General features: G+C 43.7%; 2 protein-coding genes across 3 annotated transcripts; one reads left to right on the top strand and one right to left on the bottom strand.

Moving 5' to 3' along the window:
- The first annotated feature begins 12742 nt into the window (after positions 1 to 12742).
- PRSS54 (serine protease 54) lies at positions 12743 to 27360 on the top strand. The gene is given in 6 exon segments (XM_014827373.3): positions 12743 to 12781; positions 12783 to 12831; positions 16684 to 16855; positions 22209 to 22467; positions 23060 to 23191; positions 26530 to 27360. Coding segments are annotated over 6 exon segments (1188 nt in total). The 5' UTR covers positions 12743 to 12745; the 3' UTR covers positions 27070 to 27360.
- An 80-nt stretch (positions 27361 to 27440) lies between these two features.
- CFAP263 (cilia and flagella associated protein 263) lies at positions 27441 to 60970 on the bottom strand. Of its 2 annotated transcripts, none has more exons than XM_014827374.3 (9): positions 60749 to 60970; positions 59006 to 59132; positions 57858 to 58019; positions 49148 to 49303; positions 48297 to 48377; positions 45783 to 45938; positions 40816 to 40923; positions 28600 to 28755; positions 27441 to 27589 (listed from the first exon to the last, which is right to left on the bottom strand). In XM_014827374.3, the coding sequence occupies exons 1-9, from the start codon at positions 60847 to 60849 to the stop codon at positions 27503 to 27505; spliced, it is 1134 nt and encodes a 377-aa protein (XP_014682860.1). In that variant the 5' UTR covers positions 60850 to 60970; the 3' UTR covers positions 27441 to 27502. The 2 variants fall into 2 exon arrangements, with proteins under 2 accessions (XP_014682860.1, XP_014682861.1); XM_014827375.3 differs by lacking the exon at positions 27441 to 27589 and adding an exon at positions 28013 to 28147 and having other exon boundaries at positions 60749 to 60954.
- Between the last annotated feature and the right edge of the window lie 11119 nt (positions 60971 to 72089).

Below are 72089 nucleotides of genomic sequence, written 5' to 3'. Positions count from 1 at the left end.
ACAACAATAGTACCTAATGCTTAGGTTTGTTGTGAGAATTAAATGAGCTAATAATATAACAATGTCTCACATATTATTAATAGTAGATGTTTTAAGTGGTGAAGGTGGAATTTGAGTCTTAAGGCCTATGTATTAAAAAAATACAGAATTCACCAGAATCGGGGACAGGGGTCGGAGTGTGTGGGGGGAACTTCCAGGAGGAGGGCAAGTGGGACAGTGCCTGGGGCAGAGCTGACGTGGTGAGAGGTGGTGAGGTGGGTGTCCCAGGTGGGGGGTCATGGGATGATGCTGGAGGGGCATGCAGGAGCCTGAGGGCAGAGGAGTTTGCGACCCCTGCTGCAGCGCTGGGCTCCTTGCCTTGGGCGGGGAGGGGAGGCCTCGACAAAGCTGCCTGATGCAGGACGGCTGGCGCCCGAGGAGGGGGGATTGGAGGAGGCAGGGAGCCCAGTGAGGGGGCAGGACCCACAGGATGCGGTGGCAGGGGTGGGGGCAGAGGTGAGAGGGGCAGAGAGGAGGCTGCAAGGAGGAAAGCCTGCACTGGGGAGGACCTCAAGTGCTGGGCTGAGGGCTCGGGCCACAATTACCACACACTGCTTACTTCTTCCCCATCCGCCAACTGCCAGTTGGGTTTTCTGAGTTGACAATTTCCTGTCCTTCTGTCCGTCTCAGTGAGGTGACAGGGATGAATCCACGGTGTCTGTTTCTGCAGTGAGGAGAATATCTTAACAGCCAGTCTCACAGATGGGTCGCCTGAGTCTTAAATTGTTTTATTTTATACTGAGGGACACTTGGGGTCCTTCCTTAGTTAGTTAGCTGGTGGTTTAGACACATCACATGTTGTTCCCAAAAAGAGCTTCTCATTCTAACTCTTATTCAGTAAGTGCTTGCTGGCCAATGTTAAAGATATGATGAATTTTTTGAAGTACAATAATTTTTGTTGATAACTACTTATAAGAGAATTTTTTAAAAATCACTTCTGCTCCTTTGAGCTCCACAGTTGGGCCGGAAGGACTGGCGCCTGCATTCGGTAAACGTTCCTTACTGCATAAGAGTAACGCGCTTATTCAAGAGAAAGTACACAATTAAATGAAGCCCAGAGCCACCGATTCCCACCTCCTCACCACCCTTACGTTCGTAATCTACTCCTCAGGGGTGTGGACGTGGTCCGCCAGGCATTTCCCGCACCTCTCTTTTTATAACAGACTTAAAAAACCCAAAACAAGAAGTGAGCTGGCAGTCTACAGCGTGTTTCGTAGCTTGCTTTTCTCCCTCGACAACAGACAGTCAAGGCCTTTTGGAGGCCCAGGCGCTGAGCTGCCTCCTTCTGTGCACTGGCTGGAGAGTCCTGTCCATCAGCATTTGTTCTTAAAGGCATCGGCAGCCTTGAGCACGGCCATCCTTAACAGGAAAAGCAGATCTTGAAGCAGATCTCAATGCAATGTGCAAGGACTCTTTGGGAAAAAAAGGCAGTTTTGTCCTTTGGAAATTGCCAGCCTGTGGTTGGACGCCATGTGCCTCGCACTCATGCAAACTCCAAACCTCCCGGGCAGGAGAGGGTCTGGGGTGGAGCTGGGCAATGGCTGGCCCCAGAGAGCAGGGGAAGGCGGAGGCGAGATGCGCGGGTTTGCTGCTAGATCAGATTCTTGCTGTCAGGCATCCCAGTGCCCCAACACGGTGTGTGTAGGTCTCATTTTCCGTTTCCTTCAGGGCTTTGGTTATTGACATTGAGAACTATCATGACAAGTTGATTTATTTTATGTCCAGGAAAACTAATTGTAAAGTTCACTGAGCAAGTCAAGCAATGAGGTTTCTTTACTGTGGTGCATTAATTCTACGGAACACACAGAAAATCCTTTATGTTTGCACATGGAGACCTGTACAAAAACATTTTCAGCGGGGTTATTTGTTAATATTTACAAAATTGGAAACAATTCAGATGTCCATGAGCAGAGGAAAGAATAAAGAAATTGAGGCATATTTATAGGATAGAATACTTGACGGCAATTAATACGAATGGACTAAACCTTAAAACAATGGCGGTGAAAGAGCAAGCAGCAGAATGCCAGATAAGGAGTGAGACTGTTTAAAAACACACAAGATGCTGCGTGTTGTTTATGGACGTTTGTAATCTGTACTCCAAGTGGAAAGAACGCCAGAGGTCCTGGTAGCGAAGACCTGGGTGGAGGGGGAGAGACTGCCTGGCTGGGCCACATAGGGACTTCACGTGCACCGGTGAGGTTAATTTCTTTTTTTTTTTTTTGCCTATTGTGGTAAAAAATGTCTAACAAAATACACCATCTGAACCATTTCTAAGTGGACAGTTCAGGTGTATTGAGTGTATTCACACTGGTGTGCAACAGATCTCCAGAACTTTTTCACCTTACAAATCTGAAACTCTGTCCCCATTAAACAGTAACTCTCCGTACCCCCACCCGCCCAGCTCCTGGCAACCCGTAGGCTTTCTGCCTCTATGATTGTGATTACTCAAGCTACTTCTGGTGGAATCACACAGGAATTATCTTTTTGTGACTGGCTTATTTCACGTAACACAATGTATGCAAGGTTTATCCATGTTGTAATGTGTGACACGATTTCCTCCCCTTTGAAGGCTGAAAAATTTTCCATTGTATGTATATATACCACATTTTCTTTATCCATTAATCCGTCGATGGACATTTGGGTTGCTTCTACCTCTTGGCTATTGTAAATAGTGCTATGAATATGGATGTGCATGGCTCTCTTCAAGACCTTGCTTTCAGATCTTTCGGATATATACCCAGAAATAGGATTGCTGGGTCACATGGTGGTTCTATTTTTAATTTTTTGAGGCACATCCATACTGTTATCTATAGCAGCTGCATCGTTTTACATTCCCACCAATAGTGCACAAAGGTTCCAATTTTTCCATATCCTTGCCAACACTTGTTATTTTCTGGGGTTTTTTGATAGTGGCCAACCTAATGGTGCAAGGTAGTATCTCCTTGTGGTTTTGATTTGCATTTCCCTAATGATTAGTGATGTTGAACATCTTTTAATATGCTTTTTGGCCATTTGTATATCACCTTTGGAGAAATGTCTGTGCAGTTCTTTGCCCATTTTTTAATTGGGTTACTTGATTCTTTATTGTTGAGTTGTAGGAGTTCTTCATATATTCTGGATATTAATCCCTTATCAGATATATGATTTGCTAACATTTCTCCCAATTCTGTAGGTTGCCTTTTCACTCTGTGTGTTCATTTCTAAAAAGAAACAAATATGAAAAAAAAAGAAATACGAAAAAGATGAACTTTTGCTCATGAGTGCTTGTTATATTATCCTTTGTGTTTTCATTTTATTATTTATTTACTTATTGAGGAAGATTAGCCCTGAGCTAACATCCGCCACCAATCCTCCTTTTTTCTCTTTCTTTTCTTTCTTTCTTTTTTTTTTTTGCTGAGGAAGATTGGCCCTGAGCTAACATCTGTGCCCATCTTTCTCTACTTTATATGTGGGATGCCTGCCACAGCATGGCTTGATAAGTGGTGCATAGGGTTGCACCTGGGATCCGAACCGGCAAACCCCGGGCCACAGAAGTGGAGCATGCGAACTTAACTGCTGTGCCACCAGGCCAGTCCTGTGTTTCCATTTTAAATATTTTTTACATTTAAAAAAGGTGTTGAGAAGCCTTGAGGGTCAGACAGGTTTGGATTAAAGTCTTGGCTCAAGTTACTTATCTCCTGAGTCTGTTTCCTCATTTATAAAATGGATAATAGAATCCATTCAGCAGGGACATTGTAAGAAAATAATATATGTAAACCCCAGCAGACTGCTCTGCTGTCCAATAAATGGTGATTATGATTTCACTGATGCTTGAGGCAGATGAAGGAAGTCTTCTCAAGCCACTTCCTACCCTCCTGTAAGATTGAGGCATCCATTCCACCTTACCCTTCTTTTCCTCTCTCCTCCTATTCCTGTTTCTGACCTCTGCCCCTATCTTCTTCTCTTCCTGTTCCCCTTTACCTCAAAGCTCTGCACACAGGCCCACCATAATGAGGCAAGCTGGTGTAAGATAATAGGGAGTGGTGGGGCCTGTGGCAGTCTGAGAACTCAGCTGGTATGGAAGGGGCAGCCACCCCTGAGCCAAACAGCTGTGCTGGAATGTGGGCCTAATATTGCCAGATCTTCTGGGTTGTATTTTGTGGAGTTTTTTTGAGAGGGAAGTCAGAAATCCATATTTTCATGGGAAATCTTTGGATTTTTTTTTTATCATTGGAAATGACTCCAATTTTACCTATCACTATGGGATCCAAACTGAATTCTCAAATGGGCCAAATCAGCAGAGTGCCAGGTGGTCACCTCTGAGTGTGAAGGGGGCATGTACATAGTGGTGGTGGAGGGGAGAGGATTAGGAACGGGAGCTCTGCTGGGTCTGTGTATATGTGTAACGTGTGTCTGTATCTGTGCACCTGCAAGTGTATGCAGGTGTGTATGCCTGCATGTGCATGTGCACACGTGTATGTGTGTGTATGTGTATTTCACTGCCACCTCCAGTCCTAAGCAATGAGAGAAGAGTTGGTCATCCTGGAACATTTGGTTTTCATCCTCCTGATTCTCAGTGGCTGATGAAGCATTGGTTGTATGGGACCTGGGCCACTAAACATTTGCCATATGGGGTCACTGCTCTGCTCTTGGAGACCCAAAGCTGCATCAGAGACCCTAACCTGGTCGGGGAGGTCTCCAGGTCCAACACTCAAAGAGTAAGTCCGTCTGCCCTACAAATCTTTAAAGCCTGTGTGCACACAAACTCATGTCTGCCTTGGACTTTTCTGTCCTTCTGGGTAGTAGGCAAGATTTTCTTTCCCACACACACTGCAAGCTGGGGGTCACTGATGGAATCTGGCCATGATTGCCCCATTTAAATAGGGTCCCTGCTCTCCAGTCCCTCCAGATCCCATTGGTCCTAATTTATCTCCTCTACAAAGCTGACCAGCACCAGTGGTGTTTTATCATCACACCTGTTTTGTTGTTTTCTCATAGCAGTATTAAGAGGAACATGAAATAGTTTTTGTACACAAGTCTCTCTTAAAAATTAGGAAATGGAAGATCAATGGACAAATTTGCATATTTCATGAAAAATGTGAGGGCATATTTCTTCGTGGAAGTGAAGAAGATTCCTTTCTGTTTAACATGCAGAGCGTATCTGCATCAGAAGAATGCGATTTAAGATTTCACTACAAAATAAACCATAGTAAGAACTATGACCACCATCTATAGAAGATGAGTGATGAAGAATTAATGAAAATAAATAAATACTGTAATTCAGAAAAAGAGTGGCTAGGACTCAAGCATGATTTACTTACTGGGATAAGTGAATATGAGAGTATGATGAGTTTGAATAAGCAGCCAAAAATCTAAGTGAATAAAACAAAACAACAGAAACAATAAAAAGAAAGCCAAAAGTGAAATACGAAGTACAACAATGACTACCTGGAAATTACATTTTTCTCTACTGGGAATCCATGGGTCCAGTTTCTAATGTGTGGTCTGTTGTAAAGCTCGGTCCCTTTCAGCTCTTTGAGCATCACCGCAGACTAGGTGGTCTGAAAGCCTTCTCAATGCAAAACAGTGCAGAGGACACACCCTTTGAGTTATCTTTGCTCTCAGTAACTTTAGGAGGAGATTCCAGGAAAAGTGAGCTGAGGCCAGAGCGGCCAACAGCTGGGAGAGGAAGGGCTGCCTCAGGGCAGGTGCTCTCAGCAGCACAGCTGTTAAAATACTTAACTAGTGGAGAGGGAGGGAACCAAGCCACAGTCCCGGGTAGTGGTGCCCTCTGGTGACCAAAGGCAGAAGGAAACTCTCAGGAAGAAATGTATCCAATTTAGACCCAAAGGATACCCATAGATTAAGAACAAGATACTAACTCACAACCATTAGAAAGGCACATGGGAAGGCAAGCCGCTGTGTGTAAGAGTTAGTGGATAAAACAAAAAACATATTTAGAGTTCCTCTACCCTTCAAATAGCAGATCTTGGAACTGTCAGGTACCAAATATAGAACAGATATATATGAAATGGTTGAAGAAATAAAGGATGAAATGACAAAGATGAGGACCAATAAAATACAATCAGAAGCAAACAGGGAGACTTTAAAAAATGGATCTTCTAGAAATAAAAATATTTCTTTGTTGAATTTAAAAAACCAAACAAACCTCTAGAGGATGGTTGAACAGCAAATTAGAGAAAGATGAAGAGAGAATTAGTAAACTGAAAGTTATATACACAGTAATCACCCAGAATGCAGCACAGAGTGACAAAAAGATAAAAATATGAAAGTGATAAGAAGAAATATAAAGGCTAGAATGAGGAAGTCTATTATATGTCTATTTGAAGTCCCAAAGCAAAGAATAGAGAGACTGAAGAAGAGGCAATATTTGAAAAGATAATGGCTGAGATAGTTCCAGAATCTATAAAAAAATATATAAATATACAAAGCCAGAAAGCACATCCTAAACAGAATAAATAAAAAGTACACCAAAAACAAAAAGGCCTTAAAAAGGGCAGAGAAGAGTAAACTAGAAAACAAGATACAAAGTAATAAACTATTACTAGTAATTAAAAAACTAGATACAAAAAAGCAAACAAACAAAGATCAACAAAGATTATCCTGAAAACACAGATAAAATGGAACTCTGGAGAAGCTGATAAAGAATAGACGGAGGGATGAATAAACAATATTAGGAATGAAATAAGTAACTTTTTCAATGCAGATTTTAAAAGATAGTGAGTACTACAGTTCTTATGCTAACACATTTGAAAACAAACTGAATGGAAAAGTTCCTAGAAAACGTAATTTACCAAAGCTGCCTCAAGCTGAATAGTCTGTATAGTCCTAGAAGCACTAAAAAAAATTACGCAGCAGTCAGAAATCTCCCCACGAAGTAAATCCCAGGCCCGGACAGTTTTCAAACGAGTTCTGCAAACTTTCAGAGAACAGACCATTTCCATCTCCCCAACTAGGTCCAGGAGGGCAGTAAAACTAAGGATAGTACAAGAAAGGAAAAAACAGAGATGCCAAATATCCTACATAAAACATCGGTGAATAGCAGTGTACAAAAAGACAAAACATTAATCCTGGAAATTCAAAGTGGCTTACTTGGAGAAAGTCTGTAAGTTTCCTTAATCACATAAACAAATTAAAGAAGAAAAACCATAAGATTATCTTATTTGATGCCAAAAAATTATTTGACAAAATTCAATCCAAGATTTTGATTAAACAAAACAAAATCTAGAAATGAAAGGGGAGTTCCTTAACCTAATTAAGTAAATCTAATTAGCATCTGTGTCATGCATTATTCCAAATGGGGAAGTGTAAGAAGCCTTCCCTCTGACCAAGACAAGGATGCCCACTATTTCTGATTCTGTTCTTTGTACTGGAGGGCCTAGGCCTCAAGACAAGAAAAGGACATGAAAAGGCCTAACAACTGCAAAGGAAGAAACAAAACTGTCATTATTTGCAGGTAAATATGATTCTTTACACGGAAAACCCCAAAGAACCTAAAGATAAATTATTAGAAATAACAAGTGGTTTTGTAAGAAATGACTTAAAAGCATAATAGAAGACATCATTTAATTGCAACCAAAAAGTATAAGATACTTAGAAACAAATTATATCAAAAGATGTACAAGACCTTTATGCAGAAAATCATAAAATTTCATTGAAAAGTCTTAAAGGAGACCTAATTAAATTGAGAGATACGTTGTACTCATGAATAAGGAAACTCAATATTGTAAAAATGTTAATTTAGCCACAATTGACCTAGTGATGCAATGCAGTTCTAATCCAAATCTTAGGAAATTGTTTTATCATGTGTGTGTAAGTTGCCAAGTTGATTCTAAAATATATGAAAGTACAATGAGCCAAGAATAGTCAAGACGTTCCTAAAGAAAAAGAATTAGGTGGGAGCATGTGACTTACTAGTTACTAAGACTTGTACAAAGCTATAATACTTAAGATTATCTCGAATTGGCACAGACAGACAAAAAGACCAGGGTAACAGAAGAGAGATCTCAGAAACAGTCCCAGACACTTACAGAACTTTGATATATGTCTGAGGTCACACTGGAGACCTGTGAAGAAATGATGCTGGCACAACTGGGTATTCACGGGGGAAAAAGTAGATCCATGCACAAAAAAATTCCAGACAGATTCACAACTTACGTGTGAAGAACACTTTAAAGATTCGAGAAGATAATACAGTGGAATAGATTTCTGATGTTGAGCTAGGGAAAGCGTTCTTGAACAAGACACAAAGAGCCTTAACTGTATAATATTAATATATTTGACTTCATTAAAACTAAAATTAAGACCTCTGTTTATTCAAAAACACCATAAAGAAATCAAAATTGAAAACATAAGCCATAAACTGGTAGAAGATATTCACCACACATATAGTGAACAATATTCAGAATATATTAAGAATTCCTACATATCAATAAGAAAAAGGCAAGCAACCCTACAGGAAAAAAAAAAAAAACAAACGGCAAAAGACACAAGCATTAACACGTACAGTCAACAAACGTGGGAAAATATCCTCCACCTTATTGGTAATTAGGGAAATGCAAATTAGCAATGAAATAGCATTTTATACCCATTGGATTGGCCAAAAATTAAGGCTGACAGTAGCAAGTGCTGGAGAGGACAAGGATCAGCAGAGACAAATGTAGGTCGCTGGCACAAGGGCAAATTGATACAACCACCCTAGAAACAATTTAGCATTATCTTGCAGAGTTAGGCATATCCTAATATATCCTCTGACCTAGAGATCCTACTCCCAGGTACACACGCCCGAGAGAAACTCTTGCCCATGTACTCAATACATAGTTTAGGCATACACCCCTATGGGTAAACTTATCAAAGAGCAAGAGAATGACAGAGAGGGTGGAACACGTAGGTAGGTGTGGGATAATGGTAATGTTTTAGCTCTTGTGTTGTGCGATAAGCTTGATATGAAGAAATAATTTTGGGGGGCTGGCCTGGTGGCGTAGTGGTTAAGCTCACACGTCCTACTTCGGTAGCCCAGGGTTCGCAGGTTCGGATCCTGGGTATGGACCTAGCACCGCTCGTCAAGTCGCATGAAAGAGAGGAAGATTGGCACAGATGTTAGCTCTATGACAATCGTCCTCAAGCAAAAAGAGGAAGATTGGCAACAGATGTTGGCTCAGAGCCAATCTTCCTCACACACTAAAAAAAATAATTTTTTAAATGTTCCTTTTAAAGTAAGTAACTTAAAATAGAAAGTTTTCATTAGGGAACTTTATCTTGATAGACACGGCTACACGTGGTACAAATGTTCTAAAAGATTGCTGATAGGGTAATTTGACCTTCAGGGGGCAGTGGCCAACACAATGCATTTCATTTTGATAAAAATGGTAAAGCTCTTGCACACAAGTTCTTTCTTTAGGGATTAAGAATACGGTAAACATGGTATTCTGTTTTAAACACCTTTAGAAAAATTAAAACATTTTATGGATGATCTACTTCCTGAAAAACTTGCAAATCCAACACAGATATATGAAAATAAATTTCCAAATAATGGCATGAAACAAAGCATTTGGGTCATTTTCAAACAAGTACAACGACCTCTTTGGTAAATAAATTACCGATTTTTCTTTCTAAAATGAGTGCATTTTAATGCTTTCCAAGAAATTATTGAATTTTTTTGCTAAGTGAAGAAAATATCTAAATGGAAAAGAGGAGGCAGCATGAGCTATTGAGAAATTTCTTGTTCAAAAGACTCTATAGGACGTTGCATCAATATCAAAGTCGTACCACGCAGAGGAGCGATAACTACGCCATATTTGAGCCAGCAGATATTTTGCCTAACAATTCAACAAACCAGTGATGAATTGGAAGCAAGGCTTGGAAATGCGTGGTACACAAACGGAGAAGTACTTGATGATTTTTTGTTCCGTTAATTTTGCAAGAGAAGAGATTTTGAAATGTAGTAAAGCTCTTATTGGCATGTTTAAAAACCATCTTCCAAAACGGAACACGAAGAAATATTTCCAGAGGGAAAAGCAATCAAGTGGACGAGAAATCCAACCGTCACTTCTCCCAGGATGAAACTCTCAACTTCCTGGGTTTGGGGACGGTGGGCAGGCCCACGAGCACCTGAGCGCAGCCATCAGTGAAGAAAATCTCTCCGTGATTTTGGAGACCACGTTCAATTTGAATATCCAGAACTCTCTGACAGGGCCTCCAGAACTTGCTGTGATTTCAAACGTCCTTTAATTGAGAGTTAGGATTTTCTAACTTAATGAAAATAAAGAGTGAAAATTGAAAGTGACAGGTCGAGAAACATACGTTTCATGCTGTCACAATCCTAGATATGGAGCCCTTGGTGAAAGACGGTAAATAAATTTCCACTCAAAGTATAAAACTATTATTTACTGTTATTATTAACCTGAAAGAATTAAATGATTATTTACAAAATTGTGATGAATCTTTAAAAAATTTACCTAAAGTTGATGGTCTGAGTTAAGTAGCCCAGAGAGGCTGAAAATTTGAGGCCCACCGTTCATGAGGTCTGCTGGGCCCCTGCAGGATTCTGAGCTTTTCTTATTGTGGGTTATGCTAGATCGTTCCTGTGAGGAGACAGTGTTTCTGGTGGCCTGCATGTAGGTTCTTTTCATGCAGGACTATAAGGAGGAATCTGGAGAGAGCTGGGGTCTTGTGCACTAACCTCAGCATCCCCACTCTTAACGAGCAGCCCCGTGGCCTTGCCCCAGTCATCATTTCTGCTTCCACCCCCTATAAAGGCAGCATGAGGTCCAGGCTGAGAAACGCACACTTGGAGATGGTTCACCACCCTGGAGTTGGAAGGATCTGTGTTGGAGTCCTGCCCCTGCCGCTTTCGAGGTGTGTGGCTTTAGGGAAGTGACTTTCCCACTCTGAGCCACCACATTTCCATCTGGATCTCTCAGGTAGTTCCTTCATCCTGGCAGTGTGATTGCAAATCGTGAATGAGAACAGGTATGTGAAAGCTCTTTGAGGCCTGTGACGTGGAACAAATTGAAGCATCAACTCCCATTTCTCCCACTGCCAAAAATCTTTCCCATTCCGTTCTCCCAGCAGAAGCCAAGCCCTGCTCAGTGTTGGAGGTGATGGAGGATGTGAGGCACGCAGGACGTCAGGGGAACTGAGAACAGAAGGAGATAGCAGCTCCCTCCTGAGTCAGGTCTCACTTTCCATCCAGCTGTCCTGCCCTCCATCAGCCATTCTCCTGTCCAATAAATATTTTTTATGCGCCTGAGCCCGCAGACTGCGAGCCCTCTGGTTCCATGGAGATACGTCTTACCATGACGTTGTGAACACTTTTCTCAAGTCCTGGCATTTGTGCTGAAAACAAAGCTGCTTGCAGTGGCTGGAGTGCAGGTCCCATCTGGCGTACGGTTTGGAAGAGCTGGTCTGGTAGCTTCGCTTGGACCTGCAAGTCGAGGGGCTAAAGAAAACTGGGCTTAGCCTCCAAGAAACCACACTGGGAGTATAAGAATGCTGACAGGGATTGGAAAAACCCAGCCCACCCTGGCTGTGGGCTTCTTCTGTCCAGTCTGACAAATTCGTGTAGACACAGGGCAGGTGCTGAGGGGTAGACGGACCACGGCCACAACGGGACAGGACTTTATGATCTAGTGAGAGGAATGTCTTCTCAGCCAGACAGGGGGAGAGCCAGGCTTCCAGAATAGCCCTGCCAAGTTTAGGGAACAGGCAAGCTTTTCATCCTGGCTCCTCCTAAGTCCCCATGTCCAGACGTTTGCTTGGCAACACCATGGTAACCATGATGCCACAATGGAATATTCTTCCCAAGGTGATAGAAGGAATCCCTCTGTTGAGCTCTGCTGTGTAAGGCCAGAGTGAGCTCATTTCTCCTTTGGCAGGAGCAGTTCACAGAAGAATTACGAGAACCGTCCTGACGACAAGAAACATCTGGTGTCATGAACAGAACGTGATGACTGAGAATGGCATGCATGGCTTCCTTAGGCTATTGTGCATTGTTTGAGGCAAGGGTGGGCCTGGTGGAATGGCGGATGGTGAAACACACATGGGCTTTGGATTCAGACACACCTGAGCTCGAATTCCAGCTCCGCAACTTGGCAGCTGTATGACCTTGGGCAGGCTTCTCAATGTCTGAGTGTCAGTCTCTGAATCTGTAAAATGGTCATAACGATAGTGTCTATCCCATAGGGTTACTGTGTGAATTATTGCTGAGGCTGTCACTATGTAAAAGTACAAGCTGTCATCACTTAAAAGAAATCCCAGCATTCGAGCCAGCAGAGTTTGGCAGGAGGGGCAAAACCAGGGTGGGCTTGCACTAAACCCCTGCTTTTTCTTTCAGCAGCATTTTATGGCTACAGAGTTAAGGCAAGGGTTGAATTCCACAAGTCAAAAAACAACCCTTTTCTGAGCCCCAACTCTCTGAGAAGTCCGGGGACCCTGGCTGGATTGAGGAGAAAACCGACCAGTGTGGGCTGCCTCCTCTCCTTGGGCCACATTACGAATCCTAACTGAATACCTGTGTCAGGCAGCTGGTCCATCTCTTTACTGCACAGAACCAAGCACTAGGGACGTGACAGGTCTGTTCCCATGTCTTGGAAACTTTGTCAGTCGAAAGGAAAGAGGCAGGGCCTCTGACACTGGGGGAAATGACCACTTTGGGGAGGAGAGGAAAAAGCCTGTGCGTCTGGCTGTTCTGTTTCCACAGCTGCCCATGGTGTCTGCGGCGGCTCTCTCTGGGGATGGCCGAGATGAGAGGGATGCTCTTATTACTGCTCTGCGTCTCCCACTCTTCTGCCAGTGAGTGCCCTTCTTTCCTGTGTAATGACTTTAGCTGGTCACGTAACACGGCAGGGGGAAGCGTCCTGGAAACGTAAATGGTCGGGAGAGGGACCCAGGGGAAGATGACCCAGCGCTTTGCCTGGGCAGCATGTGTTTGTGGTGGGAACCAGGCAAAGGAGTGGAAAGTGGGGCAGGCATGGATGCAGGGAACTGTGGCTTCCGCAGCCTGATGTCAGGGTGAATTCTTAGGTGAGAGTGCCATTAGGAAAATAAGCCTTAGGCTAGGGAGAGGCCCACTGGACAGAGGGGTCGGAGTGAGGCCTGGCTCCCCACTCACAGCCCCTGCCCTGCTCTTCCTGGGGCACATCCCTCCCCCAGGCACTGTCAGGTGGGGGATGTCCTCCCGGCGCCTGGGTGGGGGCCTGTGACGCGTCTGCTCCACCTGGGAACCAGGCCCTGCCTGAGTTTCAGCATTGTGGTTCCAATGATGCCTTATCATTAGACCAAAAGAGTATATGGCTAAACTGCCCCCCAGTTGCAGGGATGGTCCTGGGAGCAGGGAGGTGCCTTGGAGGCTGTCAGGGCCTCAGTCAGCAGAAGCAGCAGCTGCAACCCCCTCCCTCCCTGACATCCAGGTTGTCCAGGACTAAAAGTACAGCCCAGAAAGGGGCAGATGGAGAGGGAGCATCTGAATGAAGCAGACTCTGCCCCCACCTTGCTGCCACCCCAGCTAGCTCTGTCCTGTCTTCCTGGAGTTAGATGGGAGGTATGAGAGCTCCCCCCAGTACACACACACATATACTTACCACACACACACACATCAAGCAGAGAACCCCCTACCTTCCTAGCCTATTCTCCTCCTCACAGCCCCAAGGAGACCCAGGGATGCCCAAAAAACACAGAAAGGGCTTCTCCCCTCTTAAAAGGCCTTGGGCAAGTGACCCAGGGCCAACATATCATCTCGGGGGCAGAATTCCTCATTACACGCTGCCCTTCCAAGGGTTTATAGGGTCCAATGATCCAGCCATCTAGAGCTTTGAAAAAGCAAAAGTCATCACACACCTCTAAGCTCTTGTTGGGTGAGGAAGGATTGGTTAATGCCTTGTTCACCATAGACTGCTGATGTCCCATGAGAAAACCAATATTCCTGTCTTTGGTGATTCAGAAGCACCTGGAGGCCTTATAGACATCATCTTTCTAACAACCAGCTTTGTCACTGTCCCAGCAAAGTCTCTAACTGTCGATTCATAGAGATGTTTGGTCACACGATGCCCTATCATGGAGAGGTCTGCTGTGGTCCTTTAATGATGATACTGAACGTTACAATCAACTCTAGCCTCATGGTTTGGAAACTGTATTTGGTGCTTGCTCACCTCAAAGGTCACCCCCTGGGAGAAGCCGTCCTAGACTTCAGGCTCTGGGCAGAACCCATGCCCCCTCCTCCGTATCCTCTAGGCACATTCCTGGTGTCACGAGTCTCTCTGTATGGCTATCACTCTTCAGCGTGTCTGCCTCCTCTGTGCACTGTGACCTCCCCCAGGGCGGGGACAGCCTCCTGAAATCCTTCCTTGGAAGCCCAGCCCCTAGCTCAGCGCCTGGCAGGGCTGTGTGTACAGCTGGATGAAGGGTGAAAAAGTAGCCACCGGGGGCCGGCCCCGTGGCTAAGTGGTTACCTTCATGCCTTCCGTTTTGGCGCCCCAGGGTTTTGCCGGTTCAGATCCTTGGCACGGACATGGCACCGCTCATCCAGCCATGCTGAGGCGGTGTCCCACATGCCACAACTAGAAGGACCCACAATTAAAATATACAACTGTGTGCCGGGGGGATTTGGGGAGACAAGGCAAAAAAAATCCCACAAAAAACAGCCACCAATGATCTGACCTAGTCGGCTGTTGGCACCCATCACATGACACCCAGGACTCAGGGCCACCAATTTAGAAACAAGCACTGGGGACTCGTGGTTTGGGATTTACAAACAGCAACCAGAGCAGTGGTTTACACTCCAAAAAAAAAAGGAATCATCCATTCTGCCTTGGCTTTAGCATTATCAGTCATGGGGAAACAGCTTGCAAAGCACCGGCCCGTAACCTCACCTCACATGATCTTTACAACTCCAAGGGGTGCGTTACCCCACATTTCAAAAGAGGAAATTGAGGCCCAGAGAAGTGAAGTAGCTCACCCCAAGTCTCACAGCTCAGGGGCCAACTGGACTTGGGACACTGCATCCAGTGCCTTCCTGAAACACTAGTGGTTCTGAACCCTGAATACACATTAGAATCTACCCAGGGAGCTTTTGAAAAATGCCAGTGCCCAGGCGCCATTGCAGGGGCTGGGCGGCAGCTGGAGGCAGGTTGAGAATCCTTGCACTCCACTCTGTGTAGATGAGTGGACTCATCAGGACAGGGCATACCTGCGGGCGAGAGCAACATGGGGCGGCGCGGGGTGTCAGCAGCCAGGGAGAGCAGAACACCCCATGTGGACGCCATCCTATAAGGGTGCCTGGGAAGTAGGAGGCTCAGCTCCCCCACACCGGGGTCTTGACTTTGAAGGGTCTTTCCCATCCTATCATTCTAAGATTCTCCATGATTCTGTGAATATGGAACTTTGAAAAAAATATGGGGCAATACAGCCATCTTTGGCCAACCCAGGATTGGCAAAGGGAGAGTATTATTTAAAACTTTAGTCAACATTTAACTGTCATTTGAAACAAAGTCCTTACTGCCCAAGAGACTGTCCAGTTGGAGGTGACCCACTCAAGGGCTTGGGAAGGCAAAGGCCAAGCAGGCCTGGTGGGGGCCAGAGGCAGCCTCCACCTGGCAGGACCTCTGAGCCCCTTGACAAGATGTCAGGGAGTGCTGGCGGGCAGAAGGCTGCTGTTCATTTACCAGGGAGCGTACGGGTACCTACTGCGTGCCAGGCCCCAGGCTAACCCCTGGGGATACATCGGCAGGCAAACAGACACAGCGGGGGAGCTGCGCACACCAACAGTCTGAGCCAGGAGGAGCAAGGGCAAATCTGAGCATGTGAAATGCGGCTGGAACACGGACCGTGAGGGGTTCAGAGTGTACGGAGTTTGGATTCATCTGGACGGGCCCCAAATCCTACCAGCTGTGTGACTTGGACAAGCGCTTACCCACTCTCCAATTCAACTTTCTCATCTGGAAACTGAGAACGACAATGCCCACCTCTCATTCTGCTGGACGAATTGCACGAAGTAGTGTTTATCAGCAGTTCTCAAATTTTTTGATCTTCGAACCCCTTTATACTCTTAAAAACTAGTGAGCACCCCAAAAGAGTTTTCGCATATGGAGCTATATCTTTCCATATTTACCATATTAGAAAGTAAAACTGGGAAAAATTTAAAACACAAGAATACACAGGTTCACACACTCTATTAGCCATGAAAGTGACGACATCATGCGGCATCTGGAAAATTCCACTCTTCACTAGTGAGAGAATGAGAGTGAAAAAAACAAATTCTGTCTTAGTATTCTTATGACAAGAGCTTTAACCTTGCAGACCTTGGGAAGGGTCTTGAGGACTCCCAGAGTCCCAGACTGCACTTGGACCACTGACGTATGTGAAAGGTTTCAGATACCGCCTAGTGTGCACTGCTGAGTGCTAATGGATGTGAGTGATTATTGGTAGCCTGATGTTATTTTGAGATTCAAAATGCCACCTGGAGTCTCTTATGGGGAAGACGACCCACTAGGAAAAGAAATGGGGGTGGTAGAGTTAGTGGTGACCAAGATGGGGAGCCAAGAGGAGGGGGCAGCCAGCAGGAGAGGGGGTCCTGAGGTCTGGTGCTGTGGCAGCCACAGGCCACCAACTCCTTGCCCCAACAGTGAGGCCTCCACACCCCACCTGCAGGTTGTGGCATCCAGGATATCAACGTTATGGAAACTTCCGAGGAGGGTTTGGTCAACAACAACGAGTTCCCGTGGGTGGTGTCACTGCAGGATTCCCTGTATACCCACCTGGCTTTCGGCAGCATCCTCAGTGAGTTCTGGATCCTCAGCATCGCATCCGTCTTTCAGAACAGGCCAGTACTCCTGTCTTTGGGGCCCCAACAGCCCCCCTGGGTGGGGGTCTCTGCTTCCTGCTTAACTTGTGAAGGCTGGGAAGGTGGATTCCTGGTGACAGGGCAAGAGGGCTTTTTACCAGATCAGCCCTTGCTCTGCCATGTCTAAGGGTCCTAAAAGCACCAACTGCCAAGGTTGGCGCAGCCTGGTGTCTTTGCTGTGAGGACTGCCAGCTGCGCAACTGCAAAGTGAAACAATTGTTCCTCCATCCTCTACAGGAAAGATATTCGTTCTCATTTTACTGCAATCACAAAGGCACCGACTCCTGATACTAGAGGTCTCTACTGTTTATCTTAAGTGAATCAATAGGAGCCCTTATCTTAAAACACTCACCTGGGGCCTTAAGAATGTGACTGCACAAATATATGTACATAGAGAAAAGACTTGAAGGAAATACACACATTTTAAGAGCAGTTGTCTCTGGATGCTCAGAACGCACAGGATTTCTGTTTTCTTCTTTGAATCTCTCTATATTCTCCAAACTCTTTATAATAAATGTGCATCTGGGGCCATCCCTGTGGCCGAGTAGTTAAGTTTGGGCGCTTTGCTTCGTCAGCCCAGGGTTTCGCCAGTTTGGATCCTGGGTGCGAACCTAGCACCTCTCATCAAGCCATGCTGAGGCAGTGTCCCACATAGCAGAGCCAAAAGGACCTCAACTAGAATAAACAACTATGTACTGGGGGGCTTTGGGGAGAAGAAGAAAACAAAAAAGATTGGCAAAGATTGGCAACAGGTGTTCACTTGGGGTCAATCTTTAAAAAAAAATAAATAGAAGAAACACTAACTTAAAAAAAAAAAGAAAAAAGTGCATTCTTTCAAACCAGAAAAAAAGAAACAATAAATGTTATTAAAGGAACAACGTTTTTTGTAAAACATCTCATTTTTTGACCCAATGATTTCACTTTTGGGAATCAACATTCAGGAAACAATTTCAACCACTGGAAAAGTTTTATGCACAAAGTTGTTCATAGGATAGTTAATAATACACAAAACACTGGAAACATAATGCCCAATTATCATGGATAAATATAGTATATTACTCTTTTATATATATAACATATAATATATACCACACATAATACATATTATATACAATATGTAGTCTATAAATAGTATACATAATAGTATTTATATTGTATATTATATATTAACTATTACATATAGTATATTATATATTATTTATACAGTATATATTATATTTATATACACACAGAGTATGGGGAGAGAGTATAATTACTACAATTGGATAAACAAATTATAGGATAAATTCTATATAATATTTGGCAGCTGCTGAATTTTTTAACATATGATTTGTATTTTTAAATTGAAAACACATGAATTTAAATGAAAATGCATGTACATAGTATAATGTTCGTGAGAAACCAAAGAGTATACGATGAAAAGCAGCTCCTTCCTTCCCCCGCCCTTCAGTCACCAGTCTCCCTCCCTCGAGCCATATTCTGCACCAGTTTCTTGAGTAGTCTTCCTTAAATATTCAACACGTTTATGGATATCTATGTACCTGTAGATCATCTATATTGATTCTTCTATCTATTGACAGAATTTTCTTTCCCCCTGCATTGATCTGCTAGGGCTGCCCTAACAAAATGCAGACAGGGTGGCTTAGACAACAGAAATTTATTTCTCACCAACTGGGAGGCTAGAAGTCCAAGATCAAGGTGTCTGCAGGGCTGGTTTCTCTTGAGGCTCTCTCCTTGGCCTGCAGACCACCACCTGCTTGCTGTGTCCTCACATGGCCTTTCCTCTGTGTGCATACACTCCTGGTGTCTCTTCCTCCTCTTATAAGGACACTAGTCCTATCGTATTAGGGCTCACCCTTGTGACCTCATTGAATCTTAATTACCTCCTTAAGGGCGATATCTACAAACAGTCACATTGGGGTTTTGGGCTTCTCCTATGAATTTTGGGGGGCACAATTCAGTCTATAACTCCCCCATTACAACTGGTAGCACACCATAGACAGCATTCCACTCTTAGCTTTTTTCACTCTGTCATGAATGTTGGGAGATCTTTTCTTATCAATACATAGAGAGCTACGACATTCTTCTCATCAGCTGCACAGTATCCCATGATAGATGTACCATAATTACACAGTCTTCTAACAACGGAAATTTGGGTCACTTCCAACCTTTTACTAGAACCAAAAAACACTTCAGCAGATATCCTTTTACATATGTTATTTCGCACACATGCAAGTAAACTGTACCATGCATAATCAAGGAGTGGAAAGACTGGGCAGAATCTTGGGAGCTATTGCCAACTAGCCCTCCAGAGAAGTTCTGCTTTTGGGGTGGCGTTTTCATGACGGCTGTTTTCTATTTGGTCTGCTGTCTTGGTTTTGATTTCCTCTTTGACTCTGGGTTTTATTAAAGACAGAGTTTTCAAATATCCAGGTGGTAGGGTGTTTCGTTTGTTTTGTTTTCTGGCATGATTTAACTTTCAGTTATATGACGTGGTAATCTATTAGGAATGTGTTGAGGCTGTCCTTGTGGTCTACCATGTGTGGTCCATGTGAATATTTTCCACAGGTAAATTTAAAAGTTCATTCTCTGTCCTTGGTGTACAATTTAACATATAAAATTGGGGGAGGGAGTCTACTTGATCTGTCCTAGGCTGACCGGGGAGAATTAAAATCTCCTATCATGAACAGGCTTTTGGCTTTTTCTCCTTCTATTTCCTGGAGTTTTTGCTTTGGGAACATTGTGTTGCTTGCTGCAGATATTTATAACTGAGGTCTTCAGTGTAGACTGAATTCTTTCTCATCATTAAACAGCCTTTCTATGTCTTATTTCATGCTCTTTTGCTCTGAATCGATGTTCAGAATGAAACTCCTGCCTCTTGTTTTTATTTTAGGTTTTCTGTTTTTATTGCTTCTTGTTTTTCTTTTTATTATATGGCCTTTGTTTTGTTTTGTATGTCTCTTCTGACAAATTTGAAAAGTTTGAGTTTTCATTCTGGTGTTCATCTTAGAGCTATAATTTCACGGAAAACACCTAAATCTTCTGTCTCATTCTGGGCAGTCCTCTCTAGCCCCACTACTGTGCCCAATGCCAGAATTCCTGTCCAGTCACTTCTTCCCTCCTCCTCCTCCACCACCCCCAATTTTAATAGATTATGTGCTTTAATGTTTACAATTCATATACATATTTGCACACCCTATTTCTTCATATATCAGCTATGAATAAATATGTTTAGATTCCTATAAAAGATGAGAAAATTGGTGTATATACCCACCTCTGACTTTCAGCTTTAGTTACACCATTTGATTATTGCCAGGGTTTACATTATTACTCCAACCTAAACTTTAAGAATTTTTTCTTTTAATTTTAGTCCAATATTATAATGAATTCCATACTTACCAACAGTCCTTTTGCTGGATTTTCTCCATTCAGCTCTAGAATTGGCTAAAATTTGTCTTCAAGTAATTTCTTAAAGGGGTCCCAAGAACTGTGTTTCCTTACGTACAGAATTCATGGTTCACATCGTCTTTCCTTTTGAAGACTTCATAGACATTACCTCCTGGCTTCTGATATTAAATCTTGCTGTGAAGTCAGAAGCCAGTCTGGTTTTTTCCTCTATAGGTGGGTGACCCACATTCTAGTATGCCTGAGAGAGACCTGGTTCACACCTATTATCCTAGTATCCTGCTGGCAGTGTCCCCTTTCACTTTCACAAGTTCCCTGGGTTAGACATACGTTAGATGGCCAAAGTTAAGATGACAATCTGTTTTTGTCTGGATGTCCAAGGGTTCCCTCTTTGTCAATGAAGTCCAGCAACTTTACTAGCTATACTTGACCTCTCCCATTTGCCCCTCCAGATCCTCTCTCTACCCTTTTCTACCCTGCTGGCTCCCAGGAGGCTGACCTGTGTGGGTTACACCAGTGGGTGCTCTTGCCTTCTGGGTCCAGTTGGGCTTGGCCAAAGGGAGCACAGGCAAGAGATCAGAGGGAGGGAGGAGAGTGAGGTCAGGGTCCTTATTCCTCTGAGGGATACTGCAGACTGCTTGCCTCCTCCAGCCAAATGACCCACTCCCCACAGCTCTGTCTGACCACTCCCTCCCCTCACCTAGAGCCTAGAGTGGTGCCAGCACCCTGTTATTACATCAGCAGGGAGGTGCATATGTCAACCAGTACCCAGCATACTGCACTATCCCTCGTGATTTCCACACATCCGGCCGAGACCTGTGTAAAGAATGCCTTTATTAAACTTTCCTCATTCTACCTTATTTGAGTATGCCATCTGTCTCCTGCTGGGAGATGACAAGGACATGTCTCGGTGTTGATCATTCTGTATTGCTACTTCCCTAGGATGTGCAGTACCCTTCCACTGGAAATTCAAGTCTTATTTCCAGAAAACTTTCTTAAATTATATCTTGAAATATTTTTCCTGTGTTGTTATTTTGGTTACCTTCCTTGTGGTCTGCTGACTCTCCATTGACTGCCATATTTGTCATTTTCCTCTCCAACCTTTAAAAATCTTCATTAAGGTCTATTGCACTGTAGTCACTTTTCTCAGTCCTACTTTCTGTGTCCCTTAGTGTGTTTTCTGTGGTCTCTATTCTCCTTTATGCTGCTTCCATATTGGCCTTCATTTTGGTGATGGTTTTACTTCTTTTCTCTCCACTTCCTTGCTGAGCAGCATGTTGGACCAGCTTTTTCTGACTTTGTGGCACCGGTGTCATCCCAACTCCCTGCACTCCTGGTGTCCTTCACTGCTTTTGTCAGCCCTTCCTCTGGTTCTGAGGTTTGGGTTCTCCAGTTTCTCTTAGTTTTGTGGTGTTTGCATCTGTTTCTTCTTCTCATGGGTTTTTGGGTGATTCTCAAGAGGAGAAAGGGAAAACACCCAACTGAATTGCATCATTATTAAAATTAGAATTTCTCAGAAGTGTATTTACAGAGTATACAACATGGAAAGATGCTTGTATTAAATGTTAACTGCTAAAATCAAGAGTCGAGATTGCATCTTTGGTATGACTACAACTATGTAAAAAAAGAGAAAACTATGCATAGAAAAAAAGATAATCAGCCATAACATAACAAATTATCTTTGGGTGGTGGGACAAATGATGTTATACAAAAGAAACCCCTAGATTCTACGGGCTCACAAAGGAGGTCACAAGCCCAGAGGTTCAGAGATTTCCTGGGGACTGGATCCAAAGGGGTGAGTAAAAATTAGCTCAGGAAGTTGAGTTAGATGAATGTTCCAGGCCAAAAAATAGTAAATATGAAAACAGCAATGTGTGAAGCTTCCTTGGTAGCTTGGCTTCTCAAGATTCCCCTGCTCTCTTTCTAGGAAGGATGCTGTTGTTATAGTTGGAATAGCTAATATGGATTCCAAAGTGATTGCTCACCAAGAGTATCCAATCAGTACCATCATCATCCATGAGGACTTTGATAATAAAACAATGAGCAATAACATAGCCCTCCTGAAGACAGACACGGCGATGGAGTTCAACAACCTGGTCCAGTCCATCTGCTTCCTGAGCAGCGAGATGCATGAGCCACCAGCCTTGTGGAACTGCTGGGTGGCAGGATGGAATCCCACATCTGCAGTTAATGCCTTCCTCCTTCTAGTGGAGGCTGTGTGTGTGCTAGCAGTGGGGGTGACCTACATGAACCGTTTTAGGCGTTAATAATTCAGGTTGCTCGAGGTTCTAGAGTTGGGCTGGAACTCTCACCTAATTAGTCAAGATTCCCAGTGCTTGCCCTTTCTTTGGCCATTCTTATATTTGGTCCTTTTTCTTCTAGTCCTACATCAAAATTGGAAGTACACAGGCAGCAGACAGCCTGAAATGAGTGCAAGGTTATGGAGGGGCCAGGGGACATTATTCCCTGAACTAGAGCTGACTATCCTGTTGTCCAAGCCTTCCTTGTGTTCTTTTATGCCTGGGTAATTAACAAGGAAATGTATTCTCTATAGATGTGGAGGAAAGGTAAATATGTTCTCTGCCTATTTTCACATTTAAGTTCAAAGCGAAGGTAGTTTTCAGTAAGAATCAGACACAGGATCTGATTTGTATGGGGAAAAGGGGTTTATCAGAACATTTTCTACTCAATCCCATCTGTACACAGGAGTAGTCGTTGAGTTGACTCAGGGGATGTCGTCTTGTTAATAATTCTTGGGCTCTCTGTTGCATGGTCCAGACAGGAAAACACATGACGATGAGTATCCTGAGGAAAATCTCTGTGAAAGACACCTACCCATGTCCCTTACAGAAACTCCAGAAAACAGGATGTGGCAATCACATGGAACAGGAAACAGACGACGTCTGCTTGGTAAGAACATGATGGAGTAGAAGCTAAATGCTGGGAGTAAGCAAGCAGTGGTCACTTCAAGGGGATCATGAACTCCATGAGGGCAAGGACTGTCACTTGGGATTCATGGCAGTCTCCAGGGTGAGTAGCACTTGGCAGATAGCAAGTGCTCAATAAAATGGGACTAACCAGCCCCATTTTCAGTGTAACATGATTAAGCATGGCTAAGTCACAGATGTTTTTTCACTAGCTGACAGTTTGAAAGTGTGAGTCCAAACCAGGCATGCAGATACACTTTGAGCATGTCTACAGTGTGGGATCACTGTTTTCAGCTTCTATGGAACCTGGACTCTGATGCTATCGCTCATCAGTTACTGAGGGTTTTTTTTTTCCCCCCTGTAAGAAGCCCTGCCCTCCACCTGGATGAGGACTGTGCAGATGTGGTTATCCTACCGCCTCAGGAAAATGTGTAGAACTCACAAACACCTGTCCAGGCCCCCTCATATCCACACCTGGAGAGAGTGTGGCTTACCAGGGTCACACAGTTATTTAAAGTTAACAAAGACGAGAGAACCCAGGTCTATAGATTTCCAGGCAGAGTTTCTCTCCTCTGCTCTAAAATTGTCTTTCCAAGATGCTGATCACCCACTCTCTTCTGAGTAACCCTGAGGATTCTCTGACGGGGAAATATTTTTTCCAGAGGATCTAGGGAAAGTGTTTCCAGAGAAAAAGAAAAGGAATACATATAGGCAGACAATTCTTTCTAAAAGTCATTTTATTCTGAAAGCATGAAGGACTGCCTTTCATTAAGCAATAAGCCTGCCCTTCCAAAGCTGGTTCAAATTTACGGAGCACCTACTGTGTCCCGGGCTCTCTGCCAGGTGGAGGACTGTACAACTTCTTAAATTAGACAGTGTGTTAAAACACAGAAGATGTCGCTATTTAACAAAATCCTGCCATCAGCCATTCCAACCATCTATTATCATACTATACCAAATCTAAAATGCTGTCAGTTGTAGAAGCCACCATATTTTATGTAATACCAAGAAAGAAAAAAAACTCTGCTAGTTAAACTCTGATATCAACCAATTAAAAGACACATCACATCTCAAAGATGTTAATTTTTTAAGAGCGTCTTAGATTCAGTGGAATATGGTGAGCTGCTTATACTTAAAATGATCACCTCTTTAAATCCACCTGCAAAGTTCAGATTGGTTTTTAACTTTTTAGCACACATGTAGACAGTCCTTTCTTTTGAAATGTGCTTGCAAACTGTCTCAGACAAATAAACGGAGACTAGTCTAGCTAGGATCCTTCCCTCTCCCAGTAAAGGTGTTCTCATGTCCAGAGGTCCCCAAAGCCACACGCCTAACACATGGAATAAACCTCCCAGGTTCAGTATCTGCCTAAAGGGTCCCCAGAAACCCAAGAGCAGAATCGCTCTGGACTCACCCCTTTTTTCCCCCGACAACTGTTAGGGCTTCTGCTGAATGAAAGGTTGAGGATCACACAACAAAAGAGCCCCTCTCTGCTGAGGCTGCTCCCCTGGGAGACAAGACAGGGCTGCTCCAGAGGAGCATCTGGGACTTTTTGTCTCAGCTGCTTGTGCTTCAGAAGTTGTAGCCCCACAGGTTATGGGGAAGAGGAAAAGCAACATATTCTGCACGGCATGGAATGGCAACTTGCAAAACCATGCAACAGCCGGAGACATCTACCACACAATCATTCATCAAAATATTTGTCCTGAATTGCATTCTTTTTCTTCCTCAAGCTTATAAAACCACAGTTAAACTGGGAATGGGACTGGTGAAAGGAAGGGAGATCATGCCATTCTTGGCCAAGGAGCCTCTCTGCCCCAGGCAGACATAGTGGGGTGCAGACAAGAGCCTGTTCATCAGGCCTAGGATAACCAGCCAGAACTCTGGGGTGAAATCTACCCTCTGCCATGTGGGAGCACTGGGGTGAAAACAGTAGATTGTGAAAAACTGAAAAATCAAGAGTTCTACACTAAAACATTCCTTTCCATCTAATGAGAAGCACAGAGCAAAGTCCAGAATGTCATCCTCCTGGGTCTGGCCACGGGACTACCAGGGAATTATGGCAGCCTTGCAGAGCAGGCTTTCCTGCTGCCCTGCTCGCAGAGTCGCTCCTTTCCTCTCTCATTCACCTGCATTTCTGTTCTTGTGTGGCTCCTTCTGAAAAAGGCAGGCTTAGAGAAAGAGGATGGGAATGGGCAGGGGCCGAGGCGGCCACTCCTTCGCCTCTCTGCTTCTCATTGTGGAGTCTGTTCAGATTCTTTCCCATTGTCAGGTGCAACCCCCACACACACACCCCCCCCCATACCCCAGTCCAAACAGCGAGAGAAACTAGGTCTTCTAGCCAGGCAGCCACACAGGTCAAAGGCGGCTGGCCAGCATTTGAATGACAACCCCCCTCTTGGACCAAGATGGACCATGGGATGGGGGTATTCCTTTAAGAAAAGACCTGAGGGACGAGGAAGGTAAGGTAAAATTATACCTAGTAGTTGTCTTGTTGCTTTTCCCATATTTCTCAACTTTTCATATAAAAATGATGGCCTGTTCTAGAAACCAAGATAATAATAGCTAAATCTTTATTGCGTGCATACAGTGTGCCAGGCACTGTGCTGGCAGCTCTGCCTGTGTTACAGGAACTAACTGTATCCCCACTTTAGCTCAGAGAGAATTAGGTAAATTGCTAGGGTCACAAATCTAGCTTAGTGTGCCAAGCTTCTATGCACTCACTGGAAGGGAGAGAAGGTCTGTGTGGCAGAGGTCCCGAGTCCCAGAGGACCACTCCTATGGACGCAGGGAAGGCCGAGAGCCTGGGCAGGGGCTGGCGAGCAGGCACACTCACAGGCAGCTGCTGGGGTGGAAAAGCTGTGAAGCGCCCGTGTGCCCCCAGGGAAGTGTGACTCTGACTCTAGCAGGACTGTGAGTGGGAAGGAGCAGCTTAAAGAAAGGATGGAAGCAAAATAGAGAAGAGAATGAAAAATGTGAGCATTCCAGGCCAGAAAGGAAAGACATATCAACATTTGAGGAGTGACAAACCAAAAGAGAGGGAGGATTTAGTCAAAGTACTGGGAAGAAAATGAAAGGTGAACCAGGAAGCTACAGGCAAACTCCAGAAGCCTACAAATGATCTGTATAATAAAAGGAAAAGTCATCTCCTTGGAATTTGTGGTGGTGGCTGCCTAGATTGGAAAACAGTATCCTATAATTTACCCTATTTTCTGTGAGAACCAGTGTAAAACATTTCTAGAACAAACAGTAAATTGCACAAGGATATATTAAAAAAGAAAAGTTTTTCTGAGACCTCAAGCCTTCTGTCCTCTGTCACAGGGAGACCCAGGAAACCCAATGATGTGCCAGCTCCAGCATTTGAATCTGTGGGTGCTGACAGGAATCCTGACCCAAGGTGGGGAGCAATGCCCTGGCCTCTTTCTGTACATCAGAGTGGAAGACTACAGCGACTGGATCACGACCAAGACTTGGGGGACCAGCCTTCCCCTGTCTTCCCTCAACCCCCGGGAGAATTTGATTCCTTTTTCCAGCCACTCCTCACGTGCCGCTGTGACACAGGAAAAACATTCTGGGCAGGAGCAGGTTGGATGGTCCCAGGCAAACTCCCTAGGACAAGAAAGTACCACCATATATTCATGGCCAGCAAACAGCTCTGGAGAGAGTCTAGACTTTAGGGAAAAGGGCCTAAGGGAATCAGTTGGCTCTCCTGACACGGCCGGACAATCCATGTACTATGACTATTACGGTGGGGAGATTGGGTCTATTTCAGGTCAGAATAGGTTATATCAGCCCCAAGAAATTATCTTGTTTTTCTTTGTGCTTGTTTTCTTTTGCAATGCTATCTACCCTAGGAGCTAACTCTCCAAACTGAGGAATAAGCTCAGAATGCTGAGTGCCAGGCATTCACCGTGCTGTTTGGTGTCTGTTTTTGACAGTTATATAACGGGGCTGCCACAGACTGGCCCAGGGCACATACTGGGCTGGCTCTCCCTCCTCTGTCCCACTCCCCCATGCAGGAAGGTCACTTTCATTTGTGCTTGTGAACTAAATGTGGGCTAACAAGTGTCAAACCATGAGAGTGCCCTGTGGTTCTTTGAGTATTACCCGTTCCAGGGGCCAGGCTGTGAAAACACTCCGCATGGGCAGACATGGCCTGGGAGGTGACTGCCTGCCTAGCTGGAGAGTTGGGGATACCAGCAAGCAAAGGAAACAGTGAGAGGACCCCTTGACTAGAGAGAGTTAATTACTTTAATGGATCATTTTTTGGTCTGCAGCTGTGGCCTCCCTCTGGCTATTTCCCAGGGAGGCAAATTGCCTGCAACTGCTCATTGGTTGTTTTCATTTTATTCCAAGCCTTGCGGTAGCCTTTTAAGGACATCTGAAAAAGGGAAAAGGGGCAGGGGGAGGGGAAGACAGTCATTTGGGAAGAACCGATAGTGACTCTTCAGAATGCAACCCACATCTAGCCCCATGATGGTAACCCTGTGTGGGGCAGTGCCCGCCATGTGTGCTACGGGGCCAGGCCACCTAGGGGCATCCAGAAGATTCTTCTGAGGAGCTTGTTTCTGTTTAATGAAGTTCAAAGGTGCAGGTTCCTGCTGTGATTTCTACTTCTCAGCTCCAGATCTGACCGGCCCAAATTTGGATCCTAATTTACTCCCTGCCATCAAGGGACCACGGGAAAGGCAGGAGGAAGTTCCGTGGGATGTGGAGCAGGGGTCTAGATGTGAAAATGCCAAGCTTCCCAGGTAACCTGACTGGGTTTTGAAGCTACTGTAGTGACGTCTTAGTGCCCTCATGATGCCACCCAGCCTGTGGCCGTCCCGGAGCTTTCTTTTCTTCTGATGCCAGTGGATCATTGGCACATTTCCCATTCCTTTTCCACAGCTCACAGCGGGCCAGGGTGCTTCTGTGCACCCTGCGTCATATGAAAAGGCTGTGGGGTTAGTCAAAAACAAAAAGGCCCATGGCAACTATGTGAACACATGGAATCGGGTTGTGAGTAATATTAAAAATCTGGGATTATCTCATTTTTTAAAAAACTGGCTTCTCCATGTATAAAGCAGCAATCACTAAATTATCAATGGTCGGGGGAGGCATTCGGGAGCTTCTAGAATTCATTAAGACAAGCAACTAAAAACACACTATTACTACAAAATCTCTTCCTGATAACCTGAAAAGAGCTTGTCCCTAACAAGGAAAAAGCAGCTTTAAAAAAAAAAAAAAGCAAGCCATCCTTCATTTTCGTATAAGAGATGAAGCAACCACTGAGATTTCTCACAGACGTTAATGTCCAAACACCTGTATTCTTAGCTCAAAGAACAAAATCCTAGACCAAGATGTGAAGGGCATAAAAGACGACCGGCCTCGGGCTTCTCGGTGGCTTACCTCTGCAATCTCCACTTTCCTTTCCCACATCTTGATGGACTTCTCCAGGTCCCCATTTAGGATCTTCTCGCGGACGTACCCCATCACCTGCGGCGCTCGGAACTCGGCCAGCTGCTTCCGCAGCTTCTTGTTCAAAGCCTCGGCTTTAGCCCGGTCCTGGGTCGGGAGGGACCGATGAAACGGGAATGCTGCAGTTCTGGCTTACCGGGACTCACTGGCCCTGGCATCGCTCCCCTGTTTCAGTGAAGTTCTAAAACTAATGTTTAAATCTTGAAAGGAGTGGAGGAATCACAAGATTCTGATTTTTACAGATTGTGATTTTTTTTAATCCAGTTCAGAAACTCTAAGTGCAGTCTAAACTAGTCTTTTCCCTTTCCTTCCAGCCTCTTTACTTCCTTCCTTTATTAAGGAATATATTTTACTTATTTTGATTTCTTAGGCTTTTTTTTTTTGTGGAAAATCTATGAATTTAAGCACACTTTGATTTAATCAGTCTCGATTCAGCTTCCGGTCTTTTTTTCCCATAAAATTTCCCGTCTTAACCATTTTTAAGTGTACAGTTCTGTGGCATTCAGTACATTTACATTGTTGTGTAACCTTCGCCACCACTCGCCTCCAGAACTTTTCCATCTTCCCCAACTTAATCTCTGTATCTGTTAAACATTAACTCCCCAGACCCCCTTCTCCACAGCCCCTGGCAATCCCTGTTCCACTTTCTGTCTCTATGGATTTGACTAGGAACCTTATATAAGTGGAAACACACAATATTTGTCCTTTTGTGACCAGCTTATTTCACTTAGCATAATGTCTTCAAGGTTCCTCCATGTGTCAAAATTTCCTTCCTTTTAGGAATGAATAATATTCCATTGTATACATATATCACACTCTGTTTATCCATCATCTGTCAATGGACACTCGGGTGGCTTCCACCTTTTGGCTGTTGTGAATAATGCTGCTATGAACATGGGTGCACAAATACCTGTTCAAGTTCATGCTTTCGATTATTCTGGGTATATATTCAGAAGTAGAATTGCTGAATCATAGTTATCCAATTTTTTGAGGACTCTCTTTTTAAATTTTATTTCTTAAATTATCATACAGTAAAATTAACTAGCCCTTTTCTTTTGAGTGGATTTCTTGAATTAGCATTGTCCTTTTTAATTTTTATTTTAACAATTGTTTTGAGTAGGCAATACATGCAACTCAAATGGTATAAAAGCACAAAGCTCCCATCCCATCTCTTCCCCCAGTCACACAGGTCCCCTTCTCAGAAGCATACACTATTTTTAGGTTTTGTGCATCCTTCTAGAAATCTATGGCCATACAAACATGTTTCTTTTTTGCCTGAAACAGTAGCAAATTCTATTACTTTTATTCATCCAGCTTTGTTTTCGCTCAACAAATCTTGAAGATCCTTCTGTATCAGCACATAAAGAATTTACTCATTCTTTCTAATGGTTGCATACTTTTTCCACTGTATGGATGTACCATAATTTGACAAGTCCCCACAAACAGTCACTTAGCTTTCCAATTTCTTGCAATTTACACCAAACAATGCTGTAATTACTTTTCTTCTGGGTATACATCCTATAGTAAATACATACGTGTATCAGTAGGATAAGCTATTGAAAGCGAAATTGCTTGTTCTAAGGCAGTGGTTCTCAAATGGAGGTTATTTTGCACCCTGGAAACATTTGGCACTGTGTGGAGACATTTTAATTTGTCACAACTAGGGTGGTGCCACCAGCATCTAGCAGGTTGAGGCCAGGGATGCTACGAAACACCCTATGATGTACAGGACAGCCCCCATGGCAAGAAGTATCTGACCCACAATGTCAGTAGTGCCTAGGTTGGGACACCCTTCCTGAAGCACGAGCATGTTTGGCGCATATGCTGACTTGCCGTCTATCGATCAAGCTGATCCCGCCAGCGCAGCAGTGCCTGAGACTGCCTGCTCTCCCATTCTCAACACAGTCTTACCGACTTACTCATCTCTGTCAATGGGAGAGAGGAAGAATGCTATTTCATTAGAGCTTTATTTTGCATTCCTTATAAGTGAGGTAGAACATTTTTCCCATGTTTGAGAATTTTCAGCTTTTCTGTAAACTGTTTAAACCTTTTGCCCATTTTGTCTATTTTCTATTAGATTTTTAAAAATTAATTTATAAAAGTCATTTATGTTTTAAGAAAATTAGCTCCTTGTGATGTTAGATACAACTTTTTTCCAGTTATTTATCATTTGGCTTTGCTTGTGATGGTTTTTGCTATGAGGAAAAATTTTCATTTTTATATAACTGACTTTATTGATTTCATGGTTTCTCAGTTTTATATTTTAAAAGTCCTTCCCATTCCAAAATTATAATAAAAATGTTCCCACTATTTTATTTTAGGACTTTAAGGGTTTTATAATTTCCATTTAAATCTCTGATACACCTAGATTAATTTCACTGTAACATTTAGTTCCAACTTAATTCTTTCCTAAATGGCTACTCAATCATCCACAATCATTTATGTAATAATCCAGTTGTCCCTCACTGCAATGCCACCTTTATCATAAACTAAAAGTATCAATATCAAAACTTTGTCAGATTCTTGATCATATGTGTATCATATACCATCTGTATTGGGGCTCATTACAGGATTTATGTGTTTTTCTTTGGTCTCCTAGTCTATTCATGAGCTTATTTTAAATACTGTAACTTCATAACATGTTTCAATATCAGGTATGTCTAGTCCCCTCATTTACTTATTAAGAATTTTGAAGATACTCTTATTTATCTTTCCAAAAGAACTTTTGAGTCAGTTTATTGAAATCCTTAAAAAAAAACCTCGTTATTTTAATTGGAATATTATTTCACAGATAAACTTAAAAAGAAAATTTTTATGATGTTGAATCTTCCTAACCTGGTATTGTCTTTTAATTCCTTGCTTCACAAAGTATCATCTCTGGCACTGGCATCACCTGGGAGCTGGGTAGAAATGCTGGGTCTCAGGCCACCCTAGACCTACCCAATCAGAATCGGCATTTTAACAAGATCCCCAGGTAACTGGTTTGCACCTTCCAGTTTGAGAAGTGCTATTTTAGTTCACTTTGAAGCAATCCAACAAAATTATTTTTTTATTAACTTGTTATCAGAATGCAATAAAAACCTGTCAAGAAGCATTCAGTGAATATCTACTATGTCTAGCATAGACATACACCTGAGGGGAGACCTAAAGATGTACCCAGAACCATCAGTGGACACTCTTGTGAGGATGACAATTAGAGAATACCTACGATAAAATAATGAGCAAGAATCGAAGCATTAAAAAATAAGTACCACGGGGCTGGCCCCATGGCCGAGTGGTTAAGTTCGCCCGCTCCGCTGCAGGCGGCCCAGTGTTTCGTTGGTTCGAATCCTGGGTGCGGACACAGCACTGCTCATCAAACCACACTCAGGCGGCGTCCCACATGCCACAACTAGAAGGACCCACAACAAAGAATATACAACTATGTACCAGGGGGCTTTGGGGAGAAAAAGGAAAAAAATAAAATCTTTAAAAAAAATAATAAGTACCACAACTATGAGGGACATGCTGAGAAGACCAGAGACTGCAATCCCTACCCAGCCCTCGACTTGGAGAGCAGGGGTAAAACTACAGGACAGGCAGGCCACAACCCACCCCAGCTCCAGTGCAGCGGTGCAGAAGAGAGGCTGTAAAAACAGAGAGCTCTGGAATGCTGCCTGAAGGGACTGACTTTATTTGTAACAAAGTGTGGGGAGTTCATGCCTCAGGAACTGTGGAAAACAATGGAGATCTTTGGGCTGAGCAATTAAGAGGAAGCTGGTAGCTCTATGCTATTAGTAGCAACAAGCAAAACAGTACACCAGCTACATGTTTAACAGAACCAGAGAAAGACCATTAAGAAGAGTGCTTTCTTAGGGTTGGAACAAGCCTCAAAGACTGGCAACACTTTGCCTATGCAAAGGGGCCTTACTTTAATTGGATCAGAAAGTGGAGCAATTAATGGCTCAGGATGTCCTTGAAAGCAAGATAGCAATCAGCTAGCAATTAATGGAGGCTAATGCCTGAATGGGATACCAATAGAGGTAGACCAGCCAGAGGCTTAGCTGGAAGATGAAACAAAGAGAACTCAGCTGAAACACTCACTAATCATCCTTGGTTGTCAGGGAGATTGCATCCATGATCAAGGCTGCACCCTCTGAGGGGCAACATCAGAGGCTACTAACAGCAGGAGAAATAGTCTGAATTATTCCAGCCAAATCACTAAACAAGCAACAAGCAAAAACAATGACAAGTCCAAGAAAGGGGCGGATGGATTAGTGTCCAGAGTTGCTACAATATATTACTCAAAATGTCCAGTTTTCAACAAATATGAGATAGGTAAAGAAACAGGAAAGTGTGTCCTGCACAGGGAAAAAAAAGGTAACATAAACTGCCTTTGAGGGAATCCAGATGGTGGACTTAGCAGACAAAATCTTCAAAGCAGCTATTATAAATATGTTCAAAGAACCAAAGGAAACCATGTTTAAAGAATTGAAGGAATATATGATGATGATGATTGTCTCCTCAAATAGAGAATATCAATAAAGAGGTAGAAATTATTTTTTTAAAAAACCGAATGGAAAATCTAGAGTCTTTTCAATACAATAACCAAAATGAAACATTCAACAGAGGGGATCAACAATATATTTAAGCCAGCAGAAGAAAGAATCAGTAAACTTGAAGGTAGATTGATAAAGATTATACAATATGAAAAAGACTGAGGAGAAAAGAACAAAGAAAAATTAAATCTCAGAGAAATGTGGAACACCACTAAATATACCAACATGCATGTAATAGAAGTGACAGAAGGAGAGGAGAAAGAGAAAGGAGCAGAGAAAATATTCAAGGAAATAATGGCTGAAAACTCCCCAAAATTGATGAAATATATTAAAGTATACATCTAAGAAGCTCAACAAACTCCAAGTAGAATAAGTGCAAAGAAATCCATAGCTAGACACATGATACTCAAAATGTTGAATGACAAGGCAAAGAGAAAATATTGAACGCAGCAAAAGAAAACAATTCATCACATACAAGGGAAGCTAAATAAGATCAACAGCTGACCTCTCATCAGAAACAATGGAAGCCAGAAGGCAGTGGGGCGACATTCTAAGTGCTGAGTGACAAAAACTGTCAACCAAGAATCTTATATCCAGCAAAACTATCTTTCAAAAATGAAAGCAAGCAATGAGCACATTCAGATCTTGGTTTCAAATGCTATTCTCAAATAAAAGGGATCAGGACTACTTGGAGAAATGGCTGATTCTGGGATTGGGGTAGGAAATAAGATGAGCCTGGAGCATCTTCTAGTGACAGAAGTGCTTAAAAAAAAAAAAAAAAGAATAGGGATATGTCCCAGGGACACGGAAGCCAACTGAAAGAGCTCCCAATGGCCAAGCTGGAACAATGTGAGCAACAAATAAATAATATTAGATTATAACCCAACATAGAAAATAAATATCCATGAGTTGATACTGCTATAAATAAGTGATTTTAAAAATAAAAAATAAGTGGAGGAGAATTGACAAATCATCATATAGAAGAATTCCAAATAATTTATAACTCCTCACTTCTTAGGTGTGGGCTGCACATAGTAACTTCCTTCCAAAGAATACAGTGTGCAAAGTGTGAGAAAGAGTAACTTTCCAATGGAGAAACCTGTAGAACACCACCTTAGCCAGGGGATCAAGGTTAATGTCAGCAGGGATAAGTCATGTTGACAGTATGCTCCCTTGATATGATGTAATGAAAATGGCACTTTACCTCTGTGGTCTTTATCCAAAAACCACATAACCCCAGTCTCATCATGAGAAAAACATCAGACAAACCCCAGTGGAGGAACATTCTACAAAACACCTGACCAGAATTCCACAAAACTGTCAAGGTCATCAACAAGTACAGTCTAAGAAACTGTCACAGCCAAGAGGAACCTAAGGAGACATGACACTGAATGTAATGTGTTATCCTGGATGGGATCCTGAAATAGAAAAAAAGGACACCAGGAAAAAACTAAGGAAATATGAGTAATATTAACTATAAATATTAATAATAATGTATCAGTATTGGTTCATTAATTTTAACAAATGTATTCCACTAATTTAAGATGTTAATAATAAGGGAAATTGGGTGTGGGGTATTTGGAAACACTCTGTACTATCTTCACGATTTTCCTTTAAGTCTAAAATAGTTCTAAACACAAAGTTAATTTTTTTAAATGAAGGAAAAATAAAGACATTCTCAGATAAACAAAAACTGAGAGAATTCATTCCTAGCAGACCTGCCTTACAAGAAATACTAAAGGAAGAGATTGCTGGGAAGATGGTGGCTTAGGCAGACTCTGAACTCACCTCTTCCCACGGACACAAAAAATTTACAACTACCCTGGGAACAATTACCCCTGAGAGAGAACCAGAAACTGGACTAAAAGAATCCCCATGACAAGGGACAGTGCTGATTGAGGTGGAAGAGGCAGAAATTCCTTTCTGGAGAGGAAAAAACCACATTCTAGCAGCGGTGCTTCATGGCCAGGAACAATCTTAAGATACAAAGCTTTTCCTGGGGAAGTGGGGATCTGAACAGGAGAGCTTTGCCACAACAAGCAGCTTTTGGACTCAGCAGAACTGAGACGAGTGTCATAATATCCGGCTTTGCTGGCTATTAACAACAGGGAATACCCCCAGAAAAGTTATCAAACATAATATAAAGAAAAGCCTGCTCTTAAATGGCCCATGCATGAATTCACCCATTTTGGAAAGCAACACATAATCACCAGAAAGAAAGGTGCACAATCCTTTGATGAAAAGAGACTCACTTGATAGGTTCTGGGCACATCTCACGGAGGCAGGAAGTGGCAGGAACCACCTCCCCAGGGACTGAGATATTGGAGGCAGCCATTATTGTGACCTAGTACAGGCATGCTGATACAGATGCTGGCAGACACCATTGGAGTTCTTCCCCTGGCCTGTTAGCACAGGGGTCTGCTCCACCCACTAGAGCACTGATTTAATCCAGCTCAGCCAGGGCAGGCAGCCTGCCACAGAGAGAGGCCCCACCCACCAGCAAGCCCTCAGGCAACTTGTGGACCGGCACAGGTGGAGTGTGTGGGACCTCTGCAGAAGGATGTAGCAAGTGGGTCCACCTTTGCAGGGCAGGACATGTGTAAGAGGTGGACGTATGGAGTGTGTGGGACCTCTTCAGCAGGGCAAGTAGGTCCACTTTAGTGGGGCAGGGCATGCGCTCAGGGCAGGACTAGTGGATGGGTGTGTGGGCCTGCAAGCAGTGTGTCTTGTCAGCTATAACAGACTAGTGCTTCTCAAATAGTCACATAGGGGATCTGCCCCACCTTCCAATGCCTGAAACAATTGTGTGCTGCACACTTGGGGCCAGCCCCACCCAGCTGCTTTATTAAGAGAGCTGACAAGAGCCTTGCAGGCTGGAGGACTAAAGCAATTGTGAGCCCTGAGCCTAGCATCCAGCCACACTGGAGGCCTACTCACTTAACAGAAAAACTGCAGCAGGAATGTACTATTACACTTTGCAGCCAACTGTGCTGGGTCTCCCCCTGCCCAATAAACTGACTGAAGGGATGACAGCAGCCACACACAGATGAGCCTCACAACCAGCTGGCCCGGGGGACAGCCTAGTCTTCCCATGCACCTGCAGTAAGAACAACCCCACCACAACAGAAGGACATGCGTAGCTCACAGAGGGACTCTCCTGGAACATTTGGAATTGGTGATGAGAAGGAAGTACATTACTGGGCCTCATAAGGCATCTCTTACATAAGGCCCCTTCTCCAAGATCAGCAGACACAGCTGATCTACCTAAAACATAGTTATAAACACAGAGAAACATGAGCAGAGAAAGGAATATGTTCCAAATAAGGGAACAGGACAAATCCTCAGAAAAAGAACTAAATGAAACAGATAATCTACCTGATAAAGAGTACAAACTAATAGTTATAAGGATGCTCACTGATCTTGGGGAAAGAATAGATGAATACAGTGAGAACTTCAACAAAGAACTGGAAAATACAAAAAAGAACCAATCAGAACTGAAGAATGTAATAATGGAAATGAAAAATTCACTAGAGGGAATCAATAACAGAGTAGATGATACAGAAGAACAGATCAGGGGTCCAGCCCCATGGCAGAGTGGTTAAGTTCACGCATTCCGCTTCAGCAGCCCAGGGTTTTGTCAGTTCGGATCCTGGGTGCGGACATGGCACTGCTCATTAGGCCACATTAAGGCGGTGTCCCACATACCACAACTACAAGGACCCACAACTAAAATATACAACTATGTACTTGGGGGATTTGGGGAGAAAAGGCAGAAAAAAAAAAGAAGAAGAACAGATCAGCGAGTTGGACGAAAGTCTAGAGGAAATGACCCAAGCTGAACAGAAAAAAGAAAAAAATTAAAAAGAATAAGGACAGTCTAAGGGAGTTCTGAGACAACATCAAGTGCACTAACATCCATATTATAGGTGTCCCAGAAGGAGAAGAGAGAGACAATGGGGCAGAGAATCTATTCAAAGAAATAATAGCTGAAAACTTTCCTAACCTAAGGAAGGAACAGACATCCAGGTACAGGAAGCACAGAGAGCACCAAACAAGATGAACCCAAAGAGGCCCACACCAAGACACATTATAATTAAAGTGTCAGCAACTAAAGACAAAGAGAGAATCCTAAAAGCTGCAAGAGAAAGGCAACAAGTTACATACATAGGCTATCAGCTGACTTCTCAGCAGAAACCTTACAGGCTAGGAGGAAGTGGCACAATCTATTTAAAGTGCTGAAAGGAAAAAACCTACAGCCAAGAATACTCTACTCAGCAAGGTTCTCATTCAGAAGGAAAGGAGAGAGAAAGAGTTTTCCAGACAAGCAAAAACTAAAGGAGTTTATCACCAAGAAACAAGCCTTACAAGAAATGTTAAAGGGACTTATTTTAGTGGAAAAGAGAAGACCAAAAATAGTAATAAGAAAATTATAAATAATAATAATAAAATCACTGGTAAAGGCAAATTATAGAAAAGGTAGGAGATCAACCACCTATGAAGCTAATACGAAGGTCAAAAGACAAAAGTACTAAAATTATCTATTTCCAAGATAAGATGTTAACAGATACACACACACAAAAGAAATACTAAAGGAAGTTCTTCAGGCTGAAAAGAAGTGACACCAGACAGTAACTTGAAGCCACATGAAGAAAATAAATAGCACAAGTAAAGGTAATTATGCAGGTAATTATAAAAGCATAACTGCATATTCTCCTTCTCTTAATTGATTTAAAAAACAATTTCAGGGGCTAGCCCGGTGGCACAGTGGTCAAGTTCGCATGCTCTGCTTCAGTGGCCCAGGGTTTGCCAGTTTGGATCCTGGGTACGTACCTAGCACCACTTATCAAGCCATGCTGAGGTGGCATCTCACATATAAAAGAGAGAAAGATGGGCACAGATGTTAGATCAGAGCCAATCTTCCTCAAAAGATAAATAAAAAAATTTTAAAAACAATTTCATAAAATGGTATGTATATAATTGTATTTTGGGCCTACAACATATAAAAATGTAATATATTTGACAATAGCAGCACAAAGGAGGCAGGCTGAAATGAAGCTGTATTTAAGCAAGGAAATAACACCAGATGGTAACTCAGATCCACAGGAAGAAATGGAGAGAACCACACAAATGGTAAATAGGAAGGTTAATATAAGAAACTCTATGAATATACTTCATCTACTTTCTTCTTTCAGTTTTTGGACCCCTTCCTCACACCATTTACAAAATTAAGTCAAAATGGGTCATAAACCTAAATGTAAGACCTATAAAGCTCTTAAAAGAAGACAGGAGTAAATCTTTATGACACTGGGTTAGGTAATGGTTTCTTAGCTACAATGCCAAAAGCACAAGCACGAAAGAAAAAATAGATAAGTTAAACTTCATCAAAATGAAAAACTTCTGTGCTGCAAAAAATACCATCAAGAAAGTGAAAAGAAAACCCACAGGATGAGAGAAAATATCTGCAAGTCATAAATCTGATAAGAGATTTGAATCCAAAATACATAAAGAATTCTTACCACTCAATGATAAAAAGATAATTCAATTAAAAACTGGCTGAAGGACGTCTATAGACATTTCTCTGAAAAAGATAGCTATGTAGCCAATAAGCACATGAAAAGATGCTCAGTGTCAGTCATCAGGGAAATTCAAATCAAAACCACAATGAATATCACTGCATGCCCATTAGGATGGCCATTAAAAAAACACACCTGAAAATAACAGGTGTTGGTGAAAACATACAGAAATTGGAACCCTCACATATACGTTGTTGGTGGAAATTTAAAATAGTGCAGCCACTCGGCAAAGAGTTTGGCAGTTTCTGTAAATGTTAAACACAGAGTTACCATATATATAGCCCACAATTCCACTTTTAGCTATATGTCCAAGAGAAAAGAAAACATACATTCACACAAAAACTTGTATATGAATGTTCATAGCAACATTATTCGTAATAGCCAAAAAGTAGAAACAACCCAAATATCCATCAACTGATGGATGGATAAATAAAATGAAGTATATCCATACAAGGAAACAGTATTCAGCTATAAAAAGAAACAAAGGACTGATACATGCTACATGAATCTTGAAAATATTAAAATTAAAGAAGCCAGTCACAAAAGACCAGATATTGTGTGATCTCTTTTGTATGAAATGTCCAGAACAGGCAAATTCACAGAAGACGGTAGAACAGTGGTTGCCGAGGGCTGGAGGGTGGGAGTGGGGTGAGGTGGGGAATGGAGAAGGATTCCTAATGGGTACAGGGTTTCCTTCTGGGTTGACGAGAATTTTCTCAAATTATTGTGCCAACGGTTACACAACTCCGTGAATATACTATAAACCATTAAAATGTACACTACAAATGGGTGAATTATATAGTGTGTGAATTATATCCCAATAGAGCTGTTAAAAAAATTAACAAGAAAACTAAAATATACTAAGTAGTGAATGCTGGACTTTTAAAAATTGATTTCATGTTTTACTTTTAATCTAATGAATATCAACACAAACAAATAAGAGCCACAGAAATTCTGCAGGGAGAGAGCACATGGACTTTTTGCTGTAACTTTCTTCCTGGCCACCCTGTACTGAGACAGGCTGTTTTGCAGAGCCCGTTGGCTCTCAATCAAGGATACGATGCAGAAGCCAGAACAAAACTGAGTTGAATGTAACAATCCTCTGGCTTTTGGGCCATTGTAGGTAGGTTTGGGGCCACACACACTGCCAGGCATATGTCAGGCCCATTCAACACAATGACACTAATAACTGTGCTAGTGGCTTTAGAGGTTGACAAAGTATTGCTCTACGCGGTCCTATCTGATCACCACAACAAGGGCTGTGACGTCTGGTTCACAGATGTAGAAACTGAGTCCTGTCTAATTAAAAGGCTTGTTCAAGGCTAGAAACTGGAAACACCAAACCTGATGCCAGGGCTTCTGACTACAAGCCCAGTGCTCTTTTTCCCCTACCTTCCAAAAAACGTTCCCTTTGAGTCACATCCTAGGTGCATTTAACTTGCGGAAATTCAACAAAATTCTCCCAAAGGACGAGAATGTTAAATCGCAACGTAGATGTAAGGAACTCAGATGACGCCATACATCTTTTCACACAGTGACCACAGGCCCTGGAGTGGGCCCAGGACAGAGGTCACAGGTCACAGGTCTGCCATGCCAGCATCAGGGTACCAAGTTAGAGTTACCCGTGTAAAGAGCTCTCTCTCCTTTACAGAGAAGATTATATTTTGGCGTGCGTACTTTTTCTCATATCAGTTAAGTTACTACATTCATTATGCATTTTTTGTGAGGTTATACAACCAACACTTTAAATATTGTACTTTATGGGTCACTTAAGGAATTACTGAGGGTGATTTGGACTCTGCATGCCTTCTCTTATGAGCTGACTCTAGAAGCTAACCCAGCAGTGAAAGGCAGCACCGCTGGATGTGAGTCTCCAGGCGCCACTTCCTCCTTTGGTGGCCCAGAGCTATTTTTGGTTTTTATGGTCTAAGCTTTTCTAGATAAAAACTAAGGTGGCTTAGATCTTGGTGAACATTCACTCAAGCCCTTGCAGACAGAAAGAGACACCAGAAACACCATGTTTTACCCTCTCCTACCTCCTCCACTTGTATGGTTTCTCTCTCAATTTTTTCAAGTAACTCATTTCTCAGCAAGATCTCTTTGTTCAGACTGCTGGACATTTCCATTGCTCGTTGTAGCTTGCTCTGAAATAGAACAACACGGCAAGTCTTAAGCAAAGATGATTGCTCAGGACTACAAGGAGGATAGATAGTTCTTTATCAAGCAGGAGAAACGTGGGACCGTCCAGGAACTTGGGCCTGCCCTTCTCACAGCTGCCCAGATTTTCAGAATTCTGGTGCCTAACTTGCCCGGGGGGAGAGGACCTCAGGAGTCTTGTCCTCACCTGCGGAGTGGCCAGACACACCAGGACCCAAATCCTGCCCCGCCACTTACTGGGAGAAACTCTGGACAAGTCCCAGGGTCACCTCAGAGGGTGGTGGAGAGGCTTAAAGGAGATAATGCTGGTAAGGTGCTGAGCACAGTGCCTGACACATGGAAAAAGTGCAAACAGCTGCCATTACTACCTCCCTCAGATGACAAGGGAGGAACAGTTCCCAGGAGGCAGGTGCTACTGCCATCCCCACTTTACAGGGAAGGGAACTGACTCTCACAGAGATGAAGCAATTTGCCCAAGGTCATAGAGACAAGGGGGAGCCAGGATTTGAATCCAGGCAGTGTGATTTCATCGCCCACAGGCTCCACCACCGTCTGCAGTGCCCATCAGGGCTGGGCCCCTTGGTGTGGGAGGGATCCTCCAGGAGGTGCCCTGCCGTTTCCTGTTGCATCATTTGCTGCTGCCCTTCACCAGCTCTCCCCGGATCCCTGCTTCTTAGACTTGCCCACTTTGGACCTCTGTCTCCCAGTGGGGAAGAGTCAGCCTAGAGGAGCTGGGATATGCTCTGCTTGGCTGAGGAGTGGGCCGAGGCACAGGAGTCTGACTTCAGGGAGCTTGTTCAACAAACCCTGACAACCCAACCACCCTAAACCAAGCACTGGTCAGTGAAACAATGCAGGTCCTGTCACCAAGAGGCTGGCTCACAGCCAGGATGGAGGTGCAAGAAGAAATGTAAAACTGCCTTTGTGCCACGCACTAAGAATGCAAGGACGTCGTCGAGAGGGTTTCCTTGGGGCAAGGGATGCAGGAAAGAGCTGAAAGGTTAAGTCAAGTATGTCTAGGTGAGAGGGAAGGGAAGAACATTCCAAGCTAACGAAAGGCCTAGGAGAGCAGGGTCCAAAAGGAGTTGGGGGAGGAGGATACTGGCAATGCCCCAGGGTATTAAATCTTAGACCAGCAGAAAAGCCTGGAGGCACCTGCCTGGGGGACCTTAGGGTACCTGGGGCCCATCCCCTCCCCAACCCCCTTCTCTCCAATCCTCCCTGTTTTAAGGCTCATGTCCTGCTCCACGTCCTGTGTGAAACTGCTCTGCTTAGGAAAGCAAAAGCAGATAAGAGACCAGACTGAGACGTTGGCTGCGGGGAAGGGAGGTGGGCAGGACTTCACTGCAAACCAGCAGCTCAGGTGGGAGCAAAGGAGGACAGAGAGAAGACATTCACCCACAACTTCAGAGAGTCGGGGCAGGAAAGACGGGAACTGCTAGGGCAACCTCGAGATGTCACTGGCTTTGCGGGGGCTGGGCCTTCGCGAAGGTGTGATGGGCACTATCTGTGATTCTGAACAGGACGTCGGTCACTTGAGGCGGCTACTTCTGAAAAGGGAAGTATTAGCTTTCTCTTGCATAATAAATTACCACAGATTTTGTAGCTTAAAGCACACACATTTATTCTCTCACAGTTTCTATAGGCCAGAAGTCCAGGCACAATGTGGCTGGATTCTCTGCCCAGGGTCCCACAGGGCTGGAATCAAGGTGTTGGCCAGGATGGTTGGTCTCATCTGGAGTCCTCTTCCAAGCTCACGAGTTGTTAGCAGAATGCGTTTCCTTGAAGCTGTAAGACTGAGGTCCCCGTTTTCTTTCTGGCTGTCAGCAGAAGTTGGCCCTCAGGTCTTCAAGGCCACCCTCACACCCCTCTCATGTGGTCCCTCTCTCTTTCTCTCTCTCAATATATACTTTTTTAGTATGCTTTTGGTGAGGAAGATTGGCCCTGAGCTAATATCTCTTGCCAATCTTCCTCTTTCTATTTTTTTCTCCTCAAAGCCCCAGTTTGTAGTTGTATATCCCAGTTGTACATCATTCTAGTTCTTCTATGTGGGATGCTGCCACAGCATGGCTTGATGAGTGGCGTGTAGGTCCACACCCAGGATCCAAACTGGCAAATGCTGGGCCACTGAAGCAGAATGCCGAACTTAACCACCTAGCCATGGAGCCAGCCCCTGGTCCCTCTATCTTAAAGCCAGCAATGGAGAACTAGCCCAGAGAATTCCAATCATGCTTCAGATCCCTGACTTCTTCCAGCGAAAACTCTCTGCTTTCAAAGGGCTCATGTGGTGTACAGCTATACCACCCTGAATGTGCCCGATCTCACTGAAGGGCTCATGTGATTAGGTCAGGCCCACCCAGATAATCTCCCTCTCTTAAGGTCAACTGTGCCATTTAATGGAACACAACCCAGTAACAGAACCTGTCCTATCCACAGTCCTGGGGATTGTACACGGTCTCACCAGGGGCAGAGAGACTTTGGGGACATCTTAGAATTCTGCCAACCACAAGGCACAAGATCACCAGTCTAAAGTCAGCTAAGAGTGACACATCACAGCTGTGGTCACATGCTTGTATTCTACCAGACTCCACCAGGCAGGGCTTGAGGGAAAAAGGTCAGAGAAAAAGGTGCCCCCTGGACTGAGGCTTACTCACAAAACTCACAGAAAAGAGGCCGGTCTGTCTCCTTCACGGCTGTACCCTCAGCACTCAGCCGTGTGCCTGGCACGCAGTAGCTACTTGGTATGTTTGCTAGTGGAGGAAGTTACACTGCATGCTTTTCACAAGGTCTCACACTTGGGTGTTTGATGGTTATATGAAAGCGGCCCCTCCTGCTGCCCTCATCCCCTAAGCACACACCTGAATCGCTAGCAGTTCAGTCAACAATAGTGGCTGAGCACCTGCTTTAGCCAGGCACCGTCCTCAGTGCTGGGGACACAGCACACACCAGCCAGATCTCCATCCTGGTGGCGAGTCACAAAAACCTCCCTCCGAGGGGTGAAGCATCATGCCCAGGGGCCCCAGTGCAGCCCCCATTCAAACCCAAGTGAGGCCTGACTCCACAGCTCACAGTTGTTCTGCCTCCGTTTCCCCCAGGAGACCCGAGAACTGAGACATGCAAGAAGCGAGTCTGCTTCTCCCTCAAGCCCTCACCGCGTCCACCCTGAAACTCTGCGGGCATCTCCTCCCCATCTGCTTACTACTATTCGAAACAGGCCTACAGGCATGAGGGCCCCCAAGACTCCGACTGGAATGGCTCCTGTTCTGCCTGCTGTGGCGTGTGTCACTGCTGCTCGGGTATCGCAAATAATCTGCACTATGCATTCAGACCTGTCCTAAGGAGCTCAAGCCGTGAACCTGGCAGTTTCATTTTATAAACCACTAGCTCCACTCCAAACCCCTGGCTTTTCCCCCAGAAGACCAGACAGGCCCCGTGCTACTTAGTTGATTCCTCAGGGTAAGATTAAGGTCCAATGTGATGTAACCGTGCGGTGCCCAGCTCTCCGGGCAGCAAGGGCCTGGGAGTCACGGGCCTTGGCTTCATCTTGAAATAACAGTGATCAGATAGGCTAACTACTGATGACATAAGATCAAAGTGGATGATCTGTTGGACGTTTACGACTCATGAATTTCAGACTGCCAACACAATATTGTCTACATGCTTCACTGTGGGGAAGGCCATTGGGTTAGGGGGACACATACTGGACTAGGAGTCCCAGCTCAGTCACAAACTTGTTGCTTTGAATCTGGCAATTACTCTGCCTCCTTGGGCCTCAGGTTTTTCATTTGTAAGAGGAAAATGTTAGACAAACATGAGCCTAGTCTAAACACATTCACATTTCTAAATGACACTGTGTGGGCCAAAAGAAGCCCACCTGTGACCTACCTCAGCCCACTGCCCCCTGGGCACTAGGCCACAGGTCAGGGACCTTGCTCTGTAAAAGGCCAGATGGCAAATATTTTAGGCTTTGCAGGCCAAGAGGCAAAATTGAGAATATTATGTAGTTACTTATATTAACAAGAAAAAAACAAATTTCTGCAAATGTTTTATTGATGAAATTCAAAATATGATAATTAAGCACAATATTTTGGAATACAGGTCTACTAATGAGAAGAATGAAATTTCTGGAGGAAAAACCAATTTTGCTTAATTTGGTTTCAAAGGTAATGTAGTCTTATCAAATTGGTTGCAAATGTTCTTCTGTAAAAGCCATTCTTAGCGCACCGGCTAGTGGGCAGCTACACTGGCCCAGTTTGCTGACTATCGCATTAGATGGTTGCTAGCAGGGGGACCGGACAGCCTGGTCTGCTGGGGACAGGTCCTGCTCATGCCTACAGTCCTGCTTAATTGCTAATAGTGTCTCTTTCTCTCCTGAAAGGGTTCTGAGTAGATGAGGCATTGGCAGTAGTTTTCTCACTTACAGCTGAGACGGTTTTCCCTTGCAGGGTTCTAAGCAGGGAAGTGCTTATTATATGCCTGAATTAAACAGGGCCCTAAGTGTCATTAGTTCTCAAGCTCATTGTGCATAAAAATCATCTGGGGAGTTAAAAAAAACCCTATGCATAACCATCACCCCCTAATTCAATTGCTCAGGATGGGACTAGGGTGTCTGTATATCTATGAAAGAACAAAAAGCTCCTGCGTGGATCTGATGCACAGCCAGGGTTGTGGGAACATTCAGGGAATTTTAGGAGACATGGCTTTGTCAAGAGAAATCGGGGGGCAGTGGAAGAGTGAAGGACAACTAAGCTCTCTGTGAAACTGCAGTGGTGCACGGGAACCTCCCTGTGGCCAGGAGGGTGGGTGCACGAAGCCTCAGGGACTTGGACATCGGGGTGGACCTTACTTTGTATGTGTTGAGGACTTGCAGGGTATTTCCAGATGCCAACTTTAGCTGGATCAGTTCTTGATTCCTTGTTTCAATCGCCTCTAAAAACTGAGCATTCTCGATCTTCAGCTGCTGAAAATCAACATCGTGTAGGGCCTCACCCACCTCTTCCTTCTACAGCTCAGAAAGAAGACAGAAAGGATGTGAGGTTGTGACTTTGGAACGTATGGCTCACACCTTGCAACTCATCATTCAGTCATTCAATGAACATGACTGGTGCCAGGCATGGTGCTAGGCACTAGGGATAGAGATTTGTATAAAAGCAATACTCCTTGGCCTCAGGGAGCACACACTCAATGAGTGTCCACAGACAGGTCACAGGTATTTACTCAACAGTGTGACGTAGCGGGACGTGCAGGGGCGGGGGGCACAAGGAAGCCCCTCAGCTAGGCCAGGGGAGAATGGAAGGTTGGGCCAAGGGAGGCTTCCCACAGGAGGGCGTGCCTGAACAAGGCTGTGAAAGAAGAGTAGGAAGAAGGCCATTTAAAAGTGGTTTTAACCTGGAAAGCCCAGGACAAGCAGCCCATAAATTCCCCTCCTTTGATCACATGCCACTTCTGCACTGCAGGTGTACGTGTTAGTATGGAAGGTGCTCTCCCTGACCCGGCCCCACGTTACCTGCCCCACCAGTTCTGTGCCAACTTACATTCGTAGTAGGCAACAGCCAAACTTGGGAACTGTTCCCCAGCCCCACTCTGCTCACGCTGTACTACCTCCTGGGAGCCATCTTCTTCCCACAATTTCCTTAAGCCCAATATGACCCATTCTCCAGCTCAAATGCTCCCAACCCGTCTCCCACTCGGGGGGGTACTCCCTCCCTCCACTGAGCCTCTGCTGGCTGTAGCTCCATGGTCCTTGTTGCTGTCACCTTTGCAGAGCAGTTACACATCCGTGCCTTTTCTCACCATCACCACTCCCCGCTAGTCTAGAGCTCGTGAGGGCGGGACCATGTCAGTGTCATCTCGATGCAGCAAGGGCTTTTAGGTTAAAAGTCATCCATCTACCCCACATCTCACGCTTAAACCTCCTCTTTGGGATGCCTCAGCTTATGTGATGCCCGGAAGACCAGGAATTCACTATCTGGAGGCAGCTCATCCCTATCTCCGGCAGCTCCACTGGGGCCATGTTCTTTCTTACACTGAACTCAAATCTCCTTCACTGACACGTCCACATTTGGCCCTAGCTCCACCCTTGGGGCTCTCTCTCAGAGACAGCAGCCATGGCCCTCCTGGGCCCATCGGTTCCAGGTCCTCTGATGTACTTTCTGCTCCCCTTGCTCTTGGCTCCCTCTCCTATCTGGCTTCTGGTTTACCAATTCTTTCAAGTGTGGAGCTCTCACTCAGACACAGTGCTCCAGGTCGACCTACTCAGAACAGAGCAGAGCAGGACTATCCCCTTCTTGGTGGTGCACTGTGGTTCTCCGAGTACAGCCTAGGCCACAGCATCACCTCCAGCTGAGCTGACTTTATCAGGTAGTCTACAGCTAAGCCATGTGGTACCTGTGCAGATATTTTGGGAGATCCAAGTGGACGATCTTACATTTGTCCTTAGTCACTTCATGTTGTTAGAGCTATCCCAGCTTGTTGAGTATTTCAGGATCCCAGGTCAATTGAGCAATAGTCGCCAGACATGTTACTGCTCCTGCCCAACTTTGTGTCATTGTCAGTGGCCACCTCTGATGCACATGGCATCATTGCGCATACTCAAGTTAATAATAAAAATATTGAGTTAGGAAAGGATGGCGCCATGTAACCAATTCTAGAGGACCTGTGCCATGTCTGCCTGACTGCCTTTAATCAAGAGACTTTAGGGTCAGCTGTTCAAAGAGTCACCAAAGCATACTATAACTGTGCCACGCAGGTCACATTCCCCAAGAGGGTCAACAAGGATGTCATGAGGGTCTTTTAAATTCAAGCCAACTCCATCTACAGATTTGCCAGCACAGTAACTATATCAGGTTCCTACTGTTGTAACAAATCACCACAAACTCAGTGGCTTAAAACACCACAAATCTATTATCTTACAGCTCATGAGATCAGAAATCTGAAATGGTTCTTTAGGCTAAAATCAAGGTGTTGGCAGGGCTGCATTCCTTCTGGAGGTGCTAGAGGAGAATCTGTTTCCTTGCCATTTCCAGCTTCTACAGGTGGCCTGCATTCCTTGGTTCATGACCTCTTCTTCTGTCTTAAAAGCACATCCATCAGATCTGATCTCTGCTTCTTTTATCACGTCTTCTCTGACTCTCACTCTCCTGCTTCCCTCTTATAAGGACCCCTGTGATTACACTGGACCTACTCAGATAATCCAAGATAATCTCCCCATCTCAAGATCCTGACTTAATCACACCTGCAAAATTCTTTTGCCATGTGAAGTAACATAGTCACAGATTCAGAAATTAGGATGAGGATGTCTCTGGGAGGACATTGTTCCACCTACCCCAGTAACCTTAAAAAAAAAAAAAAAGCCACATACCTGCCTCAATTGTGAAAGCACCTTTTTCCTCTGGACTTTGAGGGAAACGTTTTTCAAACGTAATTTATCCTTTATACTATCCTAAAAAAATAAAAGCAAATTTTAATACATTTCTCTTCATCTTGCTTGTTGGTTTGAAAACTTGGTAGATCTGGGGCTGCAAACCAAACCTTGAGCCTTAAGATTCAGTCGTTTATTTTTAGTTCATTTTACATCTAGCCAAGCTAGTATTGCTATAGCACCTCACTCATGACCAAGAAGCAGAGAAAATTGGGTCTGCTCCATGTAAATTTTCTATTGCTTTTAAGTTCAAAATAATTTCAGTAACGGGGCCTTTCCTGACAAAATGATCTTAGGATTCCTTGGTATTTTATTCTCTTGGTAGTTTACATAATTTTTATTACTTATAACACATTAGGATCAGTAACCCTACCTATCTCTAAGATCCAAAGCTTGACATGCTATAAAATCTTTAAAAGTGAAGGACCATTTTGTCTCCCTCTTATAATAATGGCACTCAAAGAGCCTGAGATTTACCTGTCCCACTCCATGAAGTCTTTGACTAGACAGACTCACATCTCTCTCAAGAAAATGCATCAGATCTTGAAACAAATAACAATAAGAAATAAGTCGATCTAAGATACTATTAATATTCACTCTGCCAATTGATTTTAGCCTTGATAAACCTGAATTTTAAGACACACATTATGGGGGGGTGCAAAAGATCTGTATATCTAGGCAACACTTATGGTGGACCAAACGGAGTTAGGCTGACTCACCTGGATCATCTTCATGTCATCATTCTATGAATCTATTCTCCCTTCCTAAGTTCTAAGCTCCTGCCAACTCACCCTCCGGCGGTTCATATCCTCAATGTACTTCATCACCTTCTGAGTGGCCAAAATACTCCCTTTCTTCTTGGATATGGTTTTTACAACATCTTTTTCAAACTCATGCACCTCTCGCTGAACTTCAGCCCATCGAATTTCTGCTTCCTCAATGATAGCCTGGGGGAGTCAGCACAAAGAGAGAACAGAGTTTCCAAAAATTCTCAAGGATATATCCCTCTAAGGAAATCTAAGTTCTCAGGCCTCTTTGTGTCCCAATGCATAATGGTTGTTCTTAGTCTTTGAAAGACATCCTTAAGATACAAACTTGACTATAAGAACGTTATTTTTAAGAAGCATGCCTCCCAGGGCCCACTGTGCCATGTGAGCCCTGTCCGTGGGAATTATCCACACTGGTGGCAGCTGAACACTCACAAAGGAGCCCCACCCACCAAGCACAGCAGCTTGGCCCATCTGCCCGTGAGCACACAGCCAGCCAGCTCATGAAAGAAAGCGGCCCTGCCATCTAGTGCAGCAGCTCAGCTGGTCCCCCACTGAGTGCAGTGGCCCCACCTGCATGAGAGCAACATGCCATCAGAGCACAGAGGCCCCACCTGAATGTGCATGTGTGACCCACCAAGCAGCTGCAGACAGCCCTCATGAACGTGGAGCAGCGCTACCCACAAAACTTCCAGCAGACAGGGTGGGATCACAAAACACAGCTCCTGCTCTCTCCCAGTGGCAGCAGGTAGAATCTGCAACCTGATACTACCACAAAGGCACCAACAAAGGATCACTCATCAGACAGCATGAAGAACTACAGTAACAGCTCAGAGCAGAAGGAAAATGAAAAGTTGCCAGAAACCAATCCTGAAGTCACAGAAATTTACAATCTATATAGTAGAGAATTTAAAACAGTTGTCATAAAGAAATTCAACAAGTTACAAGAAAATTCAGAAAGACAGTTCAGTAAGCTCAGGAATAAAATTAATGAGCAGAAGGAATACTTTGCCAAAGAGACTGAAACTCTAAAAAAAAAACCCCAAACAAACGCTGGAGATAAAGAACACAATTATTGAGATAACAAATAATCTAGAAACCATAAAAAATAGAGCTGATGTTATGGAGGACAGAATTAGTGAATCAGAGAATAAAAATATAGAAATGCTCCAGGTAGAGAAGGAAAGAGAATTAAAATTTTTTAAAAATGAAGAAATTCTTTGAGAAATATCTGGCTCAATTAGGAAAGGCAACATAAGGATTACAGGTATTCAAGAGGGAGAAAGAAGCAGAGAGCTTATCCAAAGAAATAATAGCTGAGAACTTCCCAAACCTGGGGAAAGAAGTGGACTTACAAGTACATGAAGTGAACAGAACTCCTAATTATATCAATACAGAAAGACCTTCTCCAAGGCATATAATATTAAAACTAGCAAAAGTCAATGACAAAGAAAAAATATTAACGGCAGTAAGGCAGAAGAGAATAATCTACAAAGGGACGCCTATCAGGCTTTCAGCGGATTTCACAGCAGAACTCTTACTGGCTATGAGAGTATGGAATGATATATTCAAAATACTGAAAGACAAGCACTTTCAGCCAAGAACACTCTATCCAGTGAAACTATCCGTCAGATACAATGGAAAAATAAAAGCTTTCACAGATAAACAAAAGCTGAGGGAGTTCATCACCATTAGGCCTGCCTTACAAGAAAAGTTGAAAGGAGCCCTCCCATCTGAAACTAAAAAGCAAATTTTTACAAAACTTCAAGCAAGAACATAAAGAGAATCATAAAATTGCAGCTCTATATCAGAAAAGGTTAGTAAACACTTAATTATAAAATAAAAGATAAAGGAAAGGAAAGCATCAAAAATAACTTAAAACACTTCAATTTAGTCACGAACTCACAACACAAAAAAGAATAGTTTGTGACAATAACTCAGAAGAGGAAGATGGAAGAGATGGAATCTGCTTAGGCTAACGGAGAAAAGAGGCTACCAGAAAACGGACTATCTCATCTATGAAATCTTTCATACAAACCTCATGATAACCACTAAAAAAAAATCGGAGCAGAGCCACAAATCATAAATAAGGAGACAACTAAGAAAACCATCACAGAAAACCATCAAACTGAAATGGCAGTCAGAAATACAAGGAAAAAAACTGTGGAAATAGAGAATAACTGGAAAACAAGTGATAAAATGGCAGTATTAAGCCCTCATATATCAATAATCACTCTAAATATAAATAGATTGAATTCTCCAATCAAAAGACACAGAGTGGCTGGATGGATTAAAAAACATGACCCAACAATACGCTGCCTCCAGGAAATACATCTCAGCTGTAAAGACAAATACAGGCTCAGAGTGAAGGGATAGAAGACAATACTCCAAGCAAATGGCAAACAGAAGAAATCAGGTGTTGCCATAGACAAAGCAGACTTCAAGATAAAAAGCACAATGAGAGACAAAGAAGGGTAATATGTAGTGATAAAAGGGACATTCCACCAAGAGAACATAACACTTTTGAATATATATGCATCTAACACAGGAGCACCAAAGTATATAAAGCAATTATTAATAGACGTAAAGGTAGAAATTGATAGAAACACAATAATAGCAGGGGACCTCAACACCCCACTACATCGATTGTTACATCATCCAGACAGAAAGTCAACAAGGAAAGAGTGGCCTTAAATGAAACACTAGGCCACACAGACTGAATAGATACATAGAGAATACTCCATCCAAAAACAGAAGAACACACACTCTTCTCAAGTTCACATGGAACATTCTCAAAGACAGATCATATGTTGGGAAACAAGGCAAGGCTCAATAAATTTAATAAGACTGAAATCATATCAAGCATCTTTTCCAACCATAATACTATGAAACTAGAAATCAACTACAAGAAAAAAGCTGGGAAAGCCACAAATATGTGAAACTAAATAACATGCTACTGAACAACCAATGGATCAATGAAGAAATCAAAGGAGAAATTAAAAAATATCTGTAGACAAAGGAAAATGAAAGTACATCATACAAACTCATGAGATGCAGCAAAAGTGGTCTCTAGAGGGAAACTCATAGCAATACAGGCCCACCTTAACAAACAAGAAAAATCTCAAATAAGTAATCTTTAACTACACCCAACAGAATTAGAAAAAGAAGAACAAACAAAGCCCAAAGGCAGCAGAAGGAGGGAAAAAATAAAAATTAGAGCAGAATAAATGAAACAGAGACTGAAAAAAAAAATAGAAACGATCAATGAAACAAAGAGCTGGTTTTTTGAGAAGATAAACAAAACTGACAAACCCTCAGCCAGACTCAATAGGGAAAAAATAGAGAAGGCTCAAATAAACAAAATTAGAATTGAGAGAGGAAAATTACAATGGATACCACAGAAATACAAAGGATTATAGGAGAAGACTATTAAAAACTATATGCCAACAAATTGGACAATCTAGAAGAAACGGATAAATTCTTAGATTGACACAATCTCCCAAAACTGAATCAAGAAGAAATAAAGAATCTGGAATAGACCAATCATAGTACAGAGATTGAAACAATAATCAAAAACCTCCCAAAAAATAAAAGCCCAGGGTCAGATGGCTTCTCTGGAGAATTCTACTAATCATTAAAAGAAGAGTTAATATCTATCCTTCTCAAACTGTTCCAAAAAACTGAAGAAGATGGAATACTTCCTACCACATTCTACAAAGACAATATTACCCTGATCCCAAAGCCAGACAAGGACAACACAAAGAAGGAAAACTACAGGCCAATATACCTGATGAATATAGATGCAAAAATCCTCAACAAAATATTGGCAAACCAAATTCAGCAATACATTAAAAGAATTGTACACCGTAATCAAGTGAGATTTATATCAGGGATGCAGGGATGGTTCAACATCTGCAAATCAATCAAGGTGATACACCACATTAACAAAATAAGGAATAAAAATGACATGATCATCAACAGACAGAGAGAAAGCACTTGACAAGATCCAACATCCATTTATGATAAAAACTCTCAATAAAACGGATACAGAAGGAAAGTACCTCAACATAATAAAGGCCATATATGACAAACCCACAGCCAACATCATACTCAATGGTAGAAAATGAGAACAAGAACAGACAAGGGTGCCCACTTTCACCACTCCTATTCAATATAGTACTGGAGGTTTTGGCCAGAGTAATTAGGCAAGAAAAAGAAATAAAAGGTATCCAAATTGGAAAAGAAGAAGTAAAACTCTCGCTATTTGCAGACGACATGATTCTATATATAGAAAACCCTGAAGAATCCATCAGAAAACAATTAGAAATAAGCAACAACTACAGCAAAGATGCAGGGTACAAAATAACTTATGAAAATCCGTTGCATTTCTATACTCTAATAACAAACTAACAGAAAGAGAACTCAATAATACAATCCCATTTACAATCATAACAAAAAGAATAAAATATGTACGAATAAGTTTAACCAAGGAGGGAAAAAGACCTATACACTGAAAAGTATAAGACATTATTGAAAGAAATCAAAGAAGACAGAAAGAAATGGAAAGACATTCCATGTTCATGGATTGGAAGAATAACATAGTTAAAATGTCCATATTACCTCAAGCAATCTACAGATTCAATGCAATCCCAATCAGAATCCCAATGACATTCTTCACAGAAACAGAACAAAGAATCCTAAAATTTATATGGAACAAGAAAAGACCCCAAATAGCCAAAGCAATCCTGAGAAAAAAAGAACAAAGCTGGAGGCATCACAATCCCTGACTTCAAAATATACTACAAAGCTACAATAATCAAAACAGCATGGTACTGGTATAAAAAGGGACACACAGATTAATAGAACAAAACTGAAAGCCCAGAAATAAAACCACACATCTATGGACAACTAATCTTCGACAAAGGAGCCAAGAACAAACAATAGAGAAAGGAAAGTCTCTCCAATAAATGTGTTGGGAAAACTGGACAGCCACACACAAAAGAATGAAAGTAGACCATTATCTTATACCATACACTCGAAGTGGATTAAAGATTTGAATGCAAAATCATAAAACTCATAGAGGAAAATATAGGCAGTACACTCTTTGACATCGGTCTTAGCAGCATCTTTTTGAATACGATCTCTACTCAGGCAAGGGAAACAAAAGAAAAAATAAACAAATGAGACTACATCAGACTAAAGAGCTTCTGCAAGGCAAAGGAAACCAGGAATAAAATGAAAAGACAATCCACCAACTGGGAGAAAATATTTGTGAATCATATATCTGACAAGGGATTAATCTCCAAAATATAGAAAGAACTCATACAACTCAATAACAAAAAAAAACAACCCAATCAAAAACAGGCAGAGGATATGAACAGACATTTTTCCAAAGGAGATATACAGATGGCCAACAGGTACACGAAAAAATGTTCAACATCACTAATTATTAGGGAAACGCAAGTTGAAAATGCAATGTGATATCACCTCACACGCATCAGAATGGCTATAATTAACAAGACAAAAAATAACAAATGTTGGAGAAGATGTGGAGAAAAGGGAACCCTCATATACTGCTGGTGAGAAGGCAAACTGGCGCAGCCACTATGGAAAATAGTATGGAGATTTCTCAAAAAACTAAAAATAGAAATACCACATAATCCAGCTATCCCACTACTGGATATTTATCCAAAGAACATGAAACCAACAATACAAAGAGATTTATGCACCCCTATGTTCACTGCAGCATTATTCACAATAGCCAAGATGTGGAAGCAACCCAAGTGCCCATCAACTGATGAATGGATAAAGAAGATGTGATATATATACAATGAAATACTACTCAACCATAAAAAAAGACAAAATCATCTCCATTTGCAACAAGATGGATGGACCTTGAGGGTATTATCTTAAGTGAAATAAGCCAGACAGAGAAAGACAAACACCGTATGATTTCACTCATATAAGGAAGATAAACAAACACATAGACAAAGAGAACAGATTAGTGGCTACAGAGAGGACGGGGGTAGAAGAGTGGGCAAAAAGCGTAAAAGGGCACATATGTATGGAGATGCATAAAAACTAGACTATTGGTGGTGAGCACGACAAAGCCTATACAGAAACTGATATATGATAATGGACACCTGAAATTACACAATGTTACAAACCAATACGACCTCAATAAAATACTTAAAAAAAAAGCATGCCTCAAAAAAGTTATAGTATCGGGGCCGGCCCAGTGACGCAGTGGTTAAGTTCACACGCTCTGCTTCTCAGCAGCCCGGGGTTTGCTGGTTCAGATCCCAGGTGTGGACATGGCACTGCTTGGCACGTCATGCTGTGGTAGGCGTCCCACATATAAAGTAGAGGAAGATGGGCACGGATGTTAGCTCAGGGCCAGGCTTCCTCAGCAAAAAGAGGAGGACTGGCAGTAGTTAGCTCAGGGCTAATCTTCCTCAAAAAAACATAAATAAATTAAAAAAATTTTAAAAAAAAGTTATAGTATCCATAAAAAGGGGGAAAATAAACAAAAACAGGGCCTCAGGTATTTCTATAAATATGTATTTCCATATCTGAAACACTGTTTAAAATTATGTTATAACATATATAGTATAATATAATATAAAAAATATCTGGAAGGATATTTCACCAAAACATCAACCAGTCACATCTGGAGAGATGGCTTAGTGAGGAGACAAAGAGACACTCTTACTATACACTTCTTTAATTTGAAAAAAGATGTTATAAATGAATATATGTATTGACATAGAAACATTCTATTAAGTGAAATATATAATTTACAAAATAATATCTTTTTATAAAGAAATTCATATACGCCTAGAAAATAATCTAAACTCTAGAAGGAGCTAAATGCAAGAGTCAACAGTAATTACCTCTAGGTGGCAAGATTGTGGATGTTTTCAAATGTTCTTCTTTTAGCTTACCTGTATGTTTAAATTTTGCTAGAAGAAACTTAGATTGCCTTTCAATAGGAAAACACACACACACACATTATTTTAAAGAATAAAATGAGAAGGTAGCCGTAGCTGCAGAGCAAATCACTCTTGTTCAGGCTTTTTCACTGGGCACCAAGAAGCAAAAGTGCCCTCCTTCACTGGCTGGCCTCTTCCTTCCCCATCACATCCACATGCTGGAACATCAATCTGCCTGAAATGCCACGGGCAACACGCCGCTCTCCTGCTCAGTTACCCTCACTGGGGTCCTGCTTTCCAAAACATCAAAGAAAAACTCCTCCGCCTGGCTTTCAAGGTCTCATGGACCTATGCAACCTGATCTCCTAACAAAGCCCCCAAAGCACCCTCTTCTTTAATCTCACTGGCCCCCTCAATGTCGTGAACTTGCCATGTTCATTCCCACCTCCACTTCCTTGCTCATGTCATTCACCTCACCTAGGATGCCCTTTTTTCCCTGTTCCTTAAACAAACGCCACCATTCTTCAAGGCCATGCCACGGCCTATATCCAGCCCCACCTCCTCAACAAAGTCTTCTCTGACCACTCTCGCCTACACTGTGATTTTCACATCACACGGTCTAGCATGTCAGGACAACGCTACCACATCCTGAGCTCCTTTAACATGTTAGAATTCAACAATGCATTTTTGGAAAGAGAGGGAAGGAGGGGCAGGGCAAGGGGAAAAGAGACATGGAAGGAAGGATAGGTTTATGCAGTACAGATGGTTCCATCAATGGAGACACGAGTCCACTGATTTGTCCTCTCGACGCAATGAGCGTGATTCTGTGTGTGCCCACATTTGGAAATAGAAAAATTTAGAAACGCAACAGAAATATCTATTTTTCTTTTTTTTTTAAGATTTTATTTTATTTTTTCCTTTTTCTCCCCAAAGCCCTCCGGTACATAGTTGTATATTCTTCGTTGTGAGTCCTTCTAGTTGTGGCATATGGGACGCTGCCTCAGCGTGGCTCGATGTGCAGTGCCATGTCCGCGCCCAGGATTCGAACCAACGAAACACTGGGCCGCCTGCAGTGCAGCACAGGAACTTAACCACTTGGCCACAGGGCCAGCCCCAGAAATATCTATTTTTCATACAACATGGCTCTCAACTGCAAGCCAACAACTTCAGCCCACAGGCAACCGAATTAACAGTGATTTCCTTCTCTGGAAGAAAACTGACCATGTTGGTTTCCAACAAGACACGGACCATGATCATGCACGCTGTGGATGGAGGGTGACTTACGGGATTTTTCACCCACTCACTGACTTAAACCTCAAACCCCTGGTATTAAGGAATTACTGAATTTTTAAGGGCATTTATGGTTATTATGGTTATACCTTTTTTTAGAAGAATCCATGTCTTAGAGACATATACTGAAATATTTACAGATGAACAATATGTCTAGGATTCACCTCATAACAGCCCAGTGGCCTATTATGAGGAGGGAGTTGGTAGAGATATAGAGAAAACAAGAGTAGCCATATGTTGATGATTGTTGCATGCGGGTGTTGAGTACATAAGTGTTCAATGTGCTAGCCTCTCTACATTTGCATATTTTTGAAATTTTCCATTTAAAAAAGATTAAAACTTGCTGTCTCCTCAAGCAGGTGGTAAGTTCCTTAAAGGCAGGCCCTCACTTTGTCTTGTCCCACTTGTGTTTCTTTCAAAGTACCAACAATTATATGAACATACTATAGGTACTTCCTGACACGGCAGAAGTGGGGACCCAGGTAGGATGGCCTGCAGAGAGAAAGGCATACCTCATGATGCTGCATATCCCGTTCAGCATTCGCTCTCATGTGCCGTATTTCTTCCTTTGTGTCTTCCAGCTCCTTCTGTACAAGCTCACATTTTTGGTCGACACTGAGGCCTAGCGCACGGTCTATACCTATGCGGGATTTGGACCTACGCCTGCCTCGTAACTGTAACGCAAGAAAAACAAAGCCATTGTAACATAGGAATTGGTAATAAAGCAGCCCAACGTGGGCATCAAAATGACCACTCAGACCTGCTAGAAGTTACTCTGAATGACGGGCAGGAGAACAAACTCAAAGTGAAAGGATTCTGGATGTCAGGCCTGAGGTGATGTTTATTTCACAAATCAACCTAAGGCCCTGTGCTAAATACTTCAAAGGGAGGGCTAGGCTTGACAATAAACTGAAAATATATAAGGGAAAGCGTCTCAAGGTGGAAAGACAGTGACCCTGCTATAGACTAGCATTCAAGTCAGTGTCAGGGAAGGCCCGGGGCTCAGTGCTTTCCGAGCTGAACACAGAAGAGAAATCGCATCTTGGGCACAGTGTTCAGCAACAAACAGTCAAAAATTTTCTATTTCCCATGCATTTAAGCAAAAGGTCACAAGCAGGTGACCTAGGGAATGCGTGGGCCTGAAATGGGATTGTTTGGCCCTCAAAGACAGACCTATACACAGTTTTAAATTTAAAAAACTTAATTACTCATATTTGGAAATCAGGAGATTCCACCAAAATAATCCAGATTTCCAGCTTCTCTTGAAAAATCAGCTGCTCTGGCAACACCAGGCCGCCTGGCTGGCCCTTTTAGACGAGGGAGGAACTCTGCAGTGCCCACAACAGGCCCACTTCACTCCTTTATGTGGCTGGCTGGGCCTTGTAAACGTCTGAGTCCTCCAATTTAAGAATTTATGAATTGAAATAACTCATTTCAAACAAACAAAGATATTCTGGGAGAGTCGCTCCATTATTAATTGAACCTAATTCCCTTCATATTCACTTGAAAGAGAAACCTTGAAGGGGAAGAAAGAATCAAAATAGAAAGAAGGTCATACGCTACTTGGCCAAAGAGGGCACGCCACAGGCAGATACATAAAGACCACTTCCACCTAAACGGACAAACAGAATAGAAGAATTCTTACATCTCCATTGTGTACCTGTGCAAATTCTGCTCCTGATATTTTAATTTCTGATAATGGTGGAAGTCGCTGATCCCTGGGCTCCAGTTTATTGTAATATTTCTCAAACATCTCTGTCTCAGTTTTGAGAGCAGAGTTTCCATAGCTGCAAGACAGAGGGTACCTGAGTGAGTTCTACTAACAGGAGTTTAAACCCCAAATAACTAGTACTTAACACTTACTAGCTATGTACAACCTTCTGCAAGACACTTAACCTTTTGGTACCTCAGTTCCCTCATCTGTAAAATCGGAATAACAGCACCTATCCTTTAGCATTGTGATAAAGAATGCAAAGCCTTGAGGACTTTGCATTTAGCCCGGCACACAGTAAGTGCTACTTAAGTATTTAATATTTTTTAATACATCTAATCAACCACAAAATTCAGAACACTGGGATTATATTGAAAATTGTTGCTGAGCTGAAGCTACGATTTCATCTTCAAGTATCTTCTAACCCATTTGTGAAATTCCTTCTGGATTACTACATTCTTGAAGTCACACACATCCACAATCTTCAGTTCTTTCCTCTGGGTTATGTTTCTCAAGTTCTTTTATTTCCAGCACCCAATAAATGAAGCATCCACCATAAGTTTATTATAAATGGTGAAAAACCTTTGACCAGATGGTTTTTAAACAACTAGAAACGAAAAACCTAGTTTATCCTGTATATGCCAAGATTAAGACCTTTTTAACTTCATCTATATATAACAAACATGTTATATACGTGTGTCTATAACACACATACGTCTGCGTGTATATATATATATATATATATATATATATATGAGCGAGAGAACAGCTTTGATATTTTCATATATTACTGAGCTAATTCTTGTTTGGTGGAATTTTAAGATTAGTGGAAAAAGCTCAATGGAAAACCCAATAAATTACAGCGTCTTTCTTTTTCAGCATATTCAAATGTTCTGTGTGAGACCAATAAATTGTACAACTAACCTCAAGTACATCATGGACTCTTGACACCCAATTTATTTGCTATAGTAGATGCAGAATATTGGGCCAGTCACTCTTTGCTGTCCACCTCCATGCTTACACTCTGGTTCAGGCATAGATTGCCTCATACTAAAAGCATCTCAATTGCCTCCTTTCTATCCAGCTGCCACATTAATTTGGGAGGCGGGGTGGGGTGAGGAAGATTGGCCCTGAGCCAACATCTGTGCCAGTCTTCCTCTATTTTGTATGTGGGACACTGCCACAGCATGGCGTGATGAGCCGTGTGTAGGTCTGCGCCGGGGATCCGGGCCCAGAACCCCGGCCGCCAAAGAAGAGCCCGCACACTTAATCAGTACGCCACGGGGCGGCCCCTGGCTGCCACATTAATTTTATCATAGAATGTTAGCATTGGAAAGGGGCTTGGAGGTCACCTGGTCCAACCTGCCGCCACACAGGAGAGGAGCGACCAACCACACAGTCTGGCCCCAGACGGGCCCACCGGGCTCCAGCTCCGGCTTCACCGGCTCGCCTCTGGGCTTCCCGCCAGCGGCCCCGCCCCCTCGCCCCTCCACCCTGCTCCGACTCCATTAACGGCTTCTTAGCTCAGCGGCGGCGGACACACGTGGGGTAGAGCAAAGGCAAGTTCCGTCCCCGCTTTGGGGGTCTCAGTTTCCTCAACGTTCAGCGCGGACTTGGACGGCCTCCACGCGGAAGCAAGGTCCGAGCGCACAGCGGGCGGAGGGCCGCCCCCAGCAGCCGGCCGGCCGGTACCTGAGCTCTTCCACCAGCCCGCACAGCTGGATAACAGGCAGCTCGTTCTCGTCCTCGACCTGCAACTCGGACACCGGGGTCTCACAGGCTTCCCCCGCCATCACCCTGCCCAAGCGGCCCCTGCCAACGCCGAGCGCGGCCAAGAGCGCCGGGTACCAGCGGCCACGCGTCACTCGAGCAGCGACCTAGCGGCGCGTTGCTGGGGCGACCCGACGCGTGCGTGGGGGCGGGGCTTCGGGAGGCCCCGCCCAGCGCTCCCACGCGCCCCCCTCCTCCCCGCCCACCGCTCCCACGCCCTCCCATTCTCCCCGGCCACCTCCGGGCTGACCGGAACGAGGTGGCTGTCCTTGACCAGAACCGAAGCGCGTTCACTTTCACTTTTTCAACAATAGTTCTTAAAATGATAGTAATAGCGGCTGTTGTTTGTTCAGCACTTACACTTGGCACCGTGGTAAGCATGGTTTATGAACATCCTTGCAATAACCTTGTAATAATATCGATTATTCTCTTTATTCTCCAAATGAGGAAACTGAGGCCTGGAAAGTTAATTCGATTTGTCTGATTGTCCTCCTTCCCCTACCTCACTGTGAGGGCTCTACTCTGTGCACCACCTGGTGCTTCATACACGCTAACTGCAGTTTCTCTCAGATACCAATATCCTGCTTTCCTGGAAGAAAAAAACCTGGCTGATTATTAAATGGGTGTAAATTCAGGAGGCATTCCTAAATAGACGCTGAACATCTACTGTGTCCTGAGTATCCTGGGGGGATGTATGGAGCAGGTCATTCTGGCCCTCAAGGAGCTTGCAGTTAAATGAGGGAAATAACCCCTAAACCAGCTGTTGCAACCTGGAGTGATGATAGTCACGTCATGCCTCACACTGTTTCATAGTCATCATCTCATTTGATCCTCAAACAGTCTTATGAAATTAGTATTATTGTTTTCATCTTACAGATCAGGAAGCTGAGGAATAGGGTAGCTAGGGTGAGTCACCTGTGGCCACACAGGAATGGAGTCAAGCTCTAGGGGAACCCAAATCCACGCTGTTAACTTCTACACTAATGTGTGTCATGGCAGGGATCCTCGAGGCAGCAGGGTAGCTGTCTGTCTGTTCCCATCAGGATGGGGGAGGGCAAAGGGCAGGATGGGAAACTTCTCTGAGGAAGAGTGGCCGCTGGATGTGGTTAGAAAGCAAGCTATAATAAATTGCTTGGGGTGAGGGTCAGCCACCGCCTCTGCGCCCAAGGGACGTGCGTTAGTATCAATGTATAGTCACTAAACTCCAAAGAAGGACTTTTGTTTTACTGCTGAGGGTGCACAAGTTTGAGGCCAAAGAGGAATTACTGGAGATGGTAGCAGAGAGCCCAGGCTCTGCCACCACTTTCTTCTCTCTGCTCGTGTGCCTCTGTGGGCTCCGGGAGCAACATAGACCATATTTAGAAATATTTAATAAGCTTGTATACCAGGTGATACTATATGTATGCTAGCCCCAGGAGGGCCCACAGCAAGAAGTGGCTCTGCAGCATGTCCAGGCTATGGTGCAAACAGCCCTGTCAAGTAGGTTATGTGATACAGGAGACCCTATGTTGTTGGAAATATCAGTGGTGGGAAAAGATGCAATGTGAAGCGTGAAGCAAGATCCAGTGGGAGAACCACAATGTAGGACCTGGGGCTTGGAAGAAGACCATGCAATCCACAGCAGGTAATGTCATGCCTTTTGAGAAACAGCTCCTGGACTCTTACTAGACCCTGGTAGAGACAGAACTCTTGACCATGTAACCAGTCGTAACCATGGTGAGCTGGGTTCTGTTGGACCCACCAACTCATAAAGTTGGACAGGCCCAGCTTCAGTCCATTGTAAAATGGAATTGGTTCATCCAGGATTGAATCCCAGCAAGACCAGAGAGCATGAGTGAGCTGCAGGAGCAGGCAGCCAGACCAACATATCATCCACCACACTTGTACCAGTACCCCTCCTCCAGTTCACACTTATAACCATATTAGAGGAGGGGACAGGATCATGAGCAGCTGAAAGAGGAGGAAAGAGCCTGAGCTTGGTTTAGAGAAGCGCTGGCTTGGAATGTGGGTACAAACCAAAATGGACGGTGGCAGCATTACAACCGCATTCACAGGAGGTGCAGAAAGACAATGGAGAGGGAAAATCTTCTGCCTGGGCAGAGCCGTGAGGCGTGCACCTGGTCACCTATTTTGTGTGGAAGGAGAAGTGATCTCAAGTGAAAAGTGGCCACAGGGGACTCATCTAATGGGCAACTTTGGCTCAAGGACTCCCCATTGGCCTGGCTGAAATGTTTTTAGAATGGTGCTATAGCCTAAGAAATTTCCTCCCTCCTTTCTTTCCCAAGTATGAGACCAGCATCGCGGCCTGAAGGGTCTCCCTGTCTACTCCTGCTGCATCTACTATGTAGTCATAGGCATTTTCCCCATTAATTAAATCTCTTCATGTCTAATCCATCCTACTCGGAGGACCCAAACTAACACAAATAATAAATTTCAATCTTAAAGATGTTATTCAAATTTAGTAACATATGACACGTATGAATTAAGATTTGCACTTATGAAACAAAAATATTATACTTTGCTGTCTGCACTCTTTCGCTGCTTTACAATTTTTTAAATTGTGGGGAAAAAACACGTAACATAAATTTACCATCTTAACCATTTCTAAGTGTACAATTCAGTAACTTTCAGTATATTCACATTATTTTGCAACCAATCTCCAGAGCTTTTTCATGTTGTAAAACTGAAACTCTGTCCCCATTAGACCATAATTCTCAATTCCCCCTTCTCCCTAGCCTCTGCCAACCACCATTCTTTCTGTCTCTATGCATTTGACTGCTCTAAATTCCTCATATAAATGGAATCAGACAGTATTTGTCTTTTTGTGACTGGCTTTTTCACTTAGCATGATGTTCTCAGGGTTCATCCATATGTAGCATGTGTCAGAATTCCCTTCCTTTTGAAGGCTGAACAATATTCCATTGGATGTATGTACCACATTTTGCTTATCCATTCATCTGTCGATGGACACTTGAGTTGCTTTCATCAGTGCTTTAAATTTTAAACACGAATAAAAATTTCAAAACTTATCAAGTAGTACACTGTTCAATATTTAAATATGTGCAGTTTGTCTGTCTATTATACTTTAATAAAATTGAACGAACAAGTAAACAAACATGCTCTCTTCTCTACTCCAGCCTTGTACATCAAAGCACATACTCAGCATCTGCTCTTGGATGTGTAATGGGCATGTCAAACTTAACATACTCCCACCAAACTCATCATTTTCCTCCTCTCTTCAGATCTATTCTTTACCCATTCTTCCCCATCTCAGTAACTGGCAACTCCATCCTCCGAAGGACTCAGGCCAAAAAACCTGCGAGTAATCCTTGACTTAATCCTTGACTCCCCTCTTTTTCTCATCTGATCTGCCAGTAGATCTCATTGGCTCTCCCGTCAGAATAAATCCAGAACTTGACCTCTTCTCATTACTACAACAACCCTGGTCCCAGCTACTATCATCTATTGCCTTAATTGTTATAGTTGATTCCTCACTGTGTAATTTGTTACATGTCAATTACACCCCAATAAACCCTGGGGGAGGGTGGGGAGAAAACAGCCAAGTCACCAAATTTCCACCTCCTTTTGTAACTCCTTCAATTCTTTGCTTAAATTAATACCTTTGCAATGACCCTTCCTTAATCACCTTAGATAGATTTGAACCTCCTTCCTACCCTCTCCCCATGCCACTCTTGGTATTCCCTATGCTTTATTTTTTCCCATAATGCTTATCATAAATAAAATACCATATATTTTAATTATTCATTTCTTTTTCTTTCTCCCCCAGCCACACCCCACCCCCTGCCAACTAAACTATGAGCTCCGTGAAGGCAAGAACTTTGTTTTGCACACAGCTTTATCCCCAGCACTTAAAACAGCATCTGGCATATAGTAAATGCTCCATAAATATTTGTTGAATAAATGAAAGAATGTGAAGGCAGAATTGTGAGGGGCTTAAGAGCTCGGGCTCTGTGATCAAACAGACTCAGGTTATAATCTGGGCATCGTCACTCTTTTGTTGTATGAGTGGCTCTGGGCAAATCCCTCAATACCTCTCTCTCCTAAGGTTTCTTCCTCCAGAAAAAGGTGGATGCATGTGATAAATACCTATCTTGTGGGTGGCTGGGAAGATTCACTAAGACAGAGAAGAGCTGTAGAAGAGAGGTAACAGGAGATGTTGTTCTTGGTCTAGTTCTGACACTGAATTGCCACTCTCTTCCCTCCACTCCCACCTGGAGAGGACAGTAAACCTGGGGACCAGCAAGGAGGCCATCGAGCTGGCAGCTGAGAATTCTCAGACTCTAGGGAGGAAGGCCAAGTCAGCTGGCCCAGCCTCCTTCTTCTACGCTTAAATCAGACATTGGATACTCCCCCTGAGGTGGGCTGGGAAGGAAGGAAAGACGCAGACTGTTCCGAAGACAACCTTCCATGCTCTGCTCCATTTACCTCCTTCCATTTGTAATCCAGAATCCAGTTTTGCCTGGTAGATGGCAGCAGGTTCCTCTCCCCGGGATGGATGGGTGTAGGTGGTCTCACAAGAGTACAGCCAGCTTGGGTCAGCTGATGCCACGTTCACCGGCTCTCTCTGCACATCCCCACCCGCCCCCAACATCGATGCCCTTTAAAAAGCCAATTAAATCACATCAACTCTGCTTTCATCACACCTCTTTGTGAGCACCAGTTATCTAGACAGCTCATTTTCAGAGAACATGAATTACTAGATTCAATTATCTTTCAAGGCTATCTCCTCTTCCCACCCCCTCCTCAGTCCTGGCAGTTTAGCAAAGTTGGTTTGTTTTGAAACAAGCACAGGGAATACAAAGGGCACAGTCAAGCTGTTCAAGCTTCCTGCTGATGGCAGAAGAGTTCACACGAGTGTACTACATCATCACATCAACTCCTCTCCTGTGCTGCTTGCTGATTCTCCCTCCGCCCCCTTCACATCACCATCCCTCCATCTTTGTGCTAACGGCACTCCTCCCACAATTTTATCCCTCTCTTCTCTATGTCCTGGGAGGCGGGTTCCTACGGACTCCATTTCCCAGGCTCCCTTGCTGGTTGACTTCCGGCTGCTTTCAGCCAATAAGAGGCGCCCACAGGAGGGCTGGACGAGAGAGTGCTCAGGGTATTTCTTCCCTGCTCCTTCGCTGCTTTGGCAGCAAGGTTCCGGTGGGGTGTAACTCCTCTACGACCGCACCACCTGTCTGGCGTCCCCTCACTCACAGCGCCAGCCCTCTCTGGACGCTGGTTTCACCATCCCTCCCCTTCCCCTTCATACCTAGAATGCTGCTGGCCCCGGACGTCTCACCCTCCTTGTTGGTTCCCTTAGCTCTACCCATGTGAGTGTATATAGTCCCTTCACTCCAGTCCCTCCAATTGAACTGGGTGGAATTCTGTTTCCTGCAGGACTCTGACTAATAAACACGTTTGGAGTCCTCCTAGCTGAGGAGTTCATCTCAGCTCCAAAAACGATCTGCCCACTAGCAGAGAGGTTTGCTGTGCAGATATCCCTGGGAGAAAGAACTGCTGAACATAAAGACACTCTGACCTGTAGACTGTCAGCTCCTTTTCTTAGAGTCAGGCTTTGTTAGGGAGGCAGGACCGGGTGTCTAAAAGAAGTGGGGAAGGGGGTGCCTTGGAGGTGAGGCAATTCGAAGCAGAGGGTTTTAATGGCCCGGGGTTCCAGCCCTGGCTTGGCTACTGGCTGCTTAACTTGGATAAGTCATTCAATGTTTTTGTCCCTCAATTTCCACCTCTGTAAAATGAGGATGACTCATTTTAAGTGGCTATCCTATGCATCTTGCAAGCTTACTCTCAGGCTTAAATGGGATGAAGTGAGAGAAAGAAGTAGTTTGGAAAGTGTGACGCCAAGGCGGGCACCCCAGCACCTCCCCCACCTGGAAGGAGCCACTGCCCGGGTTTGTCAGGAGTCCATAGTAGATTATTATGAAATCTACTAGGTGAAAAACTGACTCAGCTTGCAGGCTTTAAATAACAATAATGATCCTTGCCACTGTTATTTCTTAATATATTTATTACCAATTAGGTAATATTATGATTGCTTAATAAAAACACAATTATTGTTTCAGTTACTATCTATTGCATGCTAGCTATGTGACAGACACTGTGCTGAGCACGTTCTATACATTATTTCATTGCATCAGCGTGATGGTTCTTGAGATTCAGGTACCATCTTAACCCCCATTTTACTCAAGAGGAGACTGAGGTTCAGAGAAGTTTAGCAACTTTCCCAAGGTCACATAGCTGTTCTAAGTGGGGCTGAAGTTTAAACCTAGGCTCATACCTCTCTGTTCTGTCCTCTCATCATATGTACTCAGTCAGAGCAGTGGTTCTCAGTGGCGGAGAAAGGGGTACTATTTTGCTCTCCCCATCTGGGGTCATTTGGCAATATCTGGAGACATTTTTGTTTGTTATAACTGAGGTGCTATTGGCTTCCAGAGGGTAGAAGCCAGAGATGGTGCTTGTATTCATTTCCTAGGGCTGCTGTAACAAATTACCACAAATGGAGTGGCTTAAAACAACAGAAATTTATTGCCTCACAATTTTGGAGGCTACAAGTCCAAAATCAATGTGTTGGCAAGGCTACACTCCCTCTGAAGGCCCTGGGGAAGAATCCTTCCTAGTTTCTGATGGCTCCCTGCAATCCTTGGCATTCCTTGGCTTGCAGCTCTGTCACTTCAATCCCTTCCTCCGTCTTCACATGGACTTCTTCCTTGCATCGCTGTGTCCTCTCCTCTTCATATAAGAACAGCAGTCATTAAATTCAGGGCCAACTCTTAATCCAAGATGATTTCCTCTCAAGATCCTTAACTAATTACATCTGCAAAGATCCTTCTTTCTTTCTTTCTTTTGCTGGGGAAGATTTGCCCTGAGCTAACATCTATTCCAGTCTTCCTGTATGTTGTATATGGGTCACAGCCACAGCATGGCCGCCAATGAGTGGTGTACGTCCGTGCCTGGGAACCCAACCCAGGCCGCCAAAGGGGAGCATGATGAACTTAACCACTATGCCATGGGCCAGCCCCAAGATCCTTATTTCAAGCAAGGTCAAATTCTGAGATTCTAGGCGGACATGAATTTTGGGGAACACTGTTCAACACACTACACTGTTAAACACCTTTCAGTGCACAGGGCATCCCCCACAACAAAGAATTATATCAAAATATCATAGTGCTAAGGTTGAGAATGCTCGAGAGAGGCATTTCTTCTCTGGGAAGCAAGGAGAATGTGCCTCTGCTAATCTAGACAGCTACAAACAGAAAGGGTCTCAGAGCAGCTTAGAGTCCAGAGGTCACCCACTCCCTCCACTACTCTGGGACCACTTCTCCTGACAGCCTCCAGTATGTCCATGTGGATGCTGCCCCCTGCCTGGCATTTTTGTAGTGCTGTGTATTTTGACTTAAGGATGATACGGTCAGATCCACCCAAAGTATTAAGCTTCTTCAATAAGTAAGAAGTGGCTGGCCTCTCCTTCCCCAAAAGGGAAGATGCTCAAAAATCAGATGAAAGAACTCAGGCTCATGGGAAAGTGACTATTCGCACGTTATGGGAAAGGTACCAGCCCTGTGAGGTAGGCCATCATCTGATGGCTGCTAGAGCATTTTCCTCCATTGCTTCAACAAATATTTGTTGAGCACCTGCTGTGTGCTTGGCCCTGGGGATGCAGCAGTGAGCAGCAAGGCCAGTGTACCTGCCCACATGGAGCTTCCAGACTGATGCAAACAATTATAATCCAATGTGTAAGTGCTATAACAGATCCCCAGGTGTAAGGTGCCCAGATTTTGAGGGATCATGGAAGGCTTCCTGGAGCAAATGAGGTTTAAGCTGAGATTAGAAGACTGAGTAGGATTCAAATCCAGGTGAGTCAGACTCATTAGTCCAGGCTCAACCACAACCTTAGCCCCCAAGCAAAGCCCAAGGGAAGAGTGATATTGGGGGAGGAGAGAGCTTGTGCAAAGGCCAAGGGGAGAGCCAGTACATTTGGGGAATTGAAGGAAGGTCAGTCTATGCTTCACCCCTTTAGAAGAGAAAAGCAGGGAAGGCTGTTACTAACATCCACCTTCTGGTTTTCCTCCCTGTCCTCTAGGGGCTCCCTTTGACCTCCCTTTCTCACGTGAGTTGTTTGGATGTCTTCTCTTGGCATCCATGTTCAACTCAAGTCCCGTCTTCTCAGATTCAGGGGTCTCCATCTAGATCTGATCCCCAGGTCAGGGCAAAAGCCTTTGATCTCACCCCAAAGCAGAGGGGGACATCAGACATGGCCAGATGTCTTTGGTGTCTCATAAAACGTCTAGAAATTGCTTTGTGCTGGCCAAGGTGAGGCAGAGGCAGAAAGCCCTGGGAAAGCGTCAGAGCTGAGGCCTATTCACTGACGAGCCCCCACTTTGAAAATCTGAATCAGAAGCACGTAGCTGGGGGCCAGGAGCCGTGGTCAGCATTACTCGTGTCTCCTGCTCTCTGGATCATAGAGGGGTAAAAGGGCAAAGAGCCTGGGCTCTGGAGCCAGCGACCTGGGTTCAAATCCTGCCCCAGCCACTTACGAATTGTGTGACTTGGAGCAAGTCACCTCATTCCTCATAACTGTAGCGCTGCCCCCTAGAGGTGTGTGTCTGCATGTCTGCAGCTGAGGGGGAGCTCAGCACAGGGCTTGGCACCCAAAAAGGACCCAGATGTTGGGGCCTGTTTCTTTCTCATCTTTAGCCATGAACCCAGGCCCAGCCTCCTCCTTCATCCAGTTTCTAGGGAAGCTCTCTGACCTGAGATGGAGAAAGCAGGAAGTGGGAAAAGAAAACAGTTCCTCTATAAGGATAGTCACTTATTTTTTAAAGTAAACTTTATTAAAGAATAACATAGAAAAAATGAGTAAAAATCATAAATGTACAACTTAACACAATTTCAAAAGCTGAGCACACTTGTGTAACCAGCACGCAAAGAAACGGAATATTTCCAGCACCCCAGAAGCCCCCCACACACTCCTTCACTGTCAGCATCACCTCCAAGGGGAACCACTACCCTGGCTTCTGACGCAGACGTTGGTGTCACCTGTTTTTCTATTTATACAAATGAAATCATGCAGCACATACTGCTTCGTGTCTGGCTTCTTTCACTCACCATCGTGTTGACGAGTCATCCACATTGATGTGGGTAATTATAGATCACTCATTACCATGGCTGTACAGTGTTCTATTGTGTTTATCCATCCCTCTGTTGATGAGCTTTGGGGACGTTTCCAGTAAGAGGCTAGTGTAATGAGCACTGCTATGAACATTCTAGTAATGTCTTCTGGTGAACATATGTAGACATTTCTGTTAAGTATAAAGTTAGAGGTGCAATTGTTAGGTCATCGTATGCTCCACTTTAGTAAATACTGCCAAACAGTTTTCCAGAGGGATTATACCAGGTGTTTACTTCTTAAGACAATCAGTGACATGGGGCACTGTGCCCTCCTTCCCCAACAGTCAGTTATTTCTTCACACACATTTAAGAAGTCCTGGTCTGTGCCGGGCACTGGATGAGATATTGGAATGCCGAGGTGGAAAGGCCATGGGTTAGTCCCGGCCTTGGTGCCCTCAGATCCATTCCTTCCCCTTCCTTGTGTGTGTGAAGGGGGAGGGGTGGGTTGGGGTTGTGATAAGCTCTTCCTGCTGTGTCTCCCAGGCTCCTGGGTCAGCTGGAGGGCACTCGCTGGAGGCCCGGGGGCAGGAGAAAGGAAGAAGCTTTGGTGGGGGGGGGTCCCCTCTCTCTCTGCCTTGGGCAGCGCCTCTGGTTGTGGCTGCATCACTTCCATGGCTCCAGCTCCCACAAGACACACCTGTTGTGGTTCCAGCTTCTGCAGGTGACCCTGGCCCCTGGGTTCCAGTGACATCACCTGCTCCCTTGCCCCTCCACCTGAGGGGTGGCAGTGGCTTCCTACTCTTGGTGGCTGTTTGGCTTCCCCACTCTTCCACCACATGTGTTCCCAATTCCCTGTAATCATGCACTCCTTTGATGCTTAGAATGGTTTCTCTTTTCCAGGTTGGACCCTGACTGATTCTGGCAGAGACCTCCAGGGCCAGAGGGGAGATCTCCAGCCAAAAGGACAAGTCTCATTCACCAAGACTTTTGCACCGGTAGCGTCAGATGAGATGTGTTGGGGGCAGGAGCAGTTGGACATGCTCTAGGTTACCTGGGGTGTCACCAGGAGGACTGCTGCCAAATTGGGATAGTCACTCCTCCCAGACCAAGGATCAGTGTTGGGAGGCCCACTTCAGTGTCCCGCCAGCTGAGGCTGCTCCCTCCAAGGCATCCCTCTGTCTGGTTCTATGGACCAGAGATCTGCAGGCTGGTCCTCAGCATGAACTGCCTGTGGTAGCTGTTTACCTTTGTGGGGAGTAGACCCTGGAGTGGAGACTGGCATTTTGGATCTCATGGTGTTCTCGGTGCCTTATGCACAGTAGGTAATAATAACAATTCACACGTGAGCATTCACCATGTGTGGGCACAGTTCTCAGCACCTGACGTGTCTTAACACAGTAAGCATTGTTATTATGATCCCATTTTTCAGATGAGGAAACTGAGGCATAGGGATCTGAAATGACTGGGACCCAACTGACGTTTGTTGGTGATGATAGCTTCAATAATTAGTGTAGCAGAGTGCTTAAAAACACTGGCTTTGGAATTCAAAAGACAATGATTTGAATTTGGTTTCTGCCCCTTGCTGGTGTGCGACCTTCCTCAGTTCCCTTCTCTGCAAAGTGAAGATAATGATGCCCACCTGGCCAGGTTCCTGAGAGGATTAAATAATGGGTGAGCATCAAGGTAGTAGAGCTTGCAAGGTTTAAATGTATTTATATATATACATTCACATATACGTACATATATAATATATAATGCAAAATTGTACTTTACTGCACGTATGCTACACTTGTTTTTCAATCATGAACTTATTTATTTATGATTAGTAATGGCCTGAAAACAAGCTATAACCTTCAGATTTAACAAACTAATTAACTTCTTTTATCTGATAAAATAACGTTTATGATGAACGAGCCTATGTTATCCCAGACACTAGTCTCAGATCATAAATTACTCCTTTGGGGATCACATTAATAATCCAAGCCTATGAGGTATATTTTTAATACTGCACTGTTTTTAACTTTTTATTTTGAAATAATCTCAGTTGCAAAATATAATAAAGAATTGCAATACACCCTTTAAGCAGATTTTCTACATTCCTCGAATGTTAACTACGTGTGCTTTCTCA

The sequence above is a fragment of the Equus asinus genome, chromosome 28, assembly GCF_041296235.1.
Source record: "Equus asinus isolate D_3611 breed Donkey chromosome 28, EquAss-T2T_v2, whole genome shotgun sequence".
Taxonomy (NCBI): Eukaryota; Metazoa; Chordata; class Mammalia; order Perissodactyla; family Equidae; genus Equus; species Equus asinus.
The sequence above is the reverse complement of the archived record's forward strand: the minus strand, read 5'-3'. Positions and strand labels throughout refer to the sequence as shown.

Excerpts from the sequence above, each read along its gene's own strand:
- CFAP263 (XM_014827374.3), bottom strand. The coding sequence starts at position 60,849 with ATGGCGGGGGAAGCCTGTGAGACCCCGGTGTCCGAGTTGCAGGTCGAG. Across the intron at positions 58,020-59,005 it reads CAGGAGCAGAATTTGCACAG|TTACGAGGCAGGCGTAGGTC; the intron begins GTACACAATGGA and ends CTTGCGTTACAG. Across the intron at positions 48,378-49,147 it reads AGGATATGAACCGCCGGAGG|GATAGTATAAAGGATAAATT; the intron begins GTGAGTTGGCAG and ends TTATTTTTTTAG.